The 72,089-nt window shown below is 37.7% G+C and overlaps 1 protein-coding gene across 1 annotated transcript; it reads right to left on the reverse strand.

The window, feature by feature from the left end:
- Positions 1-18,037: 18,037 nt before the first annotated feature.
- LOC148126128 (uncharacterized) lies at positions 18,038-51,479 on the reverse strand. The gene is made up of 3 exons (XM_087929854.1): positions 51,175-51,479; positions 50,027-50,834; positions 18,038-20,092 (listed from the first exon to the last, which is right to left on the reverse strand). Exons 2-3 carry the CDS (start codon positions 50,415-50,417, stop codon positions 19,914-19,916), a joined length of 570 nt encoding a protein of 189 aa, XP_087785980.1. The 5' UTR covers positions 50,418-50,834; positions 51,175-51,479; the 3' UTR covers positions 18,038-19,913.
- Between the last annotated feature and the right edge of the window lie 20,610 nt (positions 51,480-72,089).

Here is a 72,089-nt window from a genome sequence, read left to right on the forward strand (position 1 = left end):
TTCCTCTTAAACTTACATTCTGATACAAGATTAGCCATAGCTGAGTTTCTGAGAAATGAACTGGGCAAGGAAGCCAGTGCCTCTATTTGGGGGAATCATCACTCTACCCCCCCCCCCAAAAAAAGTATTTCAAATTCGAGAATATTTTATAAATTTACATGCCAAGTGATATCAGTTCACATGGGAAATTATATATTTTAACCTTTTGATCTCCCCCCCCCCCAAAAAAAACTCCTTAAGAATCCATTGAGACAGCATTTGAGCCCAAATTCAAAATGCTGCTGAATATTTTTAGGGTTCAAGACAAAAATTACATGACAACACCAAGAATGGAGCATTTTTCTGACACCCCTTTAATTCTGGTTTTAAGTGTAATTTTAGATTATATTTTGTATGTTTTATCACAGAAGTCCCCAAACTTGGCAACTTTAAGACTTGGGGATTTCAACTCCCAGAATTTCTGAGAGTTGAAGTCCTCAAGTCTTAAAGTTGCCAAGTTTGGGGACCCCTGTTTTATCACAAGAAGCCATCTTGATTTTTGAAGACTTAGAAAGACTGGGGAGAAATTTCACTTCACTGGAATTAAAAGTTATGGTGGAATGGAGCTGATGTTCATCAGCATAATAATAACCCTTTCCCCCAAAAGCTCCAAATCACCATGTCAGTCCATATTAAGCAGATAGTGAATAGCCTAGGAAACAAAAAATAGAGCCTATAGATCAAAAACTTAAGATATCAAGCATATTCTATGGACAGGACAGGAAAGATTTGACCTATTACAAAACAATGCCACGAAAGACCCCAGGTAACAATCCAGCAGAAAATAATGGATAAGGGTTAAGAAATCCAGACGAGCCAGCAGATGAAGTTTCTGAAGTAGATCCTCTACCAAAGTGATCAAATTCATTTTAGGGTCACATCCCATTTGAAATCCCATTTGAAATAGGATCAGAAAATTCCATCCAGAGGTATCTCCTTCCATCCTCTGCTGTCACAATTCACAAACTGTGAGGCTTCAATTTCCTCAATTGCCTTGCCCACTAATGGAATATTTGACACTGGCCAATAATTACAGAGATCTTCCAAATCAAGACATGGACTAATTTTGTTTTTTGTTTTAGTAAATGAATCAGCAAGGAATGGCAAAGTTTGAAAATGTAGACATTGTCCCATTCTCTGCCCACACACAGGTACAGAATGTTATTTCAGTTTTCCTAGGGCTTATGTACTCAAAATGACACCATTCTCTTGCGAAAAGGAGAGTGATGAATATACAAAATAAAACAACTTTTAGGAGAAAAGGCCTCCAAAAAAATAGCTCGAGGAAGGCTGATCATGCATTGAATCAAACCATTTAAGGTAATAAGTAACTTGGTTATTATGTAGACATCCTCATATGAATATTTATTTTTATTTTTTATTTTATTTGGTTTTTAAATTGCTTACAGGATAATAGGTATAAGTAAAAACATACTTATGAATACATGGATACATATAAGAAAAATAAAAGAAACAATAGGACAGGGACGGTAGGCACGTTGGTGCGCTTATGCACGCCCCCTGCAGACCTCTTAGGAAAGGGGTGAGGTCAATAGTAGAAAGTCTAAGGTTAATGTTTTTGGGGTTTGGGGAAGAAACCACAGAGTCAGGTAGAGTATTCCAGACATTGACCACTCTGTTGCTGAAGTCGTATTTCCTGCAATCAAGTTTGGTGTGATTAACCTTGAGTTTGTATCTATTGTGTGCTCTTGTATTGTTATGGTTGAAGCTAAAGTATTCATTGATAGGTAGGACATTGCAATGTATGATTTTATATACTATACTAAGATCAGACCGAAGGTGGCGTAGTTCTAGGTTGTCTAGGTCTAGAATTTCAAGTCTGGTGGCATAAGGTATTCTGCAACGAGTAGAGGAGTGGAGAATTCTTCTTGTGAAATATTTGTGGACTTTCTCAACTGTGTTAATATCAGATACGTAATGTAGGTTCAAGACTGATGAGCTGTATTCGAGTATTGGTCTAGCAAATGTTTTGTATGCTCTAGTTAGTAGTGTAATATTACCAGAGAAAAAGCTAGGTAAGATTAGGTTAACAACTCTTAATGCCTTTTTGGCTATGTAGTTCCAGTGGGCTCTAGCACTTAGGTCATTAGAGATGAGTACTCCAAGATCCTTGACAGAGTTTGGATCATCAACAAGGTCTTGACTATTCAGCCTGTATTTTATTTTCTGTTTTTTTTTGCCAATATGTAAGACAGAGCATTTATTTGTTGAGATTTGAAGTTGCTATTTGTTTGACCATTCTGACACATAGTCGAAGTCTTTTTGAAGGGTAGCAGTATTGTCTGTGGTGTTGAATAGCTTTACATAGTCAGCAAAGAGAATGCAGTTGCTCTTAATATGATCACAGAGGTCATTTATGTAGAGAATGAAGAGAGTTGGTCCTAGAACACTGCCTTGGGGGACACCACTGTTGACAGGTACAGAATTTGATAGGATGCTCCCAATTTTGACCATTTGTTGTCTGTTTGACAGGAATGCTTCTATCCAGTTATGCAGGTGTCCAGAGATACTATAAGATTTTAGTTTTAGGAGTAGTTTGTCGTGTACCACTGAATCAAAGGCTTTACAGAAGTCTATGTAGATTACGTCTATTGCTTTGCCCTGATCGAGTTGTGTAGTCCATATGTTTTTGCAGTGTAAGAGTTGCAGATTGCAGGATAGTTTTTTTCTGAAATCAAATTGTTTATTAGAGGGTAGATTGTTTGTCTCTAAGTGGAGGATAATGGATTGGTTAATAATTGATTCCATGACTTTACAGATGATGCAGCATAAAGAGATTGGTCTGTAATTTTCAACTAGGCTAGGGTCTCCCTTTTTGAAGATGGGGATGACCGTGGCTTGAGACCATAGGTTTGGGAAGGAGCTGGTACTGAAAGATTTTTCAAAGATTATGCTTAGAGGTTCATCTATGGCAGTGGATAGCATTTTTAAGAAGTAGGCACATATTCTGGTCCAATGGATAGAGATGGTTTTAGATTGTGCAGTGCTTTTTCAACAATGTCTTCTGTGAAATCAATATGTATTAGATTATTGTAGTTGTCTGTGGTTCGACTAGGAAATACTGGGCATGATCCATTGCTGTTTACAAATACTGAGCCAAAGAATGTGTTAAAGAGATTGGCTTTAATAGTGTTGTCATTGCAGTCTTTACCATTAGGTCCTTTCAGGGGTGGGATGGACCTTGAGTCTTTTAGTTTGTTGTTTACAAAATTGTAGAAAGCACAGGTGGAATTGGTGCATAGAAGGTTTTCCTCTTGTTTAATGTGATAATTGGTGCATTCAGTCTTTATCTGGTGGCATAAATTTTTGTATCGGCTTTTGAAGTTGGCAACATGACCATTTCATACTAATGAAAGCTTACTAGTTACAAAAATTAAGTAACATGGTATCCCATTTGGAGGAAATTATCAATAGGAAGCTTTACAGGACACACCATGTTTTGTATACTCGTGTTAAGTTTTCCCTTTGAATATGCCTGTGTCCATCTTATTAAATAATTCTGCAAATATTTTAGGAAATGTAACTAATTTCAGTCAGCTCTTGTGAGTGTGTGTGTGTGTGTGTGTGTGTGTCTGATATATATATCACTGATATATATATACATAGTATTCAGCTTTGTTCGGGTATTTTCCCACATCATTGTAGTTGTGCTTTTAAAGTTGTAGCAACATTTCGGCAGAATGTCATCAGCCATCATCAGGCTTCTGTATTGTGTTTGTCGAATATCAGACGAATATCAGACGAACACAATACAGAAGCCTGATGATGGCAGATGAGACAACTTTAAAAGCACAACTATAATAACGTGGGAAAATACCCGAACAAAGCTGAATACCATACATACATACATAGAGACAGACAGACAGACAGACAGACAGACAGACAGACATATATATATATAGATAATCATTTTAATCATTGTGTGTCTACTGTACCAACCAATATGGGCCTGAGCTTCCTTTTGCCAATTGGGCTCCCAATTGCTGATATCATTGATCCGGGGGTGGGATTCTACCAGTTCGCACCTATTCACTAGAACTGGTTGTTAACATTCTAAGCAGTTTGGAGAACTAGTTGTTAGAAGAAATTACTGGCCTAATCCTGTAAGGAAGGCAGGAAGAAAACATCCTGGTGTTCCTTACAGAAACTGCTTCTCCGTTAACCCTTATTACATTCTTGGCAGAACGAGACTTCCTGTCTCAGGAATGTCTCTGGAGTTTTCTTTCTTTCTTTTGCTGGTTCTTTGCTTGTGTGGAGTGACCATTCAAAGTTACAATGGCACTGAAAAAGGTGACTTATGACCATTTTTCACACTTATGACTGTTGCAGCATCCCCATAGTCATGAGAGGCCAGGCGAGAAGATCCGTGCCTTGATGTGAGTGATATTGAGTTGGCCACACCCAGCCAATAACATGACTACCAAGCCATGTCCACCCAGTCACATGACCACCAAGTCACGCCCACCACATAAGCCACGCCAACAGAACCAGTTGTTAAAAATTTGAATCACATCCATGCGTTGATCCATGTTGTTTTAGGTTTCTTTCATGGATGCTTTTTATCAAGTGGGATCCATTCTATGCATTGGTCCACCTGCCATCAGAGTCCTTTTTGAATACATAGCAGAAAAAGAATCTTAAGAGTTATTCTATGGTCCAAAGCTATTACAGAATCCAATTGTTCTGCTTTGGATACCACGAAGGAGATGAGAAATGAAGAGACATCCATTGCCTGAGAAAGTTTGAAAGGCACATAAAAGCAAATGCTGTTTCCCTCTGGATTTTTTTTTAATAAATGCAAACTAATGCAGAATCAAGACAAACTTTGGATCTAATCAGAAACAGGGGTAACAAAGGCAATAGCTATATAACCTACTACATACTTCCTATCTATGAGAAAGGATCAAGGTAAAAATCTGGTCATATGGCACAGGCAGGAAATAAAAATGCTAATTCAGGACTGTTTGTTTGTTTATGCGTGGGAAAGCAGGAACTAGCCTTCCCAGGCAATGGATATCTCCTCATTTCTCCTTTGTCCCACACCAATCAAAAGGAGTATCGTGAGGCAGCTTCAGTTCTTTTCAGCACATTCTACTTGGCTCAGATTGTACAGAGAAGAACCCTATTAAGTGGCAGTTTTGTGATACATTGCAATCTGGAAATTTCATTGAAGACAGTGGTTGACAATCAATTGTTTTCAAGTGTTCAGAGGTTTCAAATCTTTCTGAAACTTTCTAAGCATGTGCAGATCCTGCCAATCAATTGCAAGTTGTAAAATATTTGGGCATTTTCAGGCATTTAGTGCCTTCTTGTTCTTGAAATTATTGGTGGGTTTTCTTAACCTGTACAAGGGCCCTGCAAATCTATCCTCTTCACATATCACAACCATGCCAAAGCCATTTCTCTAAGTTCATATGAGCTAATGCTTGGTGCCTTTGAATAGGGTTAGGAGACTGGTAATGCAGGAGATAACTGTCAGCGGGGTGTAGTGGAGGCCTCTGGATGGCAGAGTCTGGAGGGAGGGATGATGTGTGTTCTCACATGAGATTGCTTGCCTGCATGTGTGCACGTAGCCAGTTGTGGGAGAAGGATTATATGAAAAGAAACAACTGCTTCCAGATTTTTGGAACATCAATTTGAAAACTTGGAGCGTTTCAATGAAAGTCTCACACAATTGTCTCTTCGTTGTGCTTCTCTGAATAAAAATGTGGCTTGGTTGCAGCTAGAAGCAGGAAATGTTTATATTAATAAATTGCCTCCAGCAGGGAGAGCGACTCTTACGGCATCATTCCAGACTGATACTATAGAAGATACTTAGCTCATATGGAAGCCATTTCCACTTTCTCCCAGATGTCCTAGCTTTGAAATGCAAAGGTTCTCAAAATCTTTGTGTTGCTCCCTCTCTCTCAAAAGGAAAAAAAAAACATTGCTTATTTACAAGAGATGTCTTCACCCGGAAATGGCACGTTTCTCTTTAAACAGGGATGGACAACACATTTTCACCTCTGCACTCTGGCTCCTATTAGGCCAGCACAAACAGGCAGTGATGAGCAATGTTGGGAACTGAAACATCTGGCATTCTAAAATTTGCTGATGTTTGTGTTTTTTAGACATTATGATTGGATAAAGGCTTGATAATTCATGAAACAAAAGAGATCATGATTTACTGTAGCTGTGTCAACATAAGTTCAGAATTATAGGATAGCTGCATACATAAGCAAATATAACAGGTGTAATTTATTGTGCAACCTATACCTGCTAAAACCTATGGCGGACTATTAAAAGTACAAATTTTTTGTCCCAGTCGAACAATTTTTATTCAGATGGCCAGCTACTTATTTAGTTGGTTAGGCATCACTCAGCTCCAGAGAGATGCTGGGTGGCTCACAATATGAAACAAAATGCAAACAGAATAATCTAAATAAAAATATAAAGTAAGAAAAGTAACCCAACAGCAATATAGACAACATCAGTATACACCCATAACACAGAGAGTTCATCCACTCCACCCCAAGGTCCAGGAGAACAAGTCCTTGACTTATGATTTATGAAGTTTAACAATTGTTTGAAGTTACAACAGCCTTGGAAAAATGACTTACAAACCATCCTCAGGGTTATGACCATCACGCTATCCCCAAACCTATTCTTGAACTTAGCCTGACACTGGGGAAGCCAGCAGAGAAAATTGCAAATGGCACTCACATGATCACAGGGCATGTAATCTGCCCGACTCTGTGGTTTCTTCCCCCAACCCCAAAAACTTTAACCTTAGACTGTCTACTATTGACCTCACCCCTTTCCTAAGAGGTCTGTAGGGGGCGTGCATAAGGACACAAACGTGCCTACCGTCCCTGACCTATTGTTTCTTTTATTTTTCTTATATGTATCCATGTATTCATAACTATGTTTCCACTTATACCTATTATTTTATAAGCAATTGACAAAATCAAAATAAATAAATAAATAAAAATAAATAAAATGTGGAAATGCAAACAGGTTGCTAAAGCACCCGAAAATATGTTCATGTGATGAGGAAGGGTGCTGCAATGTTTTACAATGGCCAAAAAGTCCTTTACGGCCTATAAAGCACCCATTCTGAGCCGATTGTGACTACCAACTTTCATCAAATAACGGGTTATAAGTCAGGGATTATCTTTTATTACATTTTAGTTGGCAGCCAAGACCAGTAGAAAGCAGAAATTATATACGGCGTGATCTTCAAAGCTCTTTAAAGAATTTTTATGGTGCTGTTTAAAAAAGAAAATGTATAACCTATCATCTGTCTATCTGCCCATCAGAACAGGAAAGATATCACCATTTTGAGAGGTTGTTAAATATTAATGTGCCTGAACATGCTGGAAACAATCTTAAATGGTTAATTTGGCAGAGAAACAGTCACTTCATCTGTATACTCTTTCCCACAAGTCTAGATCTCAGATCTGGAAGTGAAAGACCTGTTATGATTATCTTACTGGATTTGCTGGATAATAATAGTATATGTAATATACCATATAATAATAATAATAATATAATTTAACAACCCACATCTATTGGCGATATCCCCATCCTCCCACCTCACCCCACCCCAATTAATGAGTTCTGCATGAAGACAAGATACGGATTGGAAAGAGAAGAGAGAAGAACAAAACGAAATAACGGGCACACCTATGCAAATAAACTTGTCACCATCATGCTTTTGTACATTGATCTGAGGCTTTCTAGTGGGGAAAAAGAAACTGCTGAAATAAATCCAGAGTTCTCAAATATGAACTTGAGAAAGGAGAGAAGTTTTGCTCCCCCTCCCACCTCAGTGAAAATCTCCCTGTTTTTTTTCTATCACAGGAACTCAGCCCCAGCGGAATTTGAAAGCAAGCAGTGAATCCAGATGACTCTGTAAAAATAACCTTGCAATACTTTCCCCACATTCCTCTAAGATGCCTAGGACTGTAAAGTCAGACGTAGAAACCAGTTCTTCTGTTTAACAGCCACCGCCTGGAGCAAGTGGAGGAGGAAGTACCAACAGATGATTTGTAGCTGGGAACTGGGCCAGCCATATTCCCTCCTGACCTTGGTTCTCATGAATCTTTGGGACTCTTGCTTCTTGATGTTTCTGGCCTCAGTTCGATGGTGGAAAAGATGTTACAAGGGCATGGGACAGGCAATGTGAGGAGGCTTATAAGTTAATTTCACATGAGATCATGCTAGAGCAGTGATTCTCAACTTCAGCAACTTGAAGATGTATGGACTTCAACTCCCAGAATCCCTGGGTGCTTTGTGATACATAGTCTAGAGCAGTCTAATCGTATCCTTCTATCATCACTCTGAAATGACAGTTGATCTAAAGTTCAGAAAACTCTCAGTTCATCATTTGTCTGCATGAAGATATATAACAAAGTGAATAATCGCTTGTAGTTAGTTTTGTAGTTAAAAATATACCTGCAGTAGCATCATTAACTTAGGCATCATTATTTATATGGATCTACTTCCCAAGTCTCCTTTAAAGCAAAATCACCTCCTAGAATTGTCATCTTGGAACAGTCAACTTTGTTTAGATGGATGCCAGGTAATGAATGAGCCGGTATAACATGTGTCTGAAAAATAAACAAGCCATTCCAGAAATGATGCATATACATAGATATATATATATATAGCATTCTGTGCACTTTTGCCATTTAGTCATGCCGGCCACATGACATGACATGACTGTAGATCAGGTGTCTTTCCAAGTAAGTTATGCTGCCTCTGTTCCTAAATGTACTATTAAGCCTAATGATTGGTACCCATCAGCAGAATTATCCTCCATCCAAGTTGCCTATGCCTGCAGTCACCACAAATTCCTATTGCAGAAAATTCCATTGTTTAATTATTTACTGTATTAAATTTGAAGGGATCTAGTATTTGTAAATTCTGATACAAACTCATCCCATCTGCACCTCCTAAATCCACTTTATGATGCATTTTTAAGAGAAAATTCACCTAGCAAAATGTATTAAGAAAACATTATTTCTGGAAATCTGCACTCATGCTTTTTAAAAATTCTTAGATGAATACAGAAAGAGGATTGAAACTTCCCTGAGCTGAGTAAATTATGGTTTGTCTGTCTGTAGCTGGAAGGAAGGAAGTCTTAACAGATATGTGTACTGTATTTGTAGGGGTTCTCAGCTCCACTTAATTGCAACAAATTACAATTACATTTCACTAAATACAGAAGGTTTCTTAGAAAGCAACTCTTTCTAACACAGCTCTGCCCTCTCCTGGAAAATGTTAAGCAATTCAGCAGGACAATCTTTCCCATGTCTTACGACATGTACGTTTTGGGGGTTTGGGGAAGAAACCACAGAGTCAGGTAGAGTATTCCAGACATTGACCACTCTGTTGCTGAAGTCATATTTCCTGCAATCAAGTTTGGTGCGGTTAACCATGAGTTTGTATCTATTGTGTGCTCTTGTGTTGTTATGGTTGAAGCTGAAGTATTCATTGACAGGTAAGTCATTGCAATGTATGATTTTATATACCATTCTTAGATCAGACCAAAGACGGCGTAATTCAAGGTTTTCTAATCTAGTACTGGATTGGATGACATGGTTGCAAGTCTCAAAATAGCATTTGTTCTTGCTTAGTCAGTTTATTCGGGCAAATATGGAGTTAGATAGGGTGAGATAAATTACAATCTTGGGCTGTGGTTTTAATGCTATGAAATGGGAATTTTACCAAAGGTTCAAGGAATTGTAATACTACTGACCTGGAAGAATTGTAATACTACTGACCCTCGCCACCTGCTATTATGTTTCTTTGTTCTGAATAGTCAAAGGTCTTCCAATATTGAGCTAATTTTTATCTAGCAGAATCCAATACTATGCGGACTTCCTAATTAACATGCCATGGTAAGCATCAATGGGAGAATTTCACAGCTGTGATTCAAAGTAATCCCAAGACTGAGCCTTGTTTTTGCTGTGATGGTTTAACCCGATTTACATAATATTACCCAAGATCTGCAGGGTTTGCATCTCATCTTGCAATAATTTTGAGGGGATCGTTTTAAGGACTGTCTCACTTAAGCTTGTAGCAGCTGTGATCAAGTAGCTCATGAAATGCCTTTGAGATTTACTCATGTAGTACGCTACGCAGGTTCTCCTGCTTATTGAAACTTTATGTTATTCGTGGAAAGGCTTCTTATAGACTCTAGGCAGCAAATATTAAAAGACTTTTTTCCCCCAGATCTCCAGAAACTCTCAAAATTTGAGCGTGAAGAGCAGAGAGGAACTACTACACCAGTGGTGGCTAACCCTTTTCGGCTCCCATGCCGAAAATTACGTGTGCACTTCTGCGCACATATTCACATGCCAGGACCCAGAAGGCAATGCGTGCTGGGGCCCCCCACACCCCTGCGCATGCACACATATCCCTCCCACATGCACCATGCATCTCTGCACATGCACGCGAAAGCACCATGTGACATGCATCTTTGCGCATGTATGCATGATCCCTGCGCATACCGTACATCTCTGTGCTTGCGTGTGCATCTTCCATGCACCCGTGCCCCTCCCACATGCATGCCAGATACCTAACAATCAGCTGTCGGGCAGCAGCGGATATGCACATGCGCAGTGGAGCTCTTCTGGGCGACCTCTCATGTGCTGGCAGAAGTGGCTTTGTGTGCCACTTCCGGCACGTGTGCCATAGGTTCGCCATCATGGTACTATACCAATCTAATAAGTAAATCTGGTGGCGATTCTCCACCTGACTGCTCTTGTGATGACTCTCTCAGAAGTTGGATGAATGATATTCCCATGACCAAGGAACATTCCTGGGATTAGTTAATTTATGAGGCACATTCCTTTCTGTATTTGTCATCATAGCACAGAAGCAGCTTACTATATAAGACAACATTTCAACATTTGGAAAGTCACTTCAAATTCTTCTTTCTTGTCTCCTCAGCTTTGAAGTTCCAGTTAGAGGGTGGTGTTTTTGGTTGTTGTTTCCACCCTATAAAAACAATTAAGGTTTTCAGAGAAAAATGTATTGCATTCATAATTCATGCAGATGATAACTAGGAAGCAAGGATAAACTGTAAAACGTTCCATTTGCTGAATGACTTTGAAAATATGTGATGATTTTTTTGAAAAAAAAATATTTTACAGGGTTCTGTAAAATGGATTAAATCCACCCACAGAATAAAAATAACTTGAAATTCTTCAATGCCTCCCAAGTTTTGTAAATGGCTGGAAGACACTTTGAGATTTTGGGGTAATTGCAGAAGAAATGCTCTTTTTAAAAATAGAAGTGTGCTGATCCAATTATATATGCAATCTTCTGTATGTTTTCATCTATGAACCAGTAAGTATATAATTTTTACTAATGATATAGAACTGTCAAGCAAAATGCCAAGGGAAAATTCAGACTAGAAATCAGTGTTAAAAAGCAGATTTTGAATAAAAAAACCTCTTTTATTGCCTATCCATGCCCCAAAAGAATATTTTTATGTTTATAAATTAGGTTCTCTATTCATACAAACACAGTTCTTTGATAACTTGGCCAAGAATAGCAAAATCAACCTATTTGGAAATGAGTATTGAAAATAATGAATGCAAACAAAGAATGCTTTTAACAGAAGACAAAGAAGCTTTAATTGGTATAATAAGCTTCTAAATCTGAAAGAGAATGTTGGCTGAGGATAATGGAGCAAAATTAGTTATTATAGAACATGTGTTCTTGTTCTTTGTGATCAAATTCACAGGCCATCAAATCTCTAGTGACAATCATAGATGGATAAATGATATCTTAGTGTTTACCACTAGCAACAATGACCTGTCTCCATTCTTCATTCTACAATTAAAATAAGAAAAGTTTGGCATCGTCAGTACATTTTTATATGGATTAGCTGTGAGCTCTGTACTTAAAACAATTCCTGGCCTCAATATTATTTAAGGCTAAGCTTGTTTTGCACCAAACTACCGTTCTTAAGTCTAGATTTCTAATTATAATAAAAGCACATCTTACAAACCCATTTATCTATAGCTAAAAATTTCCTTTTGTCACCAAAACTGTCTAACATCTCAGAAAAAGATTATCCCTAGTGCCCACGAGCCAACATTCCAGAAATGTCATTAATGCTAAAATAGACAGAACCAGAGAGGGCTTGATGGTTGCCAGTATCTACCCTGGTCCATTACTGACCTGGCTTAGTCCTCCTGAATAAAGGAGATCTCATGCTTCTGCTAGATGATTGCAGCACCTGTGCTTGGACATGCCAGGTTGGTATTTAGGTGCTACACCTCTAAACTTTGCAAGATCACCAGGTATTTTCCCCAAGCAAAGAAGATAATCTTTTTAAATGTTTGTTTCCCAATCCAGTCTCTTAGATATCTTAGATACAGTAGGGTAAGAGAAACACTCTTCCTTTTGATGAAGAAAGGGTTTTGTCTACTTTTTATTCTATGCGAGGTGGCACTTTACAAACTGTAGTATTATGTTCTCTCCAAGTCACAATAGTTTCAGCTCATTTCAACCATCATATAAGATATATTTTTGCATTCTAGCATTGTAGAACTTCCATCATATCTTTGGTTCCCTCAGCTAGTAAAACAAGCACAGCTGGTTTTTGCTTTATCTAGAATTAATCAGGGCAAAACTAAATGTAACTTGATGTTCTCAATCTGCTGACTCAGTGATGGCTTCCTTGTATGTTCTACATTTTTAAATCAGAGTTCTGAATGTAAGTTCTATTTTAATTTCAGTTTTAATTATCGTATTAGCCTCTTCAAGTGCCCTTTAAGTGTTAAAAAACGGGACAGAAATAAGCAAAACAATATGCTAAAAGATCTCTCACAGTTTACTTTCATTAAAAAGAGACAATCTGGGTCAGAAGAACCATGCTATCAGGGGACAGGCTTTTTATGTTTTCTTCCAAGTCATCTTTCCCCACTTGAAATTATCTTCTTGAAGCTGCTATTAACATGCAGTCACCCGAGGGATGTACATGTGTGATAGCAACCCAGAATAGCCACGTGAAAGGCGTATCTGCTCCTCTCTCCAAATACTGTGATCCCATCTTGAATGCAGCTGCTACTTTTAAATAACAGCAATAACAGTACATGCCACTTCTGGTTAGTGCCCTTAAAAGACTTACTTCTTATCTAGAAAAGCTGCTGTGTGAGCTGTAACAGCCTGGCTAACATTGGATTGTATTAGTGGCCTTAAGAGAGAAGTGAAGTGGCCAGCTGAGGTTATGAAGAAGTTGGAAAGGGAATTTATAATGAAAAGGAGACTGGATGAGAGAAAGTTGGCTAGTGCATAAAAGCTCTTGACTGATAGTGTTTGCCTTTTGCTTTTCCTTATGATGCTGCTGTTCTGCAATCTTTCTTGTCTTTCAAAGCATGATGGATCTAAGCAAGTCCAACTTCTTGTCAACACTCACCCTATGGAGCTTGTGCTGGCTCTTTGCCTCCCTGGCACATGTAAATCCATTGGTATCTGAATTGTGGGGGAGTTGCAATTTTTAATGGGCTGGAAATTATTGTGACTAAAATCTTGTGAACTGAATTTCCCAGCAGTTACAACTAAAAAACCACCTCCATTTCCTAACCTCATTTCTTCCACTTCAACATTATTTCATCAGTTAATTTTCTTTCTCCATTTATTTTGTTCTTTCATGTCGTTGATACGTATAAACTTAAGAGTTTAAGAGCCTAAGTGCATTGCTCTATTTCTACAATGTTTTCAAAAATTGGGATTGGAAATAACAGTTTGGATCCAGTACTGGATTTTTCTAAACCTTTGAGAGAAAAATTATCTGGAACATACGCAGATAGGCTGCCTTAAAATCCAAAAAGGATTTTAAGGAAACCAAATTTAATAGATTTTAATCATGGATATTGGATAATCACCAGTCTGGTGCTTCCAGATATGTTGTGACTATACCCTTATTCCACCCCTCCCCAAGTTGTTTGGAAAATGAAGGATGATGCACATCAAAAGAAAGAAAATGTTTGTGACTATGGGGTAATGGTGGATAAATGGTTATTCTTTGATTTAAGAAACAGAGATGAGTATCACCTCATGACTAGCAGGCTAAAATCTGTGGAACACCTTTGCCCCAACAGAGGCCCCTAAAGGAATATAGAAAGGGAACAATTAATTGAGATAACTGGAACAAATTTGTAGCTATTGGGGTGCTTTCTGCCACAGACCTTCTATTCGTGTGGATCAGATGTAGTGGATTGCTTTCCATGAGGCCACTTAAGAGAAACCAATTGCATAGTCCCTCTTTTGCAGATCTAGAAGCAACATAAAGGAGGAAATGCAACATAATATAGATTGAACCTAATGTCTACACACAGACATCTCTTTCTCTGCATATTGAAGGCATGAGTTTAATGCAACCTAACTTTATGATTGTAGGAACAGCATTTTATAACTTCTTGAGGAAGATTGATTATTTGGAAGATTAGTAGTCTGTAAAAAAATATTGCCTAAAACCTCTTCTCCCCTCACCCCAATAATAGAACCTGAAGAAATCCTGTCTCATACATCTTGTCATCCTCTTTCTCATATTTTACGAATTCCAATCTCATTTCTTCCATTTGTTCACCTTCTATTTCAAGTTCTTAGCTTGAACCAATTTCTTTCCCTTTTTTGTATCATTTTTCCCTATTGTATTTCTTTTTCCACCCTTGATAAAGTTGCTGTTTGTATAAATAGAAGTTTGCCCATACAAGCCACAAGCAAAGTAAATATCTCTAACTTGTGTTCTTTGTTCTCTACACAATAAGGAATAATCTCCACTATGTTGTGTATATTGTTATGCGAGTATATGTTTTTCTGGGGCCATTTATACCAGTATATAAATGGTAATCAAAACACTTCTTGATGTAAGTCTGAGATGCTTAAAAAAAATTTATTTTTCATTTGAAATAACTATATCACATGCTTTTTTTAATGTTTAAAATAAACCTCTGAAGATACAGTAATGACAATTTAAGATGGAAATGATATGCCTTATATTTGCTATCAACCTTGAAAATGAATGGTTAGGAATGATTAAAGTCTAGAACAGGAATATTTAATTTTCTCCTGTAAAAATCTTATCTCAACAAAAAATTTCCTGGACCTAGTTAGATTCCAAACAGTTAAAAGATTATAATTTGGAAGAACCATTTTGCTTGATTTTATCCTAACCAAACCATGTATTTTTCTGGTATAAATGCAGTGCTGTTATCTTCCAGCAGAGTACATATTTCCTAAACCATTCATTTGTTGGAACATATTGAATGAAATCATCCTGTGTATCAAATATCCATTTGTTCATCAGGACTGCTTTAAAGAAAGAAAGGGAGAGGAGAGGGCAATCATTTTTACAATTATAGATGCTCAATTGGCAAAAAACTGGAACCCATTTTAATGCTAACAAAATTTTATTTTGGAGCCAGAGCAAAATTACACTCAGTGCCAAGATAAAAAAAAAGTGCTATTGATTTTAAAGAGTGACAAAAATAAATGAAAGGTACTTTGGGGTTTCTAGAACATTTCAGTTATACAAAACACAAAAGGAAAAGGTTACCAGGTCTTGAAAATTCTACTGCCAAGACGTATATTGCTTGAAATAATGGACTGTGAACAATTCTTATCTTTACCAAGACTAAAGTGTTTTTTTTTTTAAAGAATCAATTGCTAACCATTCAATTCAGCTTGACAGAGATGATGGAATTGTCTGGAGGTCATCAGGCTAAGGACGTCTGCTTTTACTGAAAGAGGTCACTGGCAATATACAATTGTCAAGGGTTCATTCTGCCTATTTCAGTGCTTTGGTTTGGTAGCTGTTGGTCATACTGTGGAAGGAAAACCTTGCAATGGCTACCATGAACTCTTCCTTCCACCCCACTTCCCTGGATCTTTAAGGCAGCCTGAAGAGCATTGAACCACACCTGGATTCCAATTAAAAAATGAAAATGCTGAGAGGGTGGGTGTGCATAGAGGGTGATTTGTGATGTGCGGGAGAGCAGAAAGGAAGAATTTGAAGCTGTCAGCTCAAGAGGCAACTGATGGTAAAGGAGGAGCAGATTTGGACTTCATCAGACCAACAAGCTGAAAGGAGAAGAGACCAGCAGCTTTGCCCCTCCAGCAGCAGTGCTGAGAAGCTATAACCAGCCAGCAGCTGGTAAAGCACCTTCCTTTTCTTACCCCAGCACAGAATGGGTTAAGGGAATGCCTCATGGTAAATGTAGTTAATGCATCATGGGAAATGTAGTTCATGTCATGTGGTCACATCTGTAATCTTGATTGGTCACTGAACTGACCCTTGGTTGGGTTGGGGGAGTTTCCTTTACTCTTGCTTCGACCCCAGCTCTGTGTTGGTGTTTCACCCTTTGCTCCTTCATTATGGGATGAAGATCACTATAACTTCACACTATGAAGTCAGCTGTGGAAAGAATTGGACATTGGATGAATCTCGACATAACCGTGAGTTATACTTCAAGGATGCCTTGTGACCCAATAAAGAAACTTTGTATGGAAGCCTTTGTAGAGTTTGTCTGTCTGTCTTTATATTCAGCCAGTAATTAAAAGACAGAACAGAGAAACTGCCACATCAATTATTACACAGCCAGCTAGAACAAGTGTTGACAGCAATAAAAGCCAATCTGAAGATGGTTAAAGACCTTGGTTTAAACTCAAGTAATGCATAATGTTTAAGAGTAATAAACAGACATAGACGTTAGTATAACTAGATAGTATAAGACAGCATAGACCTAGTAATGAGTGGTAAAGTAGATAAGATAGATTTTTTTTAACATATACCAGGAAGATGTTGCTGGTCTGTTCTGTTTCCCCAAAATACCTTCTTACCAATACCATAATGAAGCAGGAGAAAGTTTCTCAGTTTGTCCTTCCATTGCATTTGTTTACCTGCTAAATATTTGTGTCATACACCTGACAAAGAACGACAGGGGTGTAGTTTGTAATTTAAAAATTTGTCCCCTCCCCCAAGCTTACTGATTGCTTATGTTCTTTAGATAAACAGGGGGTTATCTGGTAGTATTTTCCTAGCAGAGAGATTTTTGAAAGTGGATAATATTGACTTTTTGATTCACACAAGATCAGTTTGTAGCACTGTAGGGAATCTATGAACGGCAGGGCAGGAGGTTAACAAAGCCGGATATATGGGCAGAAACATGAATGTTTGCATTATCTCATGTAGTAACTCTGTTTTGTGAGGTAGGATCAGAGATGCTATTCAGCAGGTTCTGACCAGTTCTGGAGAACTGGTAGCAGAAATTTTGAGCAGTTCGGAGAACCGGCAAACACCACCTCTGACTGGAGATTTTACAGTATCCTTCCCCTGCCACGCCCACCAAGCCATGCCCACAGAAAGGGTAGTAAAAAAATTTGAATCCCACCACTGGGTAGGATGATATGAATTTCCCCCTATCTTTTCATTTGGGCTTGTTTGAAATGAAAAGGAAGTTATTATTTGGAATTCTCCTGAATATTCTCAAGGAAATAATTAAGTATCTTTGGACGTAAGGAAGAGGCAAAACTAACTGAAGCTTCATTTGCAATACTAATTATCCTGACCTCCTTGCTGGAACACACTGGATTCACAAGATTCATTGAACCACAAATTAACTGACTCCACTTAGGGCAGTATGGTGTGGACCAAGTTTTATGAGCCCAGAGAATGGGCTTAATAGTAAAAAAAAAACCCATGGTTCATTTAACTATGTAATATGAATGCAGCAAAGAGAATCCTTGCTTTTTCTTCACCTGAAATTTCACAGCTTCTTATCTACCCCGTCTTTGCCCATTGGTTCAATGTGTCCCTCCTCACATTCTTCCTAAAAGACTGATCTGCAAAGCAAGGAGAAGCAGCATTGGCAAACTTGGCTGAGGAAAGGCAAATCTGGGAGGGGAGAGAAAAATGTATAATATATAAACATGAATAAACAACAGACCGAGACTCAATGATTCTGGAGAACCAGGCTCTTTTTAAAATTGTGTTTTTACTTTTGTATTCTCAAAAAAAGAGAAAAGAACACAGAATGGAAAGCAGTAGGAGAAATGGAAACAAGCTGTTTCACAGAGAAAATGGTGTGAATGTGTATATGTGCGCACACATGCATAATTTTACTGAAAAGGGCAGGCATTGAACTAATCAGGAGCAGAGAGTTAGCAGCAGAAATTGGAAGTGTTGTGCATACATTATTTTTTTGCACTTTGTGATGCCTCCTTTGAAATTGGCAGTGCTTTCAACATATACAGCCAAAAGTGCCATTTCTGCCAGGCAACAGAGTCAGTAATTTGAAGTCTTTCTTTTTCCCCTTCCAAGCTCCATCTGTAAGATTACCAGCTTCATATCCAAAGTAACCTTCTGTCCCTTGAAAGTTCTCTAAAATTTGACTGATGAAGCAGAAGCTCCTGCCCCCGTGGTGCACGAAAAACCACGTGTCTTGATACAGAAGACAAGGCCATCCAGAAAAGAAAAAAAAAGACCGTACACAATGCTGTGGAATTGCAGAATTTGTCAGAAAGTCCTGCTGATTTCTTCCTGCTTTCCCTGAACTCCAAGAAGACCTTTGTGCTGCCATACTGTAAGAGCTCCTTGGTTTTATGCAAGCTGCGTGTTCAGCAGGGACAGGAAATATGATGAGACTTTGTTAGGAATGATGTGATAAGTTAGCTGCGCTTCTGGGTAGAAGCTCCCACAGAAAAGCCCTGTCTTCCCTGCATTTAGCATTTGGGCTAATCCAGCAATGGCACCGGGCGCCTGGATTCCCATGAAGTTGTTCTCTCACTGCTGAACCGGTTTCCTTTCAACTCAACTGCATTGCAGCTCAAATGGCATGTTTTTCCTCTGAAGTTATTTTATTTGGGATATCGAGGTTTCGATGGACCATTTTCCATTGGTGGCAATTCTTATCAATCCCTGGGCTGAATCTGGTTCCAGAGGCTTCAAAGTTTTTTTAATCCATCTGATCAGTTTCTAAATCAGTTTCCCAATCCCTCTAAAACTATTTGCTGACTGATTTCCCCCTCTTATTCCACCTACCTCCTAAGCTCGGGTGAAGCAAGATTTCCTTCTCCCCATTCCAGGCACATGGGAATTCTGTACTGCAGCCCATAATTATAGTTGCCACTCGGGGGAAATCTGTGCCAAGCTATCCTCACATCCTTCAATGGGAATTCTCAGGCAGGAACAATGATATCTGAAAAGTTCAGGTAATCTCATAGCTCAGATTTTTTTGGGGGGAGGGGAAGAAGTCTATACTGAAAACACTGGGGAAGGAATATTTTACTTTCTGTTCAGAATGAGGAAATGGGGTGGGGGCAAGGACATTTTTGTTATATTAAGAGATACTATTGCACGTAGAAAGAAGCACTTTCTCACTGTCAGTTTTCTGTCCTCTCCTCTCAGCCAGCTGATGGGGATATGGATCGGTTCAAGGGGATCCCTGCCTGTTCTCTGAACTTTCAGATTGGCAGACTAAGACAATTACACAGCTGGCTTCAAGATATTTTGAAGGGTTTGGTGTATATGAATATGCCATTTGTTCACATTCAAATTAACTGTAAGTCCAAGGCTGTCAATAATCTGAAAAGCAGTCCTTGAGAAATGTAGTGAAGCTACTTGAAAGAAGAAGAAATGAAAAAAATCAATGGGACCAGCTTTCCTTCTCTGATACCCTTTTAGGGTATGACATAGGCTCCTATGTCAGCTTTACCCAACCTGGATATGTTGTATCACAACAGCCATTCTTCCCAGCCATCGGCAGGCCTAGATGAGGATAATGAGAGCTGAAATCTAACACAGCACCAGAGTTTGGGAGGAATGGTCTAAGTCTCCCCAAATAATAGCTGGTTCAAGTCTGTTGGGGAAGATGGCAAGAAGTTTCACTGATGGAAATGACCACATCTTGGGGCTGGTACTCCTGGTTGATCTGTGACCCTTGAAGCTCACCCATCTCATTCATGTTATTGCTGATGCAGTTCATGTCACTCTTGTTACTGTTGTCATCAGAGTTGGGACCAAACATCCAGTCTGCAAGCAGAACAACAACAAAAATACCCAAGATTAATTAGTATTACAAAGACAGGAGAACAAGAACTGGAGGATAATCTGATCACATCTTCATCCCATGCATTGAAGCTGGGAATTCATCTCCAGGGTGGGATTGCAAGGACATTTGTTATTGCTAGAGAAATAGATTTTCATCAGTAGATGGTGGTATTTTCTATACTCAGGGAGGCAGAGAGATTGGAAGGTGGGAGGAAACCCACAAACTCTATCTGTTGAGGTAATATGCTATTTCTCCCCTTGTCTTCCTTGAGAAAGTTTTTACTTTTTAATCTTCATACTTACATCCTTACAATAATATTGTAGGATAGTGTGTATAATTGGCTTATGACTTGCAGACCTAGTTTGTACATTACACTAAACCAGGGGTCCCCAATCCCTGGGCCATGGCTCCTACTGGGCCTTGAGCTGTTCAGAACTGGGCTGCGGAAGTGACAGGCAAGGGCACACATACGCACATCCCCACATGTGTGAGCAGTGGGTGAGCATGTGCACTCCATTTGTATGAGTGGTGGACATGCATGCCTGCCGCTGGTGCAAATGGAGCTGCCATGCACACATGTGCTTGTCTGCCGCTTGTGTGGAACCATCGCCTTTCCCCCACCACCACACCCCCGCCAGTCCACAATGCCAGAAACATTGGGGAACTCTGCACTAAACCATTTGCAGAACATGATTTATGGTTTAGCAATAAATGTATGAACAATTTTATCAGAAAATGATGGCTCAGTGTGATGATCCTGTGTATTTATCTCTCATTCAGGTGTAGCATTCTTTCCACATTAACTATATTTCAATCTCAATATATTTCTCATAACCCATTGTTTCCAATTATCCAAATCTACATTACGTTACATGTTAGGGCTGTAATGTTGCTTTTGATTTTGCCCTTTAGATCATAGCTGTGGTGAGTTGTTTTCCATGGATGGCTTTAGTATTGGCAGTGATATTTTCTTCAAAAATTAGGTAAAGTTATATCGAACAGATTTCAATTTTCCTGAATAACATGAAAATATGAAAACTTTATGAATATAAAGCACACGGACCAAGGCTCTTTATTAATTTTGCATTTTCATTTGAAAGATGTGGTTTCTAGATCCCAACCCTTGTTTGTTCCACACACAGACTTAAATTCTGGAAGGTCTATTTTTAAAATAAATGACAATAATATAATGCCTGGTATAAGTCACAAAGAGAGCCACTTTAGTGTAGTGGTTAAGGCATCAGGCTAGAATCAAGACTGTGTATTCTAGTCCTTCCTTAGGTGCAAATCTAGTTGGGTGCTCTTGGGCCAGTCACTTTCTCTCAACCCTAGGAAGGAATCAATGGCAAACCACTTCTGAAAAATCTTGCCAAGAAAACTGCAGATATTTGTCCAGGCAGCCTCTGAAAATCGGACATGATTGAACAAAAAAAAAAAAAAATCACAAAATTATAGATTTAGAAGAAGAAATTATGACAATGTACTTACCACCACTCTGGCTAACTTCTTCTAGGAATATAACTGAAGTCTACTTCCTTAACCATGTTTTGTTGAATAACTCCAAATTAAGATGAACTGAGCAACGCAGAGCAAAGATTTGTAAATCCCTACTGGTTTTGTTACACCACTCTCTGATCAGTTCTAATCCCAAGGAAACTGATTTGAGTGCTGCCATCTTGAAGGGATTATTATATAGTAACTTCCAACGGACACTGTAGAAGATCTTTAAAAAAAACCCAGATAAATCTGCCCTGGTATAATTTTTGTGTCTGGGTACCCTTTGTTTCATTCTCTTTATAGGCAGGCACACAGCTTCCTTAAACTTGCCTTGCAATGAGGCATTAGAATCTTATCCCTAATTAAACATCCCTAGGTATTTTGACTCCCTAGATTCTTAAGCACCTTCCATCACACAATATTAATTCAGCCTGTTAGCCTTGAGATACCTCTCAGTTTTTGGAGGAAATTAAAACACACTCATCGGCTTTAGAAGGGAAGCATGTGGAATGCAATTTAAATCAGACTGTTACTTCCTGAGGGAAATATAAACCAAATTAAGCCTATGACTAGGTACTTGCCATTCTAGCTATTCTTTAGCTAGAATGGCAGGATTGACAGTGCTGGAATGCAACATCTTGCTGTTTCTGTAACCAATTGCAGACTGAAAATGTGTCCAGTGACCTACATCAACTTTGATTCTGTTTAATTGGCATACAGCTGCTGTCTGTGGGGTTGTCCCAACTATGGAAGCTAAAGATACACTTTCCCTTGTGCTAAATACACTTACCTTGTAGATATACAATAGAAATGTAATGTATTCTGTCCAGAGTGGTTTTGCATGAGATGGTCAACCATATAAATTTGACAAATCAATCAGTCAATCTCCCCATATTGTGGGCTTTGCTAAGGTCATTTATATGCCTTGCCAAGCCTATTATTCAGAGACTAATACTTGAAAGGCAAGTTCAAAAGCTTTTTAAATCAGTTTTTATGGTTGCTTATCTTTAAACCAGACTTGAATTAAACAAACGTTACAGCCTTACGTGTTGCAGGGTGCATGTTTACCTAGTAACTGTTGCATTTTGAAGACACACTATGGAGTCGGCAACAGGTGATTGATTCATTTGTCAAATGACATTTTCTCTGTTCCTAATGGACACAAATGAGATTCTTCTCATCTCTCCTATGCTGGTCTATTGCTGCAATAAGGAGTCTAATAAAGATATGCTCCTCATTATCATCAATTGTCCTGATTTAGACGCAGTTGTTGGTGAACATTATAGTAAGGAGATACTGCAATAGTTCCTGAAAAACCTGTGTCAATATTGAAAGGTTTCAGCTGCACCAGTGGCCAAAGGGTGTTTTCTCTGTTGAACTTAATTTTATGTGGCAAAGAGCAAACAGGACATTTATCTACATGCGTGGTAAAACTTGATTTTGCCAAGGAACAAGCAATCTCTAGCAAGACCCTTCAGGATAATGCATATGAGAAGCAAGCACAGGCCATCAATCAAAGGCTGATAGCCGAATAGACTCAGTACACCTTGAAGCCTAGCTTTCCTCTCTTACATGATTTCAGGCAATTCGGTTCTGAATTTTGTATTATGCCAAAATCATCCATTAGCAAGGGCTACCCATTAGTCAAGGTAAACAAGGTATATAATACCGAGTATATTATGGATAAGCCTCACTGAAACCACTTTGCATCGGGTGATGGTGGTTGATAGATTTAGTCACAGAGCACTAATTACATGATTTTCAACTGAAAATCGATTAAGAGGATATAAATGAGGGCACAAAGGAAACAGCTGGATCTGAAGAAATATGGCCCTTAGAGATACATTTTTTCCCAAATTACTATGTGCTCTCAGGAATTCACATCCTCATTATACATCTTTAATTGCTCTGGCAGCTGGCTAATTGCACAAATTATTAGCAAGCCAAATACCTTTCCTTTCCAGGGAAAGTAAAATATAGAAAGTAAGGTGACAAACCTTCACCTCTGATGGCAGCACTAGCTCTCCCCTTTCCAAGACATCTGCAATGGCAAAGTTTTGGAGGAAAAGCCCAATTTAATGGATATAAAAAAAATATATTAAATTTATTCACAGTGTCAGATATCCTAGTAGCAGAACTTATTAGGAAAAAATTATAAGAAGGTTTTAAAAACTGTGGGACAGGTTTTTATTTTAAAAGGCATCACACTGAAAAAACAACAACAGGATAACAACAATGAAAGCACCCTCTTTTGATAATGTTTCTGATAGGTTAGCTAACTATAAAAAGCTACTAGGACAACTTCAAAAGGTACAGATGTTCTGCTGTAACAAAAGCAAAGTGAAAATCTTTTGCTTGTTCCAATGCTGTAATAAAGCTGCTTGGCCATAATTGATCTTACTTCAATTTCTTTTGCTTTACACACCTGCAAAGGTTGTAAATACAAGAATTGATGAAAAAGTTACTTTGCCATCACTGTCATAACTGTGAATGTTGCTAAATGAGACAGCTGCTAAAGAAGAACTATCCATAAAGGGGGAAAAGCACTTGTTTTGTGAGTGGGTCACCCCATCAAGATGGATGGATTTTGCATATTTGGTTTCCCCAGGCCAAAGTCTCTCCATTTTGCTAGGGCTGAGTTGAAGTTGGCTCTTCCCATTCAAACCTTTAGATTAGGGGTGTCAAACTCCCACCATCACATGACATATTGGGACTTCCCCCCCCTCACTAAACCACGTGGGGGCAGGGCCAGCACGAGACACATCTGGCCCACAGGCCATGAGTTTGACATCCCTGCTTTAGAGTCTCCAAACACTTCATCAGCACTGCAACGGCATCATCTGCCTGGCTACCAACCTGCCTTCAGTCGAGGACCTATATACTGCACGAGTCAAAAAGAGGGCTGTATTTACAGACCCCTCACATCCTGGACATAAACAGTTCCAACTCTTTCCCCCAAAGGGAAAGCTATAGAGCACTTCACACCAAAATAACTAGACACAAGAACAGTTTTTCCCCGAAAGCCATCACTCCGCTAAACAAATAATTCCCCCAACACTGTTCAACTATTACAAAGTCTGCACTACTATTACTGTTAATCTTCTCATCACTCCTTATCGCCCATCCCTTCCCACTTGTGACTGTATGACTGTAACTTTGTTGCTTGTATCCTTACAATTTATATTGACCGTTTCCTAGTATGATTTGATTGCTTATTGTACCCTATGACTATCATTAAATGTTGTACCTTATGATTCTTGATGAATGTATCTTTTCTTTTATGTATACTGAGAATATTTGCACCAAGACAAATTCCTTGTGTGTCTAACCATACTTGGCCAATAAAGAATTCTATTCTATTCTATTCTATTCTATTCTATTCTATTCTATTCTATTCTATTCTATTCTATTCTATTCTATTCTAGGGGTGGAGAGAGCTGAGCATACATGACCTTGCCCAGAAGTTTAATGTATGCATTAAAAAGAATCAGTGAAAGACCTTCACCCTGTAGCATGACACATTGCAGGGGTCTAGGAGTCAACCTCTTCTCCTTCTCTAATACTGATTGGAATTGGCCATGAAAACACAGTTGCATAACAGTGCTCCCTGCTCCCTGCTCCCCACTCCCCGCTCTCAAAGCTGGTCCTGAAGGATAACATGGTCAACGTTATTGAAAGGTGCTGAAAGATCTAGGAAGGCCAGAATAATTGCACCTTCCCATCCTGAACTCTCTGAAATAATCTTGCATGATCAATGCCATTTCAGGATTCCCTGGCCTGAATCCAGATTGAAAAGGGTCCAGGTAATCCACTTCATCCAGAGCCCTTTGTAGCTGACTGCCAACCACCTTCTGAACTACTTTTCCTTAAAAGAGTTGAAAGTTGTCCAACACTGTTGAGCCTAATGCGACTTCTTGACAAGGAGATGCATTATCACTTCCTTCAAGGCAAATGGCTTCACTCTCTTCCACATTATTCAGACCCATCAAATTCCAGATCCCAGGAGGTCTTAACCAAACAAGAGAGACATAGATACCAAACTATGGTTTTCACCAGTGAAGACAAACATATATGTCCCAGGATAATGTGGCAGGAGCCAATCTGGATCAGTCACTGGAACCGCTGGATTTAGTCTTCTGAGCTTTTGGTCTCATATGAAGCCCATACTCAGGGAATTTCTTTCTCACACACATTGTGGAGAGACAAGTTCCCTGAGGATGAATTTCAGCATGAGTCCAAAAGCTTAGAAGACTAAACCTCTGGTCCTGGTGACTGACTCAGATTGGATCCTGCAACAGGTGGCTTTGTTCACAGCCAAAAGGATCCTGTCCACTTCCTCAGGATCAACCAGATCAAATTCCTCCTAGATCAGCGGTCGCCAACTGTTGGGCCACGGCCCACTGTTGGGCCATGTGAAAATGTTGGTGGGCTGCAGAGAAATCTCACCCCCAGAGCAACCCCACAAAGCAATTAATCCAGGCTGTGCAGAAACACAAGGCTGCGCAGCCCACATGGCCCACAAGAACCCTCCCCGCCCACTCACTCCTTACCCGGTAAACTTGCTTGCTAAATTGCCAGTTTTCCTTTTTCCGACTATCATCTGTTCTGCTGTGCCAGGAGATTTAGATTAGCTAGGAAGCAGGAAATGGTTGGATTTATTGCTTTCTAGCTAGTCTTTAGATCTTCAGCTCTGCTTTTAAGCACAGCCGAACCTCCCTTAGGACTGAAGGTTATATTATTCAATGCAGACTCACAGCAAGCCAATTTGAGAGACAGAGCTAGCCGATGGCAGATAGATAGATCACTGAATGATTCTATGAGCAACTCAGTCTGCCTGCCTGCCTTGCCTGATTTTGGGTAAAAGTTGCTCTTTTTTAAAAATAAAAAATTCAATATTTACATACATGGTGTGTTGTGAGTTAATTTTATGAGTGTGCTTGCAAGCAAATTTTATGTGACAAGATTGAGCTAGTCAATGGCAGATAGATAGATTTCTGAATGAATCTATAATTCTGTGAGCAACTCAATCTGCCTGCCTGCTTTGCCAGATTTTGGGTAAAAGTTGCTCTTTTTTTATAAAAAATTCAATATTTATATAAATATTTATAATATTTACATACAAGTCATGCCCAGCCAGTCACATGACCACCAAGCCACACCCACAAATTAGGCCATGCCCACAGAACCAATTAGTGATCCCTGGGATTTAAAATTATGAGTTTGGTCGTCCCTGAGGTCCAAAAGGTTGGCGACCCCTGTCCTAGATTACAGGTCTCCAACATGTCTTGGTCACTTCCAAAATATCCTAACCCAAGGACCGGGAGGCCATCTTTCTTGAATGTTCTTTTGATTTTCCAGATTAGCTACTAATCGGGATGATTTTCCATCCAAGTATTAATCAGATAATATAATGCTTATGTTTCCCCCCCAAAAAATCAGCTGATATTTTATTTATTTATCCAAATTTAGGCAACTTGGCTTTAAAAGAGGGGCCCTGTCTGACCAGTAGAACAATACCCTTAATCATAAGTTAATCATACTCAAAGAGGGATTCCAGAACTTCTCCAACTCAAGTCCTGGGACAACAATTAGGTGTTTAGCAATTTCCTGAACATCAGAAAGAACTTGAATCTCTGGCAGGATAACATTCCAGAGGGCAGGTGCTGAAACAGGATAGACTCGCTTTCACTTCTGCCTCTGACTTTGACACAACAGCAAGAATTGATGGTAAAATCATCATATTATCACATCTGACAGCACTTTATCTGCTACAATGAGTTTGTGAATATGTTCCTAGATATGGGGAGAAATTTTCTTGGGAAACAATGGCAGTGGTGAACTGTAAGCCAAATGTCCTCTGGAAGCCTACAATTAAGGATACACAATTTTCATCTATTTCTATTCCTCTTCCATTTTCACCCTCCAGGGACTCTATTTGTCACTCTTTTCACCTGGTGTACTTTCTGTCTCCATTCTTTCCTGTAGCCCTGGCACCTTTTCTCTCACTCTTTAATTTCTAAACAAGATGAGAAATGCTGTAGAGTCATGCTACTGTTGCATCAAGCATCCTCATTTCTCCCAAGGTTATCTTAGGGAAGGGCATAGATGGCACTTCTGAGACATATAAATATTTTGCTTTTGTTTAAATGTGTCCCTTTCAACTGAGAGATTTTCAGAATGGAAGCCCATGACATTTACCTGGATAGCACTGCTGCTGACAGATAGCAAAGAGCATTAAATCAATGCTGGTTATTGCCTTGTGAAAAAGTCCAATTAGATCAAAAGTAACTAGAATAGCAGAAGGATTACTGAGGAACATGGAAGGACATGACAAAAGGACATTATAAAGATTAATCTCTTTGGAACTTTTAAGAGCAGTTCATGACATGCTGGTATCACTGGAGTATCATCACAGGAAACTCCCAAGAATATCTGGTAGGCATAAAACATTAATTTATTTTCAAGTTTACCTTCTGACCCAAAAACCATTCTGTGGTTCCAGCTAAGAGTGATTGTGAAAGAATTTGGTTATTGATATGAGACCTCCTTCTAAACTCCAGTTTTGGTGCTTCACTTCAAAACAGAAATAAATTGATAGGTGTGAGATGAGAAAGAGAGGGGGGGAGGAAGGGGGGGAGAAAGAGAGAGATGGATGATAGATGGATGATAGATAGATGATAGATAGATAGATAGATAGATGAGAGAGATAAAGACAGAGACAGACAGACAGACAGACAGACCCAGTTTGAAATTAAGTAGCATATACCCAAAGTAACATATAGTTGGGAGGGGGAGAATAAACTTTTCCAGGCCTTTAATTATTTCATAAAGCCTGTTTCATTAAATTGTTCATAACGCTCATATAACTTCTGAATCTTTTCATTTGCTGATGACATACTTACAAGGCCTGGAAGCTTAGTGGCTCCCTTTACCTAGAGATACCCACAGTATAAATATATCAATTATTCTGCACAGTCTGTTTACCTCCTGGCAGAGGAGAGAGCTGTTGAAGAGAGACCACACAGGGAGGTGCTAAATGTACTCAGCTTGAAATAAATGAACATGCATTTACATCCAAAGCTCTAAAATCAAGATATATCCACCAACAACCTGCTTAGATATTATCTATCCTTGGCCCCCTTGTGTAGTGAAGTCTTTATTGATATATTGTGTCTGAATAACAAGGATGTCCCCATTTTCATCTGTAAAAACTCACAAGGATTACAATTAACTAGATGAACATATTATCTGCATGTATTGTAGCAGTTCTCAAACTCAGTTGTTGGTATCTTTAGCTAAGAAAGTAATATAACAGGTAATTGGAAGACCTATCCTCTGAATGCTTCTGGTTATCAGATTAGATGTAATTGTCAGGTGAACAAATGCCCTGATCTTGTTTACCAGATGACCTTTAAATAAATATGAAATCATGGAGTCATGAGTTAGTACACATTTCCTGAGACAATGGACCCATTCCTTTATTGGGAAAGGAAGCAGCTTAGTAGTAGAAAACTTGGTCCACATGGAAAAAATCTAGATCCAAATGTCATTATCACTGCAGGTTATCTATTCCTGACAATCAATGCCTATACTCAAATCATAGCAGGTATTTGTTGAACCAAACTTTAGGTCTTTCAATTTTTTTTTGCAGAACAGCTTTCAATTGGCCAGTGCAAACTCCTGGGGTGTTCTCAGAGCAGCGGAAGTGATTTAAAATCTCATTTACTGAAAGTGCTGTAGGAGTAGAATGAAGAGGGCAACACATCTCATATTATTAATGGTAAGTGTTCAGGAATCTTTTGGGGGGGAGGGGGGGTTAAAGCTGGCTTTAAAATGGGATTGTACTGGCATTGGTGGCTTAACACAAATCAGAGAGAAGCTAATTGTTCAGGACAGCCATTAATAGATAACGGTAACAATAAAGACATAGCCAGACAATCTACTAAATCAGATAATATGATCTGATAGCATCATCATCTTCTTTTAATGACCCCATAATCCCTTGTGGGGTGGAGTCTGGGCAACTGAATGGAGCTGAGTGCTTATTGGCGAGATGCCTTCCCTATCGCCAATGCAGAGTATATTCACCAGATATATTCTCAATGTGCCCAATGTGGCACTGTATCTGCCTCTACCTAGGATCGAACTCACAGCCTCCTGATTATGAGGCAAGAGCTCCACCTCTAGGCCACTGTACCAATAAATCACCAATATGGTTTATGATCATTTAAAAGTGGGGATATGTATTCACCTCCCCATTTTAAGATTTGTTCTGCTTACACTTACTGTACATGAGAATAAAATATGGTGGAGACAAAAGCTCTTCAGATTCTTAGGAAGTGCATAATGCATGGTCATCTGGAACTAGAAGATAAATTTCCAAACAAAAGAAGAAGAAATGGCTCAGATCAATGAGGCTCTTCATTGTCAGAAAGGCAAGTTCAAAAAGTACAGGAGCTTTTCTGAGACACCTGGAAAGAAGTGTGATCAGTAAAGTCAAGGGAAGTTATCTGCTTTTACTTCCAGGAAACTTAAGACTGAATATGACCTTAGTAAAACAATATCTTTGGCTGCTCAAATAAAGGGAGGAGAATTACACTGAAGATGGGGCAGGTGAAAGGTAAGAACCTCTAATTTGTAAACATGTTGAAAGTCCAGAACTTTTCTTTAGTATTAGTGTGCAAAAAAAAATGCAACTGGAAGGTCAGTTCTTTTTCTCACTAGTTTCTCACTGGAAAAAAGAAACAGCCATAATAAACAGGATTTCCAAGAATATTTACATTCTCCTGCCGGAGATCAAATTCAACAGAACACGACAAATGAAAGCAAATGTATCTGTCAGAACTGTTTTCTCCAAATAACAATGAAAGAGGAAGCTCTAAAAATGATCAAAGCTATTGTTGTTCCCATCATCAATTAAACTTTTCCAGATAGTTAAAACACCAGCTAAAATCTCTTTGGCTGTAATCTTAGACTTGGGAGTAAAATCTATTTAATTCAATAGAATGAACATCAGATCAAACATGTTCAGGTCTGTTCTGAGCTATTTGTATATGCATTATCCCCATGTCCTGCTCAGATAATAAATTACCAATCATCAGAATTAAAGGAATATGAAATCAAAGACTGAGCATTATGAAGCATGAAAGGTTCTAATTCTTTCCAGAAATATTCATAAGGTACAATACAACTGAATTATTGTGATGAGGGGCCAAGTGATAGCAGTTTTTGGATTATCTAAAGGAGGTTAAACAGAAAGTCAGCCTGTTTTCTTTCATTCCAGAGTGCAGGATGCAAAAGAATGGATTTAAATTATTGGAAAGTAGATCCAAACTAAATTACAGAAGAACGCTTCCTTACAATAAAAATGGTTTGACAGTGGAACCACTCGTCCACACTATACACATTCACGGAAATCTGTTGGGAATGCTTTATTTTGAACTTCAGCAAGGAGGAGTGTTGGACTCAATGATCTAAGTTGTTGCTTCCATCTCTATATTTCTATGAATCTAGGGCCCTTCAGCTGTTGATGAACTACAATTCCCAGCATGCAGGCTGACTAGTCTGCAAAGGGAGCCAAACAATGAAGTGTGCATCATGTATTTGTGAGTTGTGCTTTTGGACATACGCCATGATATTGCATACACATACAAAAGCTTTGATCATGACAGCAAGTTGCTTATTTTATCATTGTGATGAAATAATTGGATTCTGAGGACATCTCCAAAGCTGTAACATTGCAACAGCTGGCGTGCCATAGCATCTCTGCTCTGATTTAAGGCCAGTACAAGCTAATATTACATAATAGAAGAGTGTGGAAGAGCAGCATCCTCCAGGCAAATCCTGAAGCATCAAAAGCAAAATGTGTTTTGCTAAAGCACAGCAGCAAAAAAATATAGGCATAGGTGTATAAAAATCACATGATGTTCCACTAAAAAAAAAAAAAACCACATAGGCTTGCTTCTTCTAATGCAATGTGACTCTCTGGCAAACAACAATTCAATAAAAATCAACACTTTTAATGCCCTGGAATGGGAACAATTGGCCTCCACAAGGCATGGCCTTCGCTGTCTCTTTTAAATTTTAATAGTGGGATGGATCTCCAGCAATGTGTTCAGTAAATATAGTTTAACATTCACTTTCCAAAAATATAAAAATACATACATATTTGGGATTTGGTGCATTCCGCAAACATCATGGCAGTCCCTGCCATCCCTATCCAACCTATTTAAGAAGAGAAGCGCATACATATTAGCTTTTATCTTTGTTTTTCCTTTTCTTTTTGGTATTCAAATATACCATTGTCAGAACCTGGGGCTATGCTCTCGCTCCAAATTTCTCTTTGTGCATGGCTTCTCTGCTTCTCTAAAAGACAATTTTAGCCCTGGCTGTTTGTGAATCGAAAGGCTCTGCTAAGTTGAAACTAAAATATTCCCTGATAAGGTTTTGTAGAGCTCACCACCCCTCTGGATGACTATTATTTTTAGGGAATTTCCTCACCTTAGGGTACAAATACAATCTGCTTTTCTATATCCCATGAATTGCCTTTGTGGCTAATAAACAAGAGGTCTTATTCTATGTGGTATCTTGTCCTGTATTTTTAAAAAAATGCCCCAATCTTTTCTTCTGAGAACTACACATTCCCAATACTTTCCATCTATTTTCATAGCATTTAGCTTTTAATCTCCTGATCATTCTCCCTGTCCTTCTTTGTACCTGTTATAGTTTGTCTGAATCCCTATTAAAGTTTGATAACTAGAACTGGAGATAGTACCTGAACTGGGATGTGATCAATTCAGAATTAAGTAAAACTTTTGTTCTGTTTTCAGGATTATACTTTTGTAGACCCAGTTTCACTTGATTTATTTCCTAAGTGAAGAATTCCAAATTTGATTCTGCTACATTTCATTCTTTCACCTCATTTTTCTAACCTATCAAGGTTGCTTTGAGTGAATTTCTGTCCTTTTGAATATTAGCTATTCCTAAAATGTTGTCAGCTATACATTTGATAAATATTCTCTTTTCATCCAAGTAATTAATAAAAGTATTGAAGAATACACCGCCTAAGACTGAATACTATGGCACTTTATTTCAGTTTGGTGAAGAAGAAAAAATGATGAATGATCTTTGAGTATGATTTTCAAGCTAATTATATATCCATTGCACCTAGCACACACTTGGCTAGCTTGTTGATAAGAGTAATTCATCAAAATAATATTTTCTCATGTCCTTGAATACTTCAACTGATGTTTAAGAAAGCTTTTCTGATTATTTATTTATGTTGAAGATATAATGAAATTGAAGAAGAATTAACATATGACTTGGACTTATTTTTTGGCTGCTCCATTTGGTTTTTATTCATATGTAAACCTGAGAAGACCCTTAAGATTTATAAGGGGGCAGGGGTGTCTATCCTTGGCAACTTTAAGACTTGTGGACTTCAACTCCCAGAATTCCTCAGCCAGTCACGCTAGGTTGCTCCTGATTTGGACTAGTCTGGTTTAAAGTTAATTAGAGTCTATGTGCTGGAAAATTTGAAATACATTGATCTCTGAGGGTTATCTATGAATATAAACCTTGTCAGATATATCTTCTTTATTAGTCAATAATAGGGTGGACATTACACCTGAATAAATAAGCTGTGACTGAACTGTGTAAGTATGGTTGATTGCCCCAAAGGCTGGTTGCTTAAACGTAGTAGTTTAGGATTAATGTGCAAAATATGTATCTCTCTTTCTTTGTTATAGTTTGAAGCATATTGCCTTCATTTTAATCTTTGTTTTCCTTGTCCCAATAGGAACCCAAAGCAATGTGGGAAGATGACAGTCACCGCAAATACTATTAATACTCATTGACGTCAGAGATTAAACATCATTGGAAAAAGGTAGTACAAACACTAAAAGCAAACAATTCATGACCTGGGAAGGCAGGACAAAAACCCCCAAAGAAGTCTCAAAAGAATCTTGGACATTATAGGAATAAATGGAAAGGTATTAATATGGAAATTCTAACAGCTGGCACAAAGTCAGACCAACATATTTGTGGAATACCAGTAAATCTCTGTCTTGCAGCCTAATCTATCTTTATGACCTTGGGAAAAGATCTTTTAAAAATAAAAACAATGCTTTCTCTTAAGATTTCTAATCACTTCCATTTGTTCCCTCTTATATAACATGAACAAAAACATGTATTAAAAACAAAACAAAAACACCTTATGTTGCCATGACCTTGGGAAAAGATCTTTTAAAAATAAAAACAATGCTTTCTCTTCTTAAAATTTCTAATCACTTCCATTTGTCCCCTCTTATATAACATGAACAAAAATATGTATTAAAAACAAACAAAAAAAAACCCTTATGTTGCCATACAAACAAAAGTCAGGAATGTCAAGAGGGAGATTACTGGGTTATTGGTACCCCAAATCTTGGAAGCCGAATTAACCTGTTAACTAAACAGCAGTTACAAATAACCCAGAAATTCTTAAGTAGCATTGAGACTGCCAAAGAACAACTATGACTCTCATTGACCCTGAAATGGACAGAGCTGATGGGAATCAGTATAGTATAGCTAGTCCTCGACTTACAGCCATTCATTTAGTGATCTTTCAAACGGGACTGAAAAAAGTGATTTATGACCGTTTTTCACACTTCTTCACACATGACCATTGCAACATCCCTATGGTCATGTAATGAGAATTTGGACACTTAATAACAGGCATGTATTTATGACAGTTGCAGTATTCCGGGATCATGTGATCACCTTTTGTGACCTTCTGACAAGCAAAATCAATGGGAAAGCCAGATTCGGTTAACAACTATATCAGGGGTCTGCCACCTGCGGCTCTGGAGTCACATGTGGCTCTTTTGGCCCTCTGCTGCGGCTCCCTGTTGGCTGATCCCACCATTGGCTGGCCCCCTCCCCTCCCTCCCCGTCATTCCTCATCTGGCCTGAGAAGGTAAGGGTGATGGTGGGAGAGGGAGACTCACTCCATATTCCAGAGCAGGAGGGGACTGAGTGGGAGTGAGTGATGTTGAGTTGGCCACACCCATCCAGTCACAATGGTTGTTAAATTATTGGCTCCTGGTGTTTTCTTTTCTGTGGGAAGTGGATCTAAATGGCTCTTTGGGTGTTTAAGGTTGCAGACTCCCGAACTATATTAATAATTTAATGTCTTCAGTAATTCACTTAACAACTGTGGCAAGGAAGGTCATAAAAAGGGGGCAAAACTCACTTAACTTTCTTGCTTAGCAATTTAAATTCTGACCACAACTGAGGTTGTATGTTGAAGACTACCTGTATTGAATTCTCTAGGTTTCATTTTTAAGATAATAATTGTCAGCAGCAGCAAAGTCTGACTCAAAAGCTGGACTAGTCATGAGAGAATTGAAATCTTTTTCAAGATGTAAATTTGGAGCATTGCTGAAGATTTTAATATTTTTGAACCATCCTTGAATTTGAATCCCATTGAAATTTAGTCTCTTGTAAAGCAATCTGAGGTCACAAATGCACACTAAATAATTTCTTCAAGTCAGTATAACAGAAAAAGTGTGATCTCAAATGGTATGATATTAAAGCATTTGGGGAAAGGGCTAAAAAGTAACAGCATTCGGAGTGACTTTCAAATTAAGGATATAACTGAGCCAACTTATCTATAGCCAAAGCCACCAGACCCAAAATGATCACAACCAAACACCGATTGATCATAACCAATCAACAAAGAAACTTGCATAATTGAAAATGATCAAATTTCTGAGATTCAGACTGGACTCCTAGGAAATAATATGCAGTATACTTCCTAGGGATTTTACTAGTAGGTGCTGGAAACTGCATGAGCTGATGAAACTAGTAGCAATTAAATCTGTCAGATGTAATCTGCCCAGAATGATGATTGGTAACTGATTGTAAAAACTGAATATCAATTGTTTTTATTATCAGCAGAATTTTTTTTGTCTCATTTCTATAGATATGTATGCTGATCAGTTCTGAGTTACCATCAGGAACTTCACAACTACATGGTTCCCCTTTAATTATGAACAGAGACATTATTTAAAGCTTTTGTAGCTGTGCAAATTTTGTAGCTGCAGTTGAAATGGGGTCTGATTTGAGAAATTGCTGCCTCATAATGGCTCAGAGAGAAGTTATATAACTGAACCTTCATCTAATTCCAAAGTAAATAACAGAATGGCTTATATCTTTCTGGGCTAATCTACAAGCTGGTTTCCATGAAGATTATTTTGAGACCTTCCAGATTTATTAAGCTAGTTATCTGCAGGAAGTTGTAATTAGAATGTTGCTACTTAATACATATAGAGATATGATTTAGATTATTTATTTATTTAGCCAAGGAAGATGACAATACACTGTTAAGATTTTTCCGTGCTCCAAGACCTTGGCCACAGTATTTATTATGGGATTTTGAGAAAGTTTATCTTCTGAGAAAAACTAATGATAATAAAAGTGGTGAATGTTCTGTTCGGTTACATTCATCTTGGTAACTTCTGCTATTTGTAGTTTTGGCCTTGCTTTCCCTTTGTTACAACACCATTAATGCTTCAGTGGAATAATTGCAAATTGCAGCCAACTGACCCAAAAAATAGAACCTCTGAATCGTACAGCTGTGTCCATGGTGCAGTTTTGTTACAAAAGGATCACTAAAAGGAAATAATGAAATTAAGAGCACAAAGAATCCCATTAAAACTGACCAAAGTTCAATTTAATTAATCATTTTGCTTCCAACCATGGACCACCAAATTCTAGAATTCCACAATCAAGATCTAGCAAACCGTTGTTGATGTTCACTTAAACATCCACTTTTAAAATGTCAAATGTCACCTTTTACATTTGCTGAGTTTTAAATATATTGGAAAATAACTTTTGGGGGAAAAACTAAATCTATAAGGGATTTATTTATTTACTATGCCTTGTATATTGTTCAGTTGGCACATCCTGCCTGGAGTAAGGATTGTCGGGCATGAATGAGCAAACCCACATATGTAAAGTTCAAATTAGCTACTTTATTGTTTTATCTTACTTTATAGGAATCTCTCCAGACTGGTAGCTTTCACCTGGGAAAGACTAGATAAGACTCAAATACATTCAGACCTATCCCCCTTGTGTTTACATAATAATTCTAGTCTAATTTCCTGCTTGAGCCCTCCTTCTGACTGGGATAGTTGTTCTCCAATAAAGGAAATTGGTTCTTGTTGTTCCAAAATGCTTTTCTGATGAACCATGCCCTCACCGCTCTTCAGAACATCACAAAGGAATGAGAGATCTGGATTTCAATGGGCAAACTGTTTAACAGAAGGGGAGAGCAAAGAACTCAACAATGCAGATGGCATTTTTGTGTGTGTTCATTCTTCTTTGATAGTCAATTGCACATACTTGAAATCAGCTTTTGGGTCAATAGGTTAACCTCCAATGATACATTCCAGCTATATTATTTATCTTCATATTAGGGCTCATAGGTAAATCATAGATCTCCAGATACTTAACTCAGCTTTTGTCTAGACTTAGTAGAAGATGCAAAGATCCCAATTCAACATTTTACACAACAGTTCTTTGCTCATTTCATTACACGGAAATCAGAGATCATACATATTTATGTTGTAGGCCTTTCACTCCCATTTTTCCAGATTAACAAATAATTGGTTATTCTCTTGATGGCCTTGGGAAATAACTTCTGATATATATTGACATAACAGTTGTCTCTAGCCTGGGATTCACTGGTTCTTCATTAATTTCAGCCATTATGCCTCTAGATTTTACACTATTTATTTCTCTTTACCTTTCCCTGCTAAAACAGGACTTGTCAGTATTTCTTTCTTCTCTTTCTGTTTGTGGGCAAAAAGAGGATGTTGGGCTCCTCCTTGCATTTTGCATTTTTAAAAATTAATGCTGGTGAGATCTCCCTATTGTCAAGCTTCCTCTTTCTCTCCCTCTCCTTCTCTTTCTTTCTCTTTCCCCTCCACCTCTTTTTATAACCATTTCCTGAAATTCTTTGATAATTATTTCCTAACTTGCTTCAATAAAAATTATCTGGTCATTCTGAATTGCTTATGAGATTGTTTCAGTGATTGCAGTCTTGCTTGTTGGATGAAGCTTGACAGGTCATTCAACAAATGGTGTGTTTCACGAAGAAGCTTTATATAGAGAGTAGTTTTCAAGCTGTCTTCCTTTTTCTTCCTGCCCTGGGTTCCTCTTGGAGAAGGCTATCTTGTTTCTAGCTGCTCTTTGTTTGTGCAGTGGTCAAATATGCTCCTATATCATAGTTCACCAGGTGAAAAGTCTCATCTGGAGAAGGGATGTAAAGTAGGAAATAGTCTAATTTACTTAATCAAGCTTATTTGTTCTATGAACTAAGAATATAAGAAATGTGTATCTGACAATAAGAAAAAAATATGCCCACTTGATCGGTCATTGTTCCAAACTCTTGGGTGAGATTTGAACTTCTATACTGTAGTGTATTCAGTTGGTGTCAGTGCTTGAAAAATCCTTTTGACCAAAAGCTCATAGTTTAAAATGTAATTTCTTTTGGTTGGGAATAAGTGCTAGAAAGAAATGCATTGGGAAGGAAATACTCTTAAGTTTTCTAGTCAATTCTAAAATCAGAATGCTGAAGCTGAAAGAGTGGATGGGAGCTGGGTGATGGAAGATGGTCTGAGAAGGAAGCTGAAGAACATATTGGGAACCTTGGAACCCCACTTACTTCTTTCACAACAAAGGGAGTCAACAGATTAGTTAATGGAGTAAAATTACATTTATTTGGGAATTAACATTTCAACATATCTGGAGAACATCAGGGTAGGGACAGGATAGTCTAAATTGCATAAAGCTGTGAATTATGACACCAGTGGAAGATTCTGAAAAAGAAGAGTTATAAGCATCCATTGATATATTCAGACAAAGAGGTAGAAAGGATAGTTCTTCCAAATTTTAGACAAGTTACTTTACCCCTCTCCTTATTTTTCCAGCTCGTACAGTATTTGGTGACATGCAATGTCATCGCTGAAGTACAGCCATAAATTGAATCATTCCAATACACAAAGGAAGTGGGGAAAATGAATTGTGGTGTGAAAAGCTAGGGACTTTGAGTGTTACAGGTGTTCTGTCAGTCATAAATGCACATCTAGGGATGGCAGGAAGCTCTAAGGGGAATTGAGTGTGACCAAGAAACACTATTGATTCTTAGACTTAAGCAATGTGATGTCTGTCAAGCAAGCCAATTAAAGGCTGCATTGAGTTTAGAATTGAGGTGTGATCAATACAGTTAAACGGATTAAAGAATGTGGCTACAAAAACCTGGAGAAATTCAAAAGAATAAGAATGGTTCTGGGGCAAGAGAAGTGGATGCATTTCTGCAGTACATGTAGTCAAATCTCCAGCGAACCAAACAACTCTTGAATGTCAGCATTTGAAACTATATAATGCTTTTGTAACACTTTTTTTTTTTTTTGCACAATGGAGAGGAAAAGCGAAAAGGCTGCTCCATAACTTGTTCTATTATCCTCTTGCTTTGACAAATTATTTAATCATGAAAAATGTGATTGAAGTAGATTCTGACTTTTTTTTATTTATTTGAATGATATTACACAGTGCATTTTGAAGTATTTATGATTCTTAAACCATGCATGGGGTGGTATTTATATGTATACATGTACACTACACACCGAGAGAGAGTTGTGTATTTGTGAGCTTCAAGGGGATGGATGGAGTTCAGAATAATGTAGTGCAAAATGTATGGATTGTTATAATTACATACACAAAAACCATTGACTTGAATGGTTGTTTCCATTTTAAAAGTTACACATATGAAATCTGAACCCTAGGAAGTGTGAAGAAATTGATAGTTGTTATATGTACTATTGTTTCCTTTTTGCAACTTTTTGAAGTTTGGATAAGTTGAATTTCGAGCTTTGCATTTGGATCAAATAGTTTCCCCCTATATTTTCTTTTTGTTCCTTTTCGCCTCTTCAGTATGATTGGAAGCCCTTCCAGAAGGTCACAAGGGCAAAGTTCATCTCATGGGGGAGGGGCAATGATGTTCCAGAGAGTGAGAGCAATAGCAGAAAAGGCTTGTCTCCTACAGGTCCCTTTAGATCAGGGGTGTCCAACCTTGGCAACTTTAAGACTTGTGGACTTCAACTCCCAGAAGCAAAGCTGGCTGAGGAATTCTGGGAGTTGAAGTCCACAAGTCTTAAAGTTGCCAAGGTTGGACACCCCTGTTTTAGATGGAGCTCCTTAGCAAATGGGACTCACAACATGTGTCTCTCCTGCTGGATTTGATGGGATGGGTAGATGAAATTAGTAGTCCCTCAGGCACCCTTCCCACATGTATGTAGGGATTTAAAGGTCAAAAACAGCACCTTGAATTGAACCTGATAGCAGTCTGTTAACCAATGCAGTTCATGAGCAGAATTCTAACATGTGTCCTTGTGCTAGCTGGAGTGTATATTTAGCTTAGAAATTAGGTGTTATCCAGAGATGGTCTTCAGCAGGTTCTGACCAGTTCTGGAGAACCAGTAGCGGAAATTTTGAGTAGTTTGGAGAACCGGCAAATCCCACTTCTGACTGGCCCTGCCCCCATCTATTCTCTGCCTCCTGAGTCCCAGCTGATCGGCTGGGTCTTCTTTTGTTGCCCTGCACAGGAGAAAGGAGCTGGAAAGCAGGTGGGGTGGGGAGGGGATGGGATTTTGCAGTAACCTTCCCCTGCCATGCCCATCAAGTCACACTCACCAAGCCATGCCATGCCCACCAAGCCACACACCAGAACCGGTAGTAAAAAAAAAATTGAATCCCACTATTGGTGTTATCTCTTTAAAGCATTTATCTCTTTAAAGCATTGCCTGCAGGGAAATGTAGTTACTTGCCATGTGGTCACATCTGTAGTTCTGATTGGCTGAGGGGCAGCCTTGATTAAGTGTGAGCCAGTGAGCTCATTTAAATTTGAATTCCAACTGACGGTTGGCTGCATGTTTCTCAATGTGGGGATGAAATCATTCTCTTTTTACCTTTATGATTGCGTATCTACATAATTAGATTATTGATGCCTTCAGAAGAATCTTCTCATAATGTGAGTTACATCTATGAGAAGGATACCTGAAATAAATTTAATCTGGATAATACCTTTCATGTTGAGGGTTAAGCTATCTGGAACAAGCTGAAGCAGTAACTTGGAGTGGAATAGTCCTTCTAAGGGCACCCATAACTGCCTGTATTGCTGTATTCTACACCAGCTGAACCTTTCAGATACTCTTGTAGGGTAGCCTGTGAAGAACATGTTACATATAGTGGTCCTTTTGGAAAGTGACCAAGTACCTGTAAACAGATTGTTACAATCCAGGAACAAGCACAACTGGTGCACCACATGAGGTTGCACAAAGACCCTCCTGGTCATGACTGCCACCTGCTACTTGAGCAGGAGTTGTGAGTGCAGAAGGACCTGCAGATTGTGCAGTGGGTCTCTTTGGGGGCAGGGGCAATTCATCCAGTACCAAAGATGGTAACGTCCCAGATTTGGAAGGCCCTAAGACTCTAAGCCACTCAGTCTTGCCATGGTTCAGTTGAAGCCTGTTGTTCCTCCTCCAGACCCCCCAGAGCTGCTAGGCATTGGGACAACAGCATTGCTTAATTCTCCAGGGGTGGGAGGGTATAAAAAAATCTCACCCCATGGCAATGGATTATCTTCCCCAGTGGTTTCAGATACTGTATATGTTAAACAGGAGTGGAGAGAGAGTACCAAACTCTCTAGCCCTCCACATATTAAGTACTGAAGGTGGACCTCTCACTCTTGATCAACACGGCATGACCCCAATAGCATTGTAATATCTGAATACATTTCCAAATAAATGAAGACTATCACATGAATGCAAGGAAGGAGGGTCTTGATACTGCTTTGTAACACTGGCGAATAAAGAATTTATGATTTAAATAAATCAAGTAAGCCTAGAAGAAAAGTGAGACACAATCAAAATAAGTAAGGAGCTTGACAAGACCTGATTGAATAAAGTAGAGCTAGACAGAGCTTTGAAATAGTGAATTGAATAAAGTAGAGCTAGACAGAGCTTTGAAATAGTGTTAAATATACTGAAATCCACTAGTGCTAATTTGATGCTTCATTATTTCTAAATGCATCAAACAATGAGACGCTGTTTACAGTTTATAGCTGGCTACAAATTCATTGCATCTTTGTGTAAGTACAGTTGCTTGTTGTAAGCAAGAACCCACAGCTCCCTATCAGGACAAACAAAACAATTACTACTCACCTCCCTTCAATCGAGGACCTGTATACTACATGAGTCAAAAAGAGGGCTGTGAGAATATTTACAGACCCCTCACATCCCGGACATAAACTGTTTCAACTCCTTCCCTCAAAACGATGCTATAGAGCACTGCACACCAGAACAACTAGACACAAGAACAGTTTTTCCCCGAAAGCCATCACTCTGCTAAACAAATAATTCCCTCAACACTACTATTACTGTTAATCTTCTCACCACTCCTTATCACCCATCCCCTCCCACTTGACTGTTTCCTAGTATGATTTGACTGTTGATTGTACCCTATGACTATCATTAAATGTTGTATGTTATGATTCTTGATTCTTAATGAATGTACCTTTTCTTTATGTATACTGAGAGTATTTAGACCAAGACAAATTCCTTGTGTGTCCAATCACACTTGGCCAATAAGGTATTCTATTCTATTCTATTCTATTCTATTCTATTCTATTCTATTCTATTCTATTCTATTCTATTCTATTCTATTCTTGCAGCCATTACCCTGTTTTACTACTTCTGTCCTGACCTAACCCAGGAAGCTCCCCTATCCCAGCGAATATATAATGTCCCATGCACTATTTTGATAGAGAGCAGAAGTTGGTCCAGAAGGCTGAGCAATGTGAACTTATGAAGCTAAAATTCTTGTCCCGAATAAAACTAGGGCAAGCCTTTATAATAGTTAAGTACAAGTGGTAAAATGTTCATGATGACTTCTCTGCCCCTACCGAACCTACTTTGAAGTGCTTTGACTATCTGTCAATGTGGAATAATCCAGTTCATCACTAGAATCTAGTGGCTGAAGCTATTTGGAAGGGGAATTTTTCCCTAATCCCAGATGCACAGGTGCTTATAAAGTTTAGTGGTATAAAAAAGTGGCAATCTACAGATGCTTAAATGCATGGGGTTTTAAACAAGGAAAATATTTTCACACTCATTTGGGCCTTCATTCTTATAGATTCCTGGATATACATTTGCAGACGTCTGAGGTTTAGATTATGTTGATGCCTGGATGACAGTCAAATCTGGTTGTAATTATCCCTTCCATAAGGGAGTAACAGGTTGCAATATTTGTCTTCCTTTTATTGACTTGAATCTAAAGGCAGCTGCCCTTTATCCTCTGGACCAGGAAACCTTTTAAATTAACTGTGACATCTCTTATGGGAAATATCCTGCAGAGAAGTAATGCAAGGAGACTTATAACTGTTTAACAAATGACCGTACCAAAGTGACAGGCAAAAAGATAATCCATTTCTTTTACAAGGGCTGTCAAAGCCAAATTAAGAAAATGGTCTTGCTGGAAGCTTGAAGGAGACAAGGAAAGGCATTAGCTTAAAGTATTTATGGTGAAGAATTTCTCTTCTGTTTAACATCAGCATGAAAGATAAAATGAAAATCAGTGCTGATTTAGGACATTCGTTGGTGGGTGTTCAATGTGAAAAAAAAGAGAAGTGTGCCTGCATTTTTAACAGTTGCATGGAAATGGGTTTTTTTTTTTAATGTTCATTTAGATTTATATTTCTTTTTTATTCCTGGAAACAAAGTAGCCTACAGTTCTGTCTCCTTCAGTTTTAACCCACAACAATTATGTGAGGTAAATTGATCTGTGAGGGTGTGATTAGTTTTCAAATTTACTTTCTGTGGCTGAGAATGAATTTGAAGCTGGATCTTCTCAGTCCTAGTTTAATAGTTTAAATTTTCCATACTGCTTTGGGTTTTCATCTGAAAGGGCAGGAATGAACAGGAATTAAACCTCATATCCCAGTGAGATCTTGTTTGTCACTACCAAAGGTCAGGTCTATCACTGACATTTGCCACAGTGCTAGCATTGGACGAAATTTGGATCACGGTCCCAGCTGAATGTGTCCATTGACATCTTTTTTTTTAGAAGGGTCTCTTCATCTCTACAGCTGGCTCTGGGAGTAAGAACAGCAACGCAAAAGAATCTCAGAATCACCACATACTGGAAAGTACAAATGATCTAAGGGGATTTCTCAAACTTCCCCAAAGGGCTCTAAAATTGATTGTTTTTCCTAGCCACACATTTTTCTCTTCCTCTCAGTGCCTGATTTTGAATATCCATTTTCATTGTTGAAAGAACTTGGCATTCATCTGCAAAATATGCTACCAATTACATCCCATGTTGGACTCATAAACTGGCATTAAAATAACATTGCAATGTTTTTAGACTTGTCCATGAACTAGTACGATACGATTAAAACATTGGGCTGGGATTAGAAATGCCCAGATTTGAGTCCCACTTCATCATAAAGCTCACTAGGTGACTTTAGGCCAGTTACCATCTGTCAGCTCAATTTACAGATTAGTTCTTATGAGGATAAAATGATAGCAGATCAGACTGCATATGTGCTTGCTTGCTAAGTTCCTTAAAAAAAAGGATAGAAATTAATAACAACAAACTCTAAAATATAGGCCAGTATAGATGCTGTTGGGGTGTGTGTGTGTGTGTGTGTGTGTGTGTGTGTGTGTAATTGCCACTTTCAGAATGATTCATTATGCATTCATATTTGCAACAAACTGGAAATGATGTATAGACTTCAAATTTCTTTGTAGGACAATTACAGCAGTAGACAGAGATTTAAAATACACCCCAGTCTTGAAGCTTCTGATAGAAAATGCTTTAGCAGTCTCAGCTGCAAATAAACATGACAGACCTCTCTGGCTTGCTTAGAGGATAAATAGCCATATTAAAGGATGTATAAATGACTGTGTCCAAAAAATGTCCAAAAGGATAATATAAAGTGGAACTGAGGGGCAGACTTAGTCATATAAGGTGTAGTGGTGCAGTGGTTAGAATGAAGTACCTCAGACTAATTCTACTGACTGACGGCTGCCTGCAGTTCAGCAGTTCAGGTGTCAAGGCTGACTCAGCGTTCTATCCTTCTGAGGTGGTAAAATGAGGATCTAGATTGTTGGGAGCAATATGCTGACCCTGTAAAACCACTTAGAGGAGGCCATAAAGCACTGTAAAGCATTATATAAATCTAAGTGCTATAGCTATTTGGGTTTCTCTGCTGTTCAGTGGCTGGAGGCAATGACCCACTGGGAGAAACTGTGAACTTGAATTACAGGCTAACATGTGGTGGCTTCATAATGTAACTTCAGATGGATAGCCAAGTTTAAAGATGAAAACTGCATGAAACTGGGGTCAGAACAAAAAAAAAGGTCATAACTGAAGGTGAATTTGGTAAACTGGAGCTTTGCTTCCTTTGGAATAGTGAGTGTTGCATTAAAAAAAAAAGTAAGATTCTCCTGACTACATTTGCAGAACTGATGGACTTCAGAAGAAAGTTTAACTGTAAAATAGATATATTCTGAGAAAGTTCCTGTCTCAGGAATATTTTGCCTCCAGTTTCAGTTTGTTCAAGCAGTTTTTATTTTAATTAAATAATGTGTTTTACAAAAGAATATTGAATCCCTCAGTATAATCCAGTGTCACTGATACTCCTGGATCAAGGAAATCCACACATGATTTGCTATAAGGACTCTAAGGTTTTCAGCAATAGGTCATTGACTCATACTTCCCTTAAGTGTTGATGTATCAGAAGCTTTCAGAAGTCTTATATTTATTCTCAGATTTTTCTTACTTAAAGGGATTATTTTAATGGAAAGAATAGACTGAAATGTGGAATTTGGAGATAAGGCAGAAGAAGAACAATCCAGCAAACAGGCCACAAGGCTAAGAAGAAGGAACATTTTTAAAAGGAAGGGTTGCTGGGATCAGATTTGAAGAATTTGCAAATGAGTGAAATAACAAAGAAAATGGTAACATTCTGACCCATTTAAACAGATGCCACAATAATGTATTTTAAATTGTTACAAGCTTGCTTTTTAAACTTTGATTGCAATATAAATCCCTTTCACAAATGATGGAATTAGATGCGGCGATGTGTCATGTGCTGTAATTAAGTGTGCACAACACAGGATGTCACAGGTTCTTAAATTTTGTGACATTACAACCCCATAAAAATTTAATGAATTTGTGCAATCCTCCCTGAATAAAATAAATGATCTCATTAGTGTCTACAATCTGAGTTTTATTTTGAAGATGATCACTATCATTGACCAAAGTCAGGAGGGAGGGAGGGAGGGAGGGAGGAAGGGAAGGGAAGGGAAGAAGATGGCAGAGGATCAGATGGTTAAATAGTGTGATCAATGCAATGAACATTAATGATTTTACATCTTTTTCAACAATATACCCCATAAAATGAAGAAGATGGCTTTCCCTCAGTCATTATGGATGAAGAATTTCACTCCGGATAATGGAAAGGGAGGTAAACTTAGATGAATTCCTAGATAGAGGGGAGCGGCCTATGGCTGCCCCATCTGATTGCTGGGTTAGATAGAGCAATATTAATCCCATATGATTATGCCAGTGAAAAGATGTTACAAGCTTCGAATTAATGGTGAAACTTCAGTCGATATCTAACCAGATAGATGGCAGATATACAAGTTTGGGGAATGGTGTGTCTGAATTTGTGGAGAGCTTGAAACTATGAAAACCCAAGGTATTAAATCTGACAAAAAATGTGAAAGCACTGAAGAAAATTGTAATCAAAATGTGAATAGTTATCAAAGGTCTAGGCAGTTTAGCCTGAGGATGTAGCTCTGGAAGCTATCCCTAAAACTAGTGTCTTTCAGAGGTGTTGACTACATCAATCAAAGGACCTGGAAACTTACCAGAAATGTAGTCAAATAACATCTTGGCAATAGGCTTGGAAAGACTTCTAGGCTGATCTCTGTACCCAGAGGTCTCTGAACTTGGCAATTTTAAGACTTGTGGACTTGTGGAGTTGAAGTCCACAAGTCTTAAATTTGCCCAGTTTGAGGCCCCCTGTCTGTACCTGACAACTTTGCTTTGCACCATTGTGCTTGCTTCAAAAAATTATTTCTTTTGGTGTTTTAGATCTGGCTGACATCATTCCTGTCATTCACAGGTAAAATAGAAAAATACAATCTAGAAAGAGGTAGTTTGCTCACAACATGGAGTCATTTTAAAATGCAACAGTACATGTATTCCTGAGATTAGGGGTCCTTGGTGATCTCTGAGCTTAGTTGTTTTCTTGTAGACATTTCATTACCCAAATTAGGTAACATCATTAGCACTGATGATGTTACTTAATTTGGGTAATGAAATGTCTGGAAGAAAACAACCAAGCTCAGAGAGCACCAAGGACCCTTCATGTCAACCGTGAACTATAAATATTCTTCTTTTATTATTCCTGGCGAGTATAGGACACCAAGGCAGGAATTTTGCTCTGATCAGGGTTGTATTTAAGTAGACAGTGAGCTCTACTGAAGAGCGTGATTCATATAAAAGCAAGTATTTACAGGACTATCCTGATAATAAAAAAATAGCCTGATACTAGATCCCAATATACTCTGCAGATCAACCTTGATTGACAGATATGCTGTTCTGTTGCACTTTTCTTCCCACTTAGGTACAGCTTGACTAAAGTGAGGCAAAGTCCAGAATTGGTGTTTTTAGATTTCACAATGAGTCCCCCGTTTCCTCCTTACAATTAGAGCATTAAGAATATGGCAGGAAAAGGATGGATGGAAGTGTGACTTCGCTTCTTATAACCATTTTAATCTAACTTTTATGTAAACTAGAGTCATTATGGAATTGAATGGCTTTATGCTTATAAATAAATTATCAAGCTTCTCTTGGAAGAAAAAAAAAAGATGACTCACCTGGAAGAGTTAAGAAACTTAGTGTCATCTTCCCTCCTGGGAGAATTCAATAATTTGGAATGTATGAAAGAGGAATGCATGTGTGACCTCCTAAGAAGACGCCAGCTGGAGATCTCATTTCACTCCAGCATTCTTGAGGTACCCTGAAACTCATTTCCATTTTCCATTTGCATGAGGTGAAAACACATTGTTTTTGTTCTGAACGTAAATAAAAGATCATCGGTTCCAACATTTGCTCTTTATCAGAACTATTCTTTCTGACAAGATGAAGGATATTATCTGTAAGAGCTGTGAAATGAATCAGGTTGGAAGGATAGACTGTCATCTCCAGGAATTGAGAGAAAAATAGAGCAAGCATAGAAATAATTGCCTCTGGCAGGGGACAATACAGAGAATGGTCATTAATGATTAACTAAAATTGATGCGGACATCTGATTTAGTGTACGTGTAATATAATGTTTCATAAAAATTATATTTATGTGCTATGTTAATAATATCACTATTATAGTTTTGTGCTAAAACACTTAGGACATTCCCATTTAATTCAAAGGGAAGATGGATTTAAACCAAGATGCTTGCCCAAGTTCAGACTGTGTTAGTAAAACAATGAGATCTCCTAAGGGTTAGTTTGACTACTTATTAGGAATCTCTGCTGAACTGGTTTAAATAGACAGATAAATTATTGATCATAATAGAACATAGCATAGATTGAGTATAACATACTATTTGATCCTTGAGTTGCAATCTTCACATACTCACTTGAGAGAAAACCTATTAATCCCAATAAAACACACCTCTGAGTAAACAATCTTCAACCACACTGCTCATTTCTTTAATTTTATTGTTCTACCTAACATCTAAAAATATTAGAAAATACACAAAGGCACACACAGAGACACACACACACACAATTCATTGATTGTTTAGCTTACTGATTAAGTTAAAGTTTAAACACATAAACAAGTTAAAAGTACATATAATTGTGGACAAACCACATACTATACAAAAATGGCACAAAGAGGAGGAGATGAAGAAAAAGTTAATGTGTCCTCTTAGGAAGTCTTAAGGAGTAGTGGAAGAGGAAGACAATGGGGTAGCTGCTCTGGGCATCATATAGTGCTCTGATTGTACCCCAGAATGGCGGGACAAGGACAGGGTGGCCAATTCCTCATAAAAAAAAACATGCAGTTTTTATTTGGATTTCTTATCAACATTGCTAAGTTCTTTATTAGACAAGAGTGAAAGTAATTTAATGGGATTCAGACCAGAAAAGCTTGCCTCAAAGTTATTCAAAATATTTGTCTAAGTTTTAATCCTATACTTACTTAATGGAGTAAACTCTATTAGGCAAAGAATATTTTTCTTTGGACATATGTTTAGGATTGCTGTAGTTTTCAGTATTTTTTTTTTAATGGCAGAATATTGGACAGTATTTTTTATGTTAATAGTCCTATTTGACACATTAGCTATCAGGAAATAAACTGCTGTGCTTAATTGTGCAAATGGGTATCGTTTAATTCCTGCCCTTAGGAAAAGGGCTGGAAAAGAAGGATAGAAAATACCATCTGCACATAGATATCACCCATTTAATGCTCAATGCAGCTACATGTATTTTTAATAAATGAGTTATGAAGGTCATAATCCTATATTTGGAATTACTTAAAAATAAATTTATTCCAAAGTGCCAGTTGTCTAAGATTACACTGAATTTAAAATAATAAATATTAGTATAATAATCTTACTTAATGAGCTGCATAAGAAGACTTCAGAATTGCAAAACTGGTAGATAGAACTGGTAGGTACCCCATTTGTATCACTACAAATAAGAATACATTTTGCTTTTCCAAATATTTTTCTAGCAAGTTAGCCTCCCTTATTATTTAAGATGTACATATAAACTCTTCAAGATAGATACAATGTTGATATAATTCATAAACTTATTTTCATTAGATGGTAAGGCATAACATTTAAAAAAGCAACAACAGCAGCAACAAACCATTAAGATAAATGAAGCTCTGGTACTTTCTTATAACAGGGCACATATAAGGTCCAAATCAAAACAGAACCAATTAAGAAACTTGAAGGAGGATGATCTTGCTCTGAGACAAATTGCTTTCTGGTGTCTTCTCACATAATGTTGGGGGTGTGCATTTGAGTTTCTTTCATGTTTGTTGTATAATCAACAAGATCAACTACATTCAACAGATTCTTGTAGTGGAATCTCATGCATATTTACTAGACCTGACTCCCACTGAACTCAATGAGGCTTGCTCTCAACTAAATTAAAAATATAAGATTGCCTTTTTCATCAATGTTGGAATTACAGATCTGAAAAGTGAAGAAACTACTAAAGTATCTCATGCAAAAACAACAGATGCTGTGAACTCTGCACATGGTGGAAAAGAATAGTGTACTTTTAACACTCACCTATCAAATCATGGACAAGATCCTTGATGAGATGCCCAACAATGGCATAAGCCACAGCCACCACCACAAGTGCTGCCATCAGAAGGTAAAGCACTGCCTTGGGTAAAGGGATGGCATCTCGAGGTGGCGGTTTGTATTCCTTATAAAGCTGATCATTGTCTGAATCGGAATATTGGAAAAGCTGGTCCAAGCCAGTGGTAAAGTTACTGGAATTCATGGATTGGCTATTGGACAAGTAACTGTCTTGCTTGGGATCCTGCAGGACACTCACCACAGAGTTGGTGGTGGCTTCAACTTGCTGCACCAGATTGAGAGTCTTGTTGACACTGGGCAAAATCTGGGAGAGAAAAGTGCTCCAATCTTTAATTGCACTGATGTTGCAAATTAGCATAGTGCAAAGAAGGAAAAAAGATTCCCTCCACCAGTCTGAGAGATTTTAAAAATAGAAAATATGTATGTACTTTTGTTCTTCGCAAATCATCTCCATGGACAGCATTAACTTAAACAGCAAAAACTCTGTCTGAGGGCAACTTGTCATTCTATTTTTACATAATGATGGATGTTGATCCCAGGGATGTGGATCCACACTTTAGTTCCCAGACGCAAAGGGAGAATACAGCCAAATTCCACAATAAGGAACTATTCCTGGAAAGGAATTAGATGCGTCCTTCCCACTTGGCACTGGTGTTTTCCAGATCTCCCTTCATGATGCCAAATAAGAAAAGATGAAGAGACAAAAGTTGGCTGATGGCTGTGATCATCTGGACACAGAATGTCATTCCTCTTTCTCCAGTTTCTGAGGACACACCTTCAAAAAAAAAGACAAGCACAAATAAACCGAGCTATCAAACCAGGTACCCTTTTCAATGGTTTACTGTTAATCTAGCCCCCTTGAGGTTAAAAAAAAATTTCGAAGGATCTGAGACACTCTACAACATGAAAATATATGTTTTTTTAAAAAGGAAAAAAGACTAAATGACAAAGCACCATGCCAGAAATCGGCACCAGTATGTGCTTTCCATCTCGCTTTATTGAAAAGGAAGCCTTTCAACAAAGTACTTGAAAGCGGGGAATCCCCTCTGCCCACTCTCCTCCCTTCTTCTTTTTTAAATTTTTTGAGCGAGCAGTAGGAGAAGAAACGAACGAACCTACGGTATGATCGAAAAGCGGGGGAGGGAAGCCTCACAGAGCTTCTTTATCTCCTCGGAACGGAGAAAGCACGTTTCTGCTGCCTTGATTTAATTGCCCTCCCAGATCGCCTCAGCATCGATCCGTTTAGTGGCGTTGTCTAAGGAGCGTCTCTCTACTTGAGGTTTTCCCCTCTGTGTCTTCTCGCGCCGGCAGGCATGCAACAGTGGCGGAGCTGGCCAGAGTGCTGAATCCATTCTATATAACACACACACACACACACACATACACGCGCTCTCCGCCGCGTTAACCTAGCCGCCCAGGGAGCTTTGGTGATGTCGACAGATTTAAACTCGCCATTGTACTTAAATCGAGGATAAAAATAAATAAATCACACTACTACATATGATCAGTTGCCTCCTCTTTCTCTTCTCTCCTTTTGCTATTCTATCCTGCATAAACTCTTTCTATGCCAACATGATATCTCTAAATAAAGGGTAGAAGTTGGGACCTACTACTTACCTTAGTGATTAGAGGATAGCAGAGAGCAAAGAAGTCTTTGGGTGGCAAATGCATATTTCCTAGATGAAAAGATGCAAATGATTTCTCTCATCCTAGTAGAACAAAAACCACCTTCTTATTGGGAGAAAAAAAATCTTCCTTTAGGAAGATTACGTCCTAGGGAAGAAGAATAGGGCTGCAACTACACATACTTACTTAGGAGAGAAAATCTACTGACACCTTCACTTTTGGCCCCAGATAAAAGTTCAAATGACCACAGCGACTCTTATTAGCAATGTATCTTAAGAATATCTGCAATAATTTAAATTATTCTTTACTATAAACAGATGTGTGTTAGTCTTCCAGTTAAGTTTACTTAAAAATGGTCTAAATCTATTAAATAAATTCATGATGCAATGTTGCTTGGGCTAGTGACTTTTTGGTTAATAATTAACATTGAATCTCAATTGAAATCTATGAAGTATTTATTTTACACCGGACTTTTCTGAGCTAAATAGCCAATTAAACCTATACTTGTTCAGAAGTGAATCAGTGGTTTGCCTTATATACTTCTGAATAAATAAGTACTAGAAAATCAGGCTTTGTAACTCTAAGCAGCCCTCAGCTTATGTAGCAGATTTTGTATTTCATTGCAGGGATAAAAGAAATGCAATTTGGCACTTGGGGCCATCACAATAAGGTTATGGGTGAATAATATATCCCATAGCATATACTGTATGTAATCAGAAAAATAAAGGTGAATGCAATGTATAAAGAGCCTATGAGTTCTATTTTTCCATTTGTTTTCACTTTCTATAATTTGAATAAGGCTTCTCTCTCACTGTCAATAAAATAGTGAGGTTTTATTGACAAGTTGCCTCCTGTGGTGGATCTCACTTTTAACTACAGAGTGGAGACAATGCGTAGAAATATTTGCTCAGGAAATGGAAATAACAAATTGTATAGCCCTAAAATGCACTATAGTGGACAGGGAGAAACTAGCAAATCTCATATGGGAAAACCCTTTATTTTCTCCTGTTCCCAGTGTGGATAATCTGATAATCCCTATACATTCATTTGAATTAGGATAGTTATGACTTTTTCACCTTCTTTTCAAATAAGCCAGACTGTTTTCAATGAAGCATTTTCCTATCTTGTTACATTCATGGAATGCCAGCCAGCAATGAAATTTTGAGTAATCTGTCTGTTGAGGAAGGCTGGTCTGGAAGACCCATTAAATATTTCCTGAGAACATCTGGCTGATCATTTTGTGGATAAAATGACACAGTAATCTCATATGATGTTACCTAAGATTTCAAGGCAATGCATTGGGGTCTCTGTGATACACATATCACTTGTGTGCTTCACCACTTGGTTGGTGCAGGTTGCTATAAACAGGGTAAAGAGTTGGGTAGTGCATGATGATTGTTTGAAAAATACTTCAGTTCATCTCTAACTCAAAATGTGTTGTTTGGACCCTGCACTGCTCTACAACTACCACCCTATAAAAAATGCTTTCACAGATAGCATATAGCAGGACTTAGATGAAGGAAAAATGACCAATCTGTTCTTACTGGATTGCTCAGTGGCTTTCAACATTATTTATCAAAGTACATGTATAGATTTATTGGAATACTGCATCCAGATTTGGTCATCACGATTAAAAATGTTGGGACTAGAAGAGTACAGAGAAGAGCAACAAAGATAATTAGGGGGCTGGAGGCTAAAACATATAATGAACAACTATTCATTATATTGGGTATGTCTAGTCTAGCCAAGAGAAGGATTAGGGGTGACACAATAGTACTCTTCCAATATTGGAAGAGTCACAAAGAAGATGGGGATAACCTATTCTCCAAAGCACCTGGAGGCATGACAAGAAGTAATGGATGGAAACGTATCAAGGAGAGATCCAATCTAAAACGAAGAAGTTATTTCCCAACAGTGAGAACAATTTATCAGTGGACAGCTTGATTTCAGACATGGTGCAGGTTTTTTAAGAGGAGAATGAACAGACATTTGTTCAGAACGGGTTATAGGGTTTCCTGCCTGAGCATCTGCTATTCTGTTATTATTTTGTTATTCCATTTTTCTGATCATCTGTGTGCCTGAGAATGAGGAACACCATTTTACTGTGATTCTGCTCTTTCTTAAGTAGGATATTTTATTCTGTGATTATGGGAAGAAGAGGACAAGTCTTTGAACAGTCCAGTATGGGATGCCCCAGAACTCGGTCTTCTCCTCCATCCCACTTTTATCCAAGAAGTTCTAAAAGCTAATAAAATCACAGCCAAGAACCACCATTATACGGAAGGGCATTGAAAACAGTAGAAACAGAGGAAACAGAAAAAAGATACTCAAAGAAGTGATTTCCAATATTCTTTACAGCAGTTACTTGATAGCATTTCCCTCCTTCAAAAGTGTTTAATGTGGTTCCCTTTTCAACATATAAAGCCCTTTTAACAATACATCTAGAAACCATCAGTTCATTGTTATCCATTTTTTTAAAAAAAGTCCATAAAGGGTAACTTTTGTTGGGTTCCTAGGTTAAATAAACAACCTCCCCCCTACACACACATAAACACCCAATTCAGAGCAAAACTAATAAACTTACCTCCAATACAGAACACCAAGATAATCAAATCACCCTGAGAAATCTTGAAAGTTTGGACCTTGAAAAGGCCTCATTTGTTTTTACCTAAGGAAAATTCCTACAATTGACATGGGGCCAGAGGTGAGGAGCTAGTATTTTATGGATAGCAGCAGGACAACCCCCATTCTTTCTCATAAGTCTCTTCTTGTTTGAAGTTAAAAACTGGTAACTGCATGTTAGATAGAATTATGGGGACACTATCTTATCCCATCAGAAATGCCTGGATGAGGGCCTGCAGAAGGAATCCATTTGTCTTTCTCAGAGACATGCATTGTACTGTAGCCAATATTAGCTTTATGTGCAAACCTGAGTAATAAAACAGATAAACAGAGAAAAAAAATGATTGGTCCTAATTCAGATAGGACCAAGAGAATGTATTTACAACTCAATATCTATATGATCAGTGAAAGGATTTGTGAAGGATTATTTCAACATAATCAGAAATGTGGATCTATTATTACACAACATGCTAATTCTCTCTGCTACTCAGTGCATGGATATTTAATTTCCAGGTCTTTCCATCCACTGCAATGAAAGCTGCCAAAAGAAATCTGAGGTTCAATCATGATTTGTTTTCCTTCCTCAGTCTTGCAATTTTATTCAGAAATGATTTTTTTTTCACCCATGAGAAAAGTTGCCCCTTCAACAGATATGATTGTTTCATTATCTCAGCTTGTTAGTGCCTGCCTGTTTTCATTGCCATCTTCTCTGGACAACCAACCTATATTAGAAAAGGGATCCTTTGCCCATTATATCATACCATTATACGGATTGATAAGCTTTAGGCCTACCCAAAGCAAAGTTGGTATCTGAGATCTTACTGTTGTTGCTTTGATTTTAATTATGGAAGGCAGCAGCTTCAGACAGCAAATTGGGAACAGATACAATGTCTATACACATAAAAGCTGCTGGCTTCATTGCAAACTGTTGACTGGAAGATGTTTGCTAGGGAAGAGAGAGTTATGAAGGCTGATATATTTTTATGGTGGTTTCTTCTTTGCAATTTTGTAAAAGCTGTGCAGTTGAAAACTTAATGAACACTGTGTTAGCATGGGATTCTGGACCACACACTCAATAGATCTAGAGGGCATTAAATAAGCAAAGTTGGCTGCTTTTTGAACTGATTTGGAGTGAATAAAAGTTGTAGTTTAAAACAGTTGAAGAGCAGAAGGTAGCATATACCTGCTTTAATGATTGTAGTGATATGTTGATAGTAATTATGTTGTAAAAAGGGAGTTAGTCTTGCTGATATTTAGATTTGGAATCTCTTTTCATAATCGAGGATCTTTAGCCAGGAACAGCCAAAGATGAAAACTTGGTCTAGTGACAGATATTTAAAAGATGCACAACTGACTGGCAAGGTTTCTGATTCTTAATTGTTTAACTATAGTTGCAACAATATAAGAGTGAGATGTACTAATGAAAGCAGGGAAACAGCAAGTTTTTTGCAGTTGTTTCCCAGAACAAATTTCTGGCCTTAGAATAAATTAATTTTAGTAAAGAGTTTTTGAATTAGACTACAGATGATGGATTTCACAGTTCTAACAAGAACAAAACAGACACTACAAGATTAGAAACTTGTTTTCCACAGTTTTTCCATATACAGAAATCCCCATCTTGTTTCCCTGAGGCTTCTCCATTTCAGCAACTGAAAAAAAGTCATGGCCATAATGCTAACCTGAACTAATATATAAATATACTAGTACTTCCTGGATCCATTCTAGAAAGAATAGTAGTCATGTTTCACTTGACTATCCAATGACAGAGCATGTTCTTCCATTACTGAACAGGTCACTTGTAAAGGCTAATATTATACAGTGATTTCATGCTGATTGTTCTGTGACTTTTCTTATTTGTTTCATTTATTTATTTATTTTATTTGGTTTGTCAATTGCTTTTGCAATAATAGGTATAAGTAAATACATAGTTATGAATACATGGATACATATAAGAAAAATAAAAGAAACAGTAGGACAGGGACGGTAGGCATGTTGGTCCGCTTATGCATGCCCCCTACAGACCTCTTAGGAAAGGGTGAGGTCAATAGTAGAAAGTCTAAAGTTAAAGTTTTTGGGGTTTGGGGAAGAAACCAGAGTCAGGTAGAGTATTCCAGACATTGACCATTCTGTTGCTAAAGTTGTATTTCCTGCAATCAAGTTTGGTGCAATTAACCTTGAGTTTGTATCTATTGTTTGCTCTTATATTGTTATGGCTGAAGCTGAAATATTCATTGACAGGTAGGACATTGCAATGTATGATTTTATATACTATACTTAGATCAGACCAAAGGTGGTGTAGTTCTAGATTTTCTAGGCCTAGAATTTCAAGTCTGGTGGCATAAGATATTCTGCAACAAGGAGTGGGGAACTCTTCTTGTGAAATATTTGTGGACTTTCTCAACTGTGTTAATATCAGATACATAATGTGGGTTCCAGACTGATGAGCTGTATTCAAATATTGGTCTAGCAAATGTTTTGTATGCTCTAGTTAGTAGTGTAATATTACCAGAGAAAAAGCTATGTAAGATTAGGTTAACAACTCTTAATGCCTTTTTGGCTATGTAGTTACAGTGGGCTCTAGCACTTAGGTCATTAGAGATGAGTACTCCAAGATCCTTGACAGAGTTTGGATCATCAACAAGGTCTTGACTATTTAGCTTCTATTTTATTTTCTGATTTTTTTTGCCAATATGTAAGACAAAGCACTTATTTGTTGAGATTTGAAGTTGCTATTTGTTTGACCATTCTGATACATAGTCGAGGTCTTTTTGAAGGGTAGCAGTATTGTCTGTGGTGTTGAATAGCTTTACATCATCAGCAAAGAGAATGCAGTTGCTCTTAATATGATCACAGAGTTCATTTATGTAGAGTATGAAGAGAGTTGGTCCTAGAATGTTGCCTTGGGGGACACCACTGTTGACAGGTACAGAATTTGATAGGATGCTTCCAATTTTGACCATTTGTTGTCTGGTTGACAGGAATGCTTCTATCCAGTTATGCAGGTGTCCAGAGATACCATAAGATTTTAGTTTTAGGAGTACTTTTTCATGTACCACTGAATCAAAGGCTTTACAGAAATCTATGTAGATTGCGTCTATTGTGTTGCCCTGATCAAGTTGTGAAGTCCATATGTTTTTGCAATGTAAGAGTTGCAGATTGCAGGATAGTTTTTTTTAAACCAAATTGTTTATTAGAGAGTAGGTTGTTTGTCTCTAAGTGGAGGATAATGGATTGGTTAATAATTGATTCCATGACTTTACACATGATGCAGCATAAAGAGATTGGTCTGTAATTTTCAACTAGGCTGAGGTCTCCCTTTTTGAAGATGGGGATGACTATGGCTTGTGACCATAGTTTTGGCAAGGAGCTGGTCCTGAAAGATTTTTCAAAGATTATGCTTAGAGGTTCGTCTATGGCAGTGGATAGCTTTTTTAAGAAGTAGGCACATATTCCATCTGGTCCAATAGATAGAGATGGTTTTTGGTTGCATAGTGCTTTTTCAATATTGTCTTCTGTAAAATCGATATGTATTAGATCATTGTAGTTGTCTGTGGTTCGACTAGGAAATACTTGGCATGATCCATTGCTATTTACAAATACTGAGCCAAAGAATGTGTTAAAGAGGTTGGCTTTAATGTGTCATCATTGCAATCATTGCATCATTAGATCCTTTCAGGGGTGGGATGGGCCTTGGAGTCTTTTAGTTTGTTGTTTACAAAATTGTAGAAAGCGTGGATGGAATTGGTGCGTAGAAGGTTTTCCTCTTGTTTAATGTGATAATTGGTGCATTCAGTTTTTATCTGGTGGCATAAATTTTTGTATCGGTTTTTGAAGTTGGCAATGTGACTAGATTTGTTTTTCCACCAAAGTGATTTCTTTTTGGATGGAAGCTTCCTTATTGTTATGAGTAATCTGTTTTTTTCTGGTTTTTGGAGTTGTTATTGGTACATATAGTTTGATGACTCTTTTGACTTCATGTAAAAATATGTTGTAGTGGTCTTCAACAGTATTGCATCCAGTGAATAGAAATTGCCAATCAAGGGATGAGAGATCATTGTCTATAAGTTCATAGTTGCCTTTTTTGAAGTTATTATTGGGGATCACATCGTTGTGTTGATTTTTGTGTGGACGTATGTTGAGACAAAAGTCAATCATACTGTGGTCACTGTTGGAAAAAGGTTCTTTAATTTGTATTCCATAAATTGAATTCAAACTATTGTGGAAGAAGAGATCAAGGCAGTTGTTAAGTCTAGTATTGTTGGTTACAAGTTGTTCCAGTCCCAGGTTTGTTACAGCATTGTAGAAGGTTGCATGTATGGGTTCAGTTTTACATTCGTTTAGGGTCCAATTAATGTGAGGTAGATTGAAGTCACCAAGAAAGATAAAAGCATGGGGGCAGGATATTGCCCATGTTAGTAGTGAATTTAGCTTGTTTACATGTTCAATGTCATAATCAGGGGCTCTGTAACATAGTAAGAATTGAAATGTGATATTTAAGGACAGTTCACAGATGATGGTCTCAGGAAGAGCAAGCTCTTGGGTAACTTGGATGTTTTTTAGATGTAAGGACTTTTTATAGAAGATAGGAACACCATCTCCTCTACTGATTTCACGATCTGATCGGTAAACATGATAGTCTCTTACTGTGGTAGTAGAGTCAAGGAGAGATGCATTGAGCCATGTTTCACAGACAAATATGATGTTGAATTTAGCTGTACTTAGTAAGAGGAGAAATTCAGGTATATAATTTACAAGGCTTCTTGCATTGAGTAGCTTGCATTTAAGGCCAGTTGTAGTTGGAATTGAGGGAGTTAGGGGCATGCATGCCTAGTTTTGAGTGATGGTGGGTTGGATGAGGTAGGGTTCGATGTGGAGTTGTGGGTTGTGTGACTTATTTTTGATACAATCAGCGTGGTAGTCAATGTAGAGATTCTTCTCTCCATTGTCTAGACATCTTTTGAGTTCATTGCAGAGTTCACGGGTGTGGTTTCTTTGCAGTATGGATAAGTCTGGTCTTGAGCGAAGTTTTTTGTGGTTGGGATTGGTTTTTGCAATGGCGTTTATTGTATGAATGAATATGCATTTGCTGGACTCATTTTTGCATACAACTCTACAAAATTTTGGGCCACCGAGCCATCATTGTATTTGAACTCAGGGCCATCTCTGGTTATTTCAATGATATTTTCAGGAGAGATGTCATCTTCAGGAGAGATGTTCATCTGAGACATTGAAATGAATCAGGGAATCTTTGGAGTGACTAGTCCTGAAAAGTTATTTATATGAGAGCCCAAAACATATAGCAGTCTCTTCACATCAGTATAAACTTGTATATATTTAACCTTTTTGCATTTTGAATGTTAAATGTCAAATAATAGTTCATTTCAGAGCCTTTCTCCTTTAATGACACTTCTTTAGGATTGACAATAAAAATATATTGTTAATGAGGGGTGACTGCTTTGCACTATAATCCCTGCCAGTTCCGTTGAATGCACTGAAGCTTTGCTAAATAGGACTGCAGGTGTGTCATACATGCTGCAGTATTAGCCGTGTTTTTAAGGAGAGAAGCGTGAAATTCTGCTTATTAGAATAAATGCCTGGAAAAAAAAACACATTAAAAATTATACATTCTCTCCCATCTCTTTCTCCCATTAGTAGTGGTCTGCTACTAATAGAATATAGAAATAAGAACAGAAATATTCTTATTTGTATATACAAAAGCAAATAAATAACAGGGTTCCTTTAAAAAAAAAATCATTACCTTCAAAGAAAGGCCCCAGATTTGATTAAGAAAGAGGGAATGAGGAAATGCTTATCAGATGGGAATCAACTCTAAAACTGATTTTAACAAACAGTGGGAAGTTGTCACTTTTTGCCCAAGGGATGGGGAGCAAAATTAGACTGTTAGGAAGTCCCAGTTCAGACAAAATAATTTGGTCAAGTTCTTTTATAATATGTGGCTGCAAATTAGAGTTGGGAGCTCAATATATGTTCCGTATGTAAAAATTAATGCATTGAAAAATAGATGCTTTGAAAAAACACTGAATGCTATGAATGTATGAAAGAAAGTAGCATCATTGGTTAAGCAAGACAAATTTAGATGTCACCTCCATATGTACAAACATATTCCCAACCAAATGATGCTGGAGATGCTACCAAAGAGAATGGGAAGGAGCTGTAAGGTAGGAAAGTAGCCAGGTAGGAAAGGTTGGGCTATAGGTTCACACAAGTTATGAGGTGCTCATTCATTATTTCCAAAAAGACTACGCTCTGACACTTTTGACATTCTTCTCTACTGATATCTGTTAGCTTAATGATCTAATTTTGATGTTGGGACAACAATTAAAAAAAACTACAGATTAGTGCAGAATTTCACTAATTGTAAAATGATAGGCTTCAGAGTTATTACATGTTCTTATTTTTTAAAATTTAGGTTAAGAAGAACCCCTGGATATTTCCATGCCCAACAATACAAATTACTTTTTTATAAGGCTTGAAGGGACATTGACCAATTCTCACCTCAGTTCATGAAATTCATAATTCCCACAAGAGTTGACTTACCAACCTCTTCTTGAGGACTTTTACCAAGTAAGCTGCTCCCCAATATCCCATAAATTAGCTCTGTTATGGAATTGGTTAAATTTCTTTTTAAAAAAATCAATATGCCTATTATTTAAATAAGTATTGGGCTTCTTGGTGTGAAATCTTAGCTTAGAAAATTTTGTCCGTACTAGAACTTAATAAAGCTCCCTCTCTCCAGTGGTTTATTTCTTGTAGCTAAGAAATGTAATCTTGATTTTTCATGCTGAGTATCCAATGAGTAAACATTTGGATTTCTTAAAAAAAAAGAGACCAGTTTAGATTTAAAATTGTGATGATTTCATAATAGTAACATTGCCTGATTCAATCAGTATTTTAATACTTAGTGGGGGGAAACTATACAATGTAATAGCACATATATTTGTGTTTATCTCATATGTGTTAATAGTAACTTCTGAAGCATTTAGCAAAACATTCAGTATTGTAATCCTGGTTGATGCTTTTTTTTAAAAAAAAACCCTAACTTGAAGTATTCTTTCCCACTATGGACCGAGGAATAGAAATTATGGCAATTATGTATGTGAAATGTAGGAACAACACAGACATAGAAAACCTTCCATGAGAAATAGCTTGTATGCAATCTAAATTCACTCACTTTGTTGTTACAAAAAATAAAAATCATATGCTGATGAATGCCATAAATTATATACTAATCAACTCTGTATTCATCAGAAACTCTACCTATGTTAATGAGTAGAGTGGGATTTATTTGAAACATCAGATACAGTAACTTCTGCAATACACACCAGTACTTCAGCTTATCACTAGAATTAATAAATGAAGATAAGAAAGGGGAAATAATTAGGCATTTTAAATGCATCAGTAGCAAATGCATGTGTACACTAATGTACATATGTAATGTAAATTTCATTTGTTTATTTTTGCTATAAATGAAATCACATAGATACTTCTGCATTCTGCTGAGGATAAGTTAGGAATCCATCAAGACTAAGAAAAACCAAAACCAAAAACTGTGACTAACCCATCCTCCTTCCAATTTTTCTTTAGCAATTGCAGAATTAGTCTATGATTACTAGCATGAAGGTATTTGGGTTGCCTTATCAGCAAAAGAAACACACACACACACACACACACACACACACACACACACACAGGTGGACATAGTGGACACAGTTTTAGTAAGCATTCAGATGAACTAGGAATCTGTACAGGAAAGATCTCTTTTTCTCACTTCCATCTAATGTTTGCTGAATGATAATAACAGCCCCCAAACCAAATTACAGTTGCTATGTGACTTACCACATCTATAATAGGAAGCCTTTTGCAAATAGAAGACTGCTGTTCTCAATGGCAGCCATTTTGTAAAAATGTTTACAATGCATCTTCAAAAATCCAATTCTGAACTAACCCCAGATAACAGGGATTCATTTTTGATACTCGTCACTAGTTATTCTCTTCTTTCATATTTTTAGTTATTCTCCACAATGTCTGATTTTTTTTTGTAGTCTCACCTTTCTTTCTTATGCAGTGAGTTGGACTAGATGACCTCCAAGGTCCCTTCCAACTCTGTTATTCTATGTTCTGTTTTTGTTCTTTCACATCATATCTCCTTGAATTCTTCTACCTCCATTGGCTAGAAAAAAATGACATCATTCATAATTCATAATTAAGATCATTGTCAACTTTGAAATGGTTCAGGCCTGATGCAGCCATCTTTCCATTTCTCAGATTGCCACACAGTGTCGGAGCAGGGAAGTCTGAAATGTCAGCCCAGACAGCCCAGCTCAACAATCCATCTCATGGGAACCACGGTCATTTCAACAGGTGTAGGCCAGAGACTGAGGGAAGTTGCCAGAAGGAGGAGGTGCCAGAACATCTAATTGGACAATGTGACCTGAAGACTGTGAGGGAAGGAATTATCTTTTCTTTAATTAGACTGAAACCACAGGAAATACTTAGGGCTGGTTTTATTTTCATTCATGCCAAAATGATGTATTCAATAAAACAGTCATTTGAGAAAGCTGAAAGTCTTGGAGTGCTTATTAGCTGGGGTTTATTACTTGGAACCTTCACAATCATTAGAACTAGATCTGGGTGAAGCCTGTCCTTTGAGAAGACACTTCTGGCCCTATCACATTTGGAGGGCAAAGATCGGAGAGGATTAGATAGTGATACTCTAATAATCCTCTTTAAGATGCCTTACTCAAGGAATTTGCAGATGTGTTGGAGTTGATGTATAATGACTAGTCACTCATGCCAGCTTAAAATCTTCTACTATCTCTCTTCAATCTGAGAGTAAAAAACTTGAGTTGATGACCAGATCAAAAATTGAACTGCTGCAAGACACTTTCTGTGTCTGAGAACTTTATAGGAGAATAAATCTTTATAGGAGAATGATGCCAGCTATAAATCTCTTCATCTGCTGCTTATTTACTGTGCTGCACTCCCACATTGTCTTGAATTTCCTATTGTCTATGACGAGTGCTCCCTCCTACCTCCTTGATATTTCATTATTTCAGCCATGGAATAATGCTCTGCTTTTAAAAGGGAAATTCAAGCTAGGGCCATATTTCTCTACCTTGGCAGCTTTAAAATTCTACTCACAATAGAATTCCCTATGCTTCAAGGCTTGAAATTTTGGGCTTGGACAATCTGGAACTGTGCCGCCTGCAGTCCGTTCTAAGCTTAGTACACAAAATTGTCGGCTATAATGTCTTGCCTGTCAATGACTTCTTCAGCTTCAACCACAATAATACACGGGCAAACAATCAATACAAACTCAAGGTAAACTGCTTCAAACTCAATTGCAGAAAATATGACTTCAGCAATAGAGTGGTCAATGCCTGCAATGCTCTACCCCAAACCCTCACAGCTTCAATCTCAAACTGTCTATCATGGACCTCACCCCATTCTTACGAGGTCCTTAAAGGGGGCGTGCATAAGCGCACCAGCGTGCCTACAGTCCTTGTCTTACTGTCTCCATTTATCTGTATTTACTTCCTTTGTTCATGTTTATGTTCATACCTATACTTATTATCTTGTACATGTTTGACAAAGAAAGAAAGAAAGAAAGAAAGAAAGAAAGAAAGAAAGAAAGAAAGAAAGAAAGAAAGAAAGAAAGAAAGAAAGAAAGATGGACTTCAACTCTCAGAATTCCCCAGCCAGCTTTCTGGGAGTTGAAGCCTACACATCTCATCCTACGAAGGGTGAGAAGCACTGATTTAGGGGCTGCATAAAATAGTGAGATGCAGAAAGCTGTGTAAGATAGTAGTGCTTTTTACACTGCGTGTGCATTTGCTTGTTTATAAATAAAATTTGCTGGCCATCCATCTTACCATAAGGTAATTCTGGGCAGCTTACAGTTTCATCTTAATTAAAACATAAAATGTTAAGATTGAATCTTACAGCCAAAGACACATGGGGAACATGGGGGGAGGTGGGAGGTGTTGTCTGTTATTACATAATCAACCACCCCCATTGTGCTGATCCTTATTCACTGGAGCCCCAAGCCAACTGGCACAGTCACGTCTTTAGGCCCTTACAGAAATATGGGAGGGTTGCTGAAAGGAATGAGTTGTGTATGAGATACGATACATAATTCAAAACTTCTTTATCTGCTGAGTGGAAACGGAGCTATAGGTTTCAAAACAATTTCTCTGCTGCAAGTGACACAGAATGAGTTTTTTATCTTCAGAGGAAAGGACACGATTATCCCTATCTCTTTGTGAAGGCAGTACAGGATCAGTGGATATACAGCTTAACTACAATGCAGTAGAAGAGAGATGACTGTGTTAACTGTATAATTGACATAACACAATTGAAAGAAGTATGGAACCCTCTGGTATGTTTCAGTAGCCTTCCCTCAGGAATATTAATCTAGATTTTGTAAGAAAGCTGTCATCTTGGTTTATGTTTGAGGAATCAATGTGAGGGATAATTGAAATAGGCAATGGACATAGCTTAATCTTTGCTTCCTAAATTACGTGAGAAATAATAATGAAGCAATGTGAAATTGTACATTTGGAGTTCCAAGAAAAATAAATCTTTTGCTTATTAGCTTTTGATTTTTAAAAAAAAAAAATTGGTTAAACTACTCCCACTTCTTTTAGAGTTTAATAAGATTTTACATTAAGACAAACTTTTCTAAGATGGAGGAATGAAGATTGCACAAAATATTTTAAACATAGATTTGCTCTATTCTTATTGATTTTTTTAATTTAGTTTTTTTAGATGAACCTGCTCAAATTGCCAAGAGTCTTTAGGTTTGGAATAAAATACTCCCAGTTTAAAGCATGCACAATAATTAATATTTTATTATTAATATTAATAATATAATTAAATAAATAAAATAGAAAATAAAACCACCACAGAAATTAGGTAACAGCAAGATGGTAAAAATATATATAATATAAATATGATTAAAATATGGAATATAAATATGATTAAATATTATCCAGAAGATTTAATATTAAAAGTCTTCACCTGGTGCCAAAATTATGCTAATGTAGGTCCCAGGTGAGCTTTTTTTGAAAGAATATTCTGTAAATGGATTGCCATCAAAGAAAAGGCCCTCAGCTTCGTTGACTAGGGAAACTGAAGGAGGTTCTGAATAGCAGATCCTGAGATCTGGCTAGGTATGTATGGTAGAAAGTGCTTTTCCATATAACTTAGCTTCAAGTCATTGGATGCTTTAAAACCAGGTCTTTAAATTGAACTCGGAAATGGACTGGCAGCCCGGAAGATGGTGAAGTACTGACATAATTTGTTTCTACTGGCAGGTTCCTATAAGCAAAAGCTACTCCATTTTGAACCTGATGAAATTTCTGGACTGTTTTCAAAAACAGCCCCATATACATTGCAATAATCCAACTGATTCAATCAGTTGATGAAAGCCTATTTAAATGTTTGTTTTTTTTAAAAAAAGAACAGTTAGGTGATTTCAAGTGCAAATGATTTCCTCTTTTTTATCTTGTAAGAAGTTCAAATAACTTTGAACAGGTCACATTGGTGCTTCAGAATTGGGGTAATAGCCATCATTCTATCTGTTGAAAAAAGGCAGAGATGTACAAATAGAATTGGAGATCATGATAAAAAGTTGAATAAATAACCAGCTGAACTACAATAATAAAAGATTAATTATATTATGAATCAACTTAGTGTGAGTACTAATGAGCAGTAACTAGATAAACAGTCTTGGTAAAATGGGATTGGAAATAACCAATGTTAGGATTTTACTGGTATAACAGGAAGAAGGAATAAACCCGAGGAACAGAAGCAAGAACTTCAACTATGACAATGGTCAGATAAAAGAAATTTGAGTCTGGACAGAAATGTAATTTGAAAAGGCATCTCAGACAAGGACCCTCCCTAGGTTTTACAAAGATAAAGGTAGGAATGGGGAAAGTGTATTCAGACTTGCAAGATTCAGTTACCGTAACTTTGTTATAAAGGTAGTATTAGCATTCATAACTTTGATTTCCTTGTTTGGTGTACTTTGAAGATCTGATACCTGGTCACAAATAGATAGGTTCAGGATAATTATTCCACGGTTCAAGTCAGAAACTGCATTTAGTCAACTGCATTTAGTTAAAATTATGCAGTTATGCAGAACTGACCCAACAAACACTGACTGTACATGTTGACATTTCCTCCCCCCACCAACATTTAAAGATACAGAAATTCTAAATTTTTGCAGTTGACCATCCATACAACAGAACATCATTACTGCAAAGATTAACTGTACCCTTCTGGGCTTTCTTGGTGTCCCAGTTAATTAAAAACAATCTGCATCACTGATGACTTCATTTTGATAAGCCCCGAAGATGTTAGTTATTTTCATTTGAAAGAAAATGAACCTGAAATGAAAGATTGACCTTTGGCTTCCTTTTCTTCCTGACAGATATTGTTCCCTATTCTGTTTGTAGCCTTTATAAATCATGCCTGTGGAAAATTTAGAAATGTTCAGTTTTACACTTCCATGTGCACCATTATTAAAAGAAACAGGAAGAAAAACACGGTGAAAGGGAAGCTTGCAAATGCAGTTGGGTTGTGATATATCGGGTGTATCAATGCTTGGTTCAATGAGATAATACTGTATTAGGGAAAAAATAGCTGTGTATCTTCAGTGCTTAGTCCAATACTACTATATTAGGGAAAAAATAGCTTTGGTTTAGCAGGGAAGCTTCCAGATAATCACACAAATCAAATAATGATACTGATGATGATCGCAATCCACAATTCAAAGTGCACTGACAATATCTCCTTGAATGGTGATGAAACGTTTGTATCCAAATTGCCAAACTTGGAGTTCAAACCAAGAGCCTGATATTGATAAAGTTTTGGTCACCACAACAGAAGGCTAAAACTAGTGGTAGGATTGAAAAATTTTTTACTACCCATTCTGTGGGCATGGCTTGGTGGGTGAGGCAGGGGAAGGATATTGTAAAATCTCCAGTCAGAGGTGGTATTTGCCGGTTCTGCGAACTACTCAAAATTTCCACTACTGGTTCTCCAGAACTGGTCAGAACCTGCTGAATACCACCTCTGGCTAAAACATATGAAAAATGGTTATCAGAATTGGGTATGTCTAGTTTAATTAAAAGAGGGATTAAGGGTGACATGATAGCAGTGTTCCGATATCTAAGGGCTGCCACAAAGCAAAAAGGGATCAAATTCAACCTATTCTCCAAAGCAACCTGAAGGCAGGACAAGAAGCACTGGATGGAAACTAATCAAGGAGAGAGGCAACCTAAAATTAAGGATACGTTTCCTGACAGTTAGAACAAATAATCACTAGAACAACTTGCCTCCAGAAGTTGTGAACACTGGAGATAGGGTTTCCTGCTTGTGGAGGGATAGAAGACCTCCAAATTCCTTTCCAACTCTGTTATTTTGTAATATCTATTATAATGATCAGATAGGTAAACAGAATGCATCATAGAAACCAATAGAAGCAGACCGATGGCAGTTCTGGAGAAAAAGTTAAATCAAATTCCAGTGTAGCACAGTCTCTCACAGGCCCTTTGATATTTTTTTTTTAACCTAAGCCGTGATTCGATTCTTCATCAGTGAAATGCACATCAGTTTCACTTTTCAGTCCAGATAAAAGGAAGAAAATACTGAAGAACAGAAGGAAGAAATAATATTTCCCAATCAGGCTTTGCTGAAGTTGTAAGGCACCTAGCAGCTAATCAAGGCTAATCAGAGAGAACTTAGTGCAGGAAGGGCACGTTTTTGATTACTAGAGAAATATGAGTTTGTGGAGCCAAGCACTTGAAGAAACAATGGGCCTTTATCAAAGGCCATCTGGGGGAATGAGCAAAATCACATGTAAAAGTACAACAGCACATTTACCTTATGAAGTATAAGATATCATAGTTATGTTATAGTACACAGAATGGTATCCTGAATTCCTATGATAATAGACTTAGGTGGTGGATTGTTAAGTGATAAAGAACACTTTAACAATCATCTTCTGCAAATACTTTCAGACCTTTTGCTTTCATTCTTATTTATTTTACAAATAGTCCTTCGAAGATATGATGAGATACAAGAAAGTTTTGTGACCAGTCCCCACATTTATGACTGTTGCAGCATCTTGAAATTATTTGCAAGATGTTTGCAATAAGCAGAGTTAATAGTGGAAATGGAAGTAAAATCTTAAGTCATAGTCATGTGATTAATTGTAGGGTTTTGTTTAAAAACTGAAAGGGAAGTGAGGTTGTATGCCCTTTGTAGTCATGTGATTTTCTCCTTAGCTTCTGTGGCCCTTAGTAGCAGAGTTGCAGGTCCCACTTTGGTTGCCTTCTTATACTTACATGCTAATCCAATCCCAAGTGATTCAGAGCTGCTTATGTCCCATATATAGTAATTGGGTTAAAACTCAGAACTATCAAAATATAAAATACTATATCCCACATATGTTATTTCTGTAAAAAAAAACTAAAAATCCTAATAGGGATTGGGTTACTCTCATCTCTGGAGGAATGTATGTGGGCTTGTTTGCCATGTCTAGTGTTGCAGAATTGTTACAAAATTCTAAGATACCTGGCCTATTTCAGGCTCACAATCCTGGTCTGACTAATCTGTATGAATTCATTATATCTTGCAACATTTGAGTCTAACCTGTAAAATACATAGTTAAATTGAATTATTTGAATTTATATTTCAAAACTGGTCTGTATTTCGGAAGGCTTGTTAATTTTAGCTTTACTTTCAAGCTCATTTAATTTTCACCACAGCAAAGATTAATGAGCCATTGAAGTCTGATACACTAATTATCATGTTTCAGTTTAATTTACATAGGTCCATTCCTATTTACCAAGTTATGGGTATTGCACTAAATGGTTGCATGGGTTATTTCACAGCTCAGCCATCCAGCCTAACAATCCAAGATCTTGGAGCAGGGGTCCCCAAACTTGGCAACTTTAAGACTTGTGGGCTTCAATTCTGGGAGTTAAGTCCACAAGTCTTCAAGTTGCCAAGTTTGAGGACCTCTGTCTTGGAGAAATATACCTGAAATACAATCAGTAACAAAATGGTATGATATCACATAATAAAACAGGAAAAATTTTAGAGACATGATGTAAAATGCTACAAGCAAAACTGTACCCTCTCCCCAAAGTAAATGGGCAGGAAACATGTAAATGTAATCAGCATGAACAGATATGCTGGCACAATTATTATCCAGTATGCAAATAAGCACGGTATATAAAGTGTATGTTAACCAGCCTTAAGATTGATTTTTACCAGAGCATGATCACCTAAACATAGTGATTTTTCATGGGACCTATTATGTGTGTTTAAGATTAAAATCTGCAACTGCTATTTGAATATTTAAAAATACAAGGGACTTAACACATTTGCTCTATTGTTTATAGAAGACTGAATCAGGGTTATATTCAGATAAAGTGAATTTCACTATACCCAATAATGATTGGATGCTGATTATCTTTAAATAAGCTAATCTTAAACCTAAACACTATATTATTTTCTACTCTTTTTTTACCAGCTTTGGGATATGCCAAAACTGTCCTTGATTGTGTTATAAATAACATGTCTCCAGGGTGTATTTTTTAAAGGGGTATGATAGAATTCTTGAAGGCTACATTAAGAAAATGGATGGTGATAATAGTGCCATATGGACTAACTACTGAACATTAATTATCCTTCAGCTAGGAAAAGAATGGTCAAAACTCAGAGAAAGCTAAAAAACTTTGTCTGACCTATCCTTTGCTGTTCTATAAAGGGTTTTAAAAAACAGAGTTTCAATTTGAACTCAAAGCCAACTGGCAACAGGAACTACTTTAGGTCTTTGTCAATCTGCTCCTGGAGTGTTTCTTGGCTACAAAGCAAGGTTAAAAATGTTTTAAAATAAATTGTTCTATGATCCCCTTTACTTGCTCATAGCTTGAGGTGACTCCACTATTGTGAGAGCTTATATTATTGTGAATATTTGCACATCAAAGATCAGCCCAGAGTGAGAAAATAGGTGACTTTCATGAAAAGCAAGTCAGAATTTGTTAAACCAGTTTGCTGTTGACTGTGTACAGGAGAGGCCAGTGTCTAATCAAAGTCACCTTTTCCAGGGAAGTAGGAATACTTAATTAGTTGTCACAATATAGTGTCTTTCCCAAAAGCTGTTTAGTGAGTGAAGAAACCAGCCAAATTAATAACAGGTTAGGGATTTAATCAAAAGTCAAACAGGGGAGAAAACATTCATTTCCTTGTACTCATAATGAACAAGAGTACAAACAACAACCGAGGCATAGATGTGCAAATTTTGCATTATTTGCTCACCCAGTTAGACTCTTGTAAGGCTAAGGAATGGAGAGGATCAGGGAGTGAAACTGAAGGAGGGAATTAATCTTAAAGTCTTCCATCTTCAATTCAGGCACATCCCAGACATAGTATCTATCTAAAAAGATTAGCAAGTCAAACCCTAATGTTTGGCAGACTGAAGCTACCATCAGAGATGATCACCGTTGGCCAATTGGGAACAGCAGCTAGATGTGTCTGAATGGTCAAACAATTGATAACTCCAAATCTTGTCCAGCTCTTGTCATACACATTGGTAAAAAAAAAATCAGTATACTAAATACAAGCTAGGCAGATATGACCTTGTTGACGACCCTCACTCTGTCAAGGACCTTTAGTCATATCAGACAACCTAAGCACCAGAGCTCACTGTAAGAGCATTGCCAAAAAGGCATTAAGAGTTGTAAATCTAATCTTATGAAGCTTCTCCTCCAGTAATATTGAATTGCTAACAAGGGCATACAAAACTTTTGCTAGACCAATAGTCGAATACAGCTCATCTGTCTGGAATCCGCACTGTATATCAGACATTAATACAATTGAGTGAGTCCAGAAGTATTTCACGAGAAGAGTACTTACACTCCTCTGCTGGCAACAGAATACCCCATATCAACAGACTTGAAATTTTGGGCTTGGACAACCTAGAACTACACTGCCTATGGATGGACTTAAGTGTAGTACACAAAATTATCTGCTACAATGTCCTACCAAGTCAATGACTACTTTAGCTTCAACTGCAACAATACAACAGCACACAACAGATACAAACTCAATGTAAACTTGATTGCAGAAAGTACGACTTCAGCCACAAAGTGGTCAATGCCTGGAATGCACTACCTGACTCTGTTGTTACATCCTCTAACCCCCACTCCTTTAACCTCAAACTAACCACTATTGACCTCACCCCATTCCTAAGAGGTCTGTAAGGGGCATGCATAATCGTGCCTACTGTCCCTGTCCTATTGTCCCCATTTATTCATACTATTTCCTGTATTCTTACTCATGTTTATACTTATACCTATTATCTTGTAAGTGATTGACAAATCAAATAAATAAATGTTGGTGGGCTAGGCTGTGTTTGCTATATGCTCTAGCCATTGCTCTCTATGCCACTCTGATGCTCTTGGAAATGATGTCATAGCCAGAATAGAAATCAGGTTACCTCTCCAAGCTATTTCAATCCCCTACATGGAATGAAGAATGTGGGGTAGGAATCACTATCTTGTCCTTTGTCTTAGATATCAAAATATTTCAGATCAGTTGAAACCATTTTAGTCTTTTTCCCCCATCAGTGCAAAGAAGCAATATGGAGAAAAGAAGGCAATAATGTGAAGTGTGGTTTTGTTTGCTCCTTCAGGAAACAGCACTCAAACTATTGATTCAATGCTTGCCATTGCTGCAATATATG

The sequence above is a fragment of the Pseudonaja textilis genome, chromosome 3 (assembly GCF_049901715.1).
Source record: "Pseudonaja textilis isolate UNSWEBS1 chromosome 3, rPseTex1.2, whole genome shotgun sequence".
NCBI classification, from domain to species: Eukaryota; Metazoa; Chordata; class Lepidosauria; order Squamata; family Elapidae; genus Pseudonaja; species Pseudonaja textilis.

Excerpts from the sequence above, each read along its gene's own strand:
- LOC148126128 (XM_087929854.1), bottom strand. The coding sequence starts at position 50,417 with ATGCTAATTTGCAACATCAGTGCAATTAAAGATTGGAGCACTTTTCTC. Across the intron at positions 20,093-50,026 it reads TCTTGTCCATGATTTGATAG|ACTGGATGTTTGGTCCCAAC; the intron begins GTGAGTGTTAAA and ends TTCTGCTTGCAG.